Consider the following 71,101-nt stretch of genomic DNA (forward strand, 5'->3'; position numbering starts at 1 on the left):
CACACACTGAACTGTTAGGATGGAAATAATGTCATGCTGACGAACAACATAAAAACCCCCATGACTTTCAAAGTCCACTTCAAAGGAAATATGGTTTACTGCTGAATAGGTAATATGAAAAATTAAAAAGCTTCACCAGCCCCAAACGGAGGGATTTCTCATACAGACTTGATCTGTGTAGAGGCTTATTTTTGCGTCACCTCCATGATTCGAGAAACTATAAAGTGGGTGTTTTATTTCAGAATCGGCTTGTCCACCGGGTCACCCCATTTTAACTGCACACCTACTCTGTGCGAGGCTGGGTGGTAGGCAATGGGGATACAGAGGAGAGAGACACGGCCCTGCCCTGGAGGAGCTCACAGTCTAGTGGGGGAAACAGATACACTGACACTGATTTCAACTTATAAAAACCATTAGACAACTTCAGAAGCTTCTTCTGCAGTCGGATGAACTTTGGGTGTTAGGAGGGGATGGAGAAAAGGGAGGATGCCCAATGCAGGGAAATCCCGGCGGCCTCCGTATCATGTGACTTCTGCGAAGGCGGCGATGTGGTTCTGCAAGAGAAAGGAATTGCAGAGTCAGGGCCTGGGGAAGCTGGCTTCGTCCATCAGTGTTTCCACAGGCCGCCCTTAGCCTAGCAGGCAACCGCAGCCCAGAGCCCCCAGCCCCCAGCCCCCAGCCCCCAGCCCCCAGCCCCCAGCCCCCAGCCCCCAGCCCCCAGCCGGATGGGTTTAGGTTGCAAACACACAGCGTCACTGAGCTAGTTCTGCGTAGGATGACATGCACTTAACTGCTAATTATATATTGTATTCAACATTCTTTTTTTAATATGTTTTTATTGATTTTAGAGAGAGGCAGGGAGAAGGAGAGAGAGAAAAACATCGATGAGAGAGAAGCACCAATCGGCTGCCTCCCGCACGTCCCCTGCTGGGGATCGAGCTTGAAACCAGGGCACGTGCCCTGACCGGGAATCGAACCGGCGACCTCTAGGCGCACAGGACAGTGCTCAGCCAACGGGGCCACACCGGCCAGGGCTGTATTCAACATTCTTAATTAACCACATAGGTGAAAATGTTCCACCTGCTCTCCTCCAAATGAGCACTGAAATTTGGAGGGAGAAAAACAGCAAAGCCAGACACTAACGTCCTGCGGGATGTTCGCAGAATGCTGGAGCTCCGGAGCCGCGGCTCCCGGTGGGGCGGGTGGCTCCCACGAGGGGGCAACATGCTCCGTCATTTTTTGGTTGACAGAGACCTACATAAACACTTCATTTCTGATGCAGGAGCCAGACCACGGACGGCCGTCCCTGTTGTTGGCCTCAGCCCCAGAATTCTCCACGAAGCCTTTTAGTTTGCTCTTATTTCTTATTTTTTCCAAGCAGCAGAACTGGGTACAAAGAAACACTGTGGAACGGCTAATATTTAAATGGATTCAGACACACGGCAGGCCTACCGTGGCTGCTGAGATGCTGCAGTGGGAAACTGATAGGACATAATTAATCACGCCACAGACAGGGACCGTCAAGATCTAACGTAAGTGACAGCCCCAGGCACCGGCTGCGGCCGTACAGGAGGTGTTACCATCACGTCGCCTGTTCTGAATGATCGTCAGAGTGGTTTCTGCACTGACTATACGTCAAGGGCACCCTGTATGGAATTTCGGGCAATGACCGCGTGCCAAGAGGTGTCTCCCAGGTACGGAAGCTCTTTTCAAATTCAAGTGTAAAATGTTTACTAGTTAAAACATTTTTGAAACGTGTGTGAAGAAATTAAAATCCATTTTCGCTGAACATAGGCACATTAAAACACAACTAGGCCCAGCCAGCGTGGCTCAGTGGTTGACCCATGAACCAGGAGGTCACGGTTCGATTCCAGGTCAGGGCACATGCCCCGGGTTTCAGGCTTGATCCCCAGCAGGGGGCGTGCAGGAGGCAACTGATCAATGATGTTTCTCTCTAATCGATGTTTCTACCTCTGTAAAAATCAATAAAACCATATTTTTTTAAGAGGAAAAAAAAAGGCCTGCTTGAAATTTGGGGCAATTCGGCAGCTTCTCTCTCTAAGTTTTCTTGTGTTTCCCTTACAAAAGTGCAGACACGACTTTAGGACCAACGAGACCTGTCAGAGTTAGATTAGGCACAACGCTCGAGTGAAAGCCGTCAGAGAGGCGGACACAGTCCATCACAGTCGTATTTCCACCGGCCTCGTGAGGGCCTGGAGTCTGCAAGCTGAGAAAATAAATCTGAGGCAGTGTTTCAGCACAAAGTTGACAAGGACCCGGCCGACAGGAACTGCTGGAAAGGCGTTAAGATATAAATTGGAGAGTAATCAGTCCGCAGCAACGGGTGGGTGGGTGAAGGGCGAGGAAGTGGCAGCAAAAATAAAGGAAAGGAGATAAAAAAGATTAGAGAAAACGGACAGTATTGGGAAGGCCCAGGTATCCGGGTCCCCTCGACCCAGGTAATGACGTGTCCACGAGGCTCATCAGCTTTGCTGAAGATGGTCCTAAGCGCAGGGGACAGCCATGACCTCGGAAGGTAGAAGAGAAATACTGAAAGACCGTAACAGAGCAGAGAAAGAGCAGAAACAAGTCACCAACCATCAGCGCAGGGCAGGCAGAGGGAAAGGCAAGGGATGGGTAGGTGACAAGGAACGTGCCACGTGGCCACACAAATTATCACCTAACCCTGGACATGCTGAGGGGGAAACCGGGTGCTAACAACACGCAGGGACCACGGGCTTAAATCGAGGCCGTCCCCAACCGGGGCAGAAGGTCACCTTAGAAATAAGGTCTTGAACAGCTTTAAGGTACAGCTTTAAGGGTGCGGCTGAGATCCGTGAAATACTGAGCTCCGTCTGGCATCTAAAGTCACATTTCGGCGAGCGCTCGAGCTTCCTCTCCCTGCCCATAACCCTTCCCTTCTGCTAAGTCATTCCCAAGTCAAACTGCAGGTGACACTTGGTTTCCAGCCTGACTACATTTTTAGGTCCCAGGGCCCTGGGAAAATGTTGGCTTTTTTGCAATCAGCCCTACCTCTGCTTCATATCACCTTTAAGGCTTTTTTAATTGATTTTTTTAGAGAGAGAGGAAGGGAAGGGGAGAGAAAGAAACATCGATGTGAGAGGGAAACGTCCATCGGCTTGCCGCCTGACGCCCCCTACTGGGGGTCGAGCCCACAACCCCGAGTGTGTCCTGACTGGGAATCGAACCGGCGACCTTTCGGCGCACAGGACGATCCCCAGGCAACTGAGCCACACCAACCAGGGCCACGCTTAAATTTTTGTTGTTGTTTTTTGTTTTTTTCACTTTCCAATTCATTTTTAGGGCAGAATATTAAGTTTTAACTTCTGAGATGACACTTCTGATTTGACTGGGATGAGAAGGGCCCTGCTCGAGGCTCATCATTTCAAGGTGGTCGTTAGCAGAGAGATAAACAGATGGAAATGCAATACCGAAGTGACAGTGCCTCGGGGAGAGAGATTAAGGGGGAAATTGAATAACAGGTTCTAAGTACATGGGAGGAATATACAGCCAGCACCGGGGCCACCTGTTCATTAATTTCACTGTCAGGAGCAAATGAAACCACACCACAGAATGAAAGAGATGGATTATTTATCTCGGTGGGCTTTAAAAAATATGTAAGATTAATTCTCTTCTAGCCTGGGGGTGGCTTTCCCTGAAGCAATCTGGAGGAGGGACAAGCTAATTACTTAAAGTCCTCCATCCGTAAGACAATGACTCTGTAGTATAACAGTTACATTAGCAAGGTGTGCAGACGCATCACCTGAAATCGCCAGACAGATGGCATCGTTCCGAGGCAGGAAGTTAGGATATTGCTCATTTCCCATCAGCATTTTTCTCAGTAACAGAAAAAACCTGAATTGCATTTAACAGTATGTCCCAAAAAATGTATACACATTATGAAGGCAGTGTTTTTAAAAATACATCTCATTTTCAAAATGGAACAGAATCTAGGTAGGGTGGGAGACGTGTGGAGTGGGGCAAAGGGGGGATGGGGGACACATGTAATACTCTCAACAATAAAATAAATTTTAAAAAAATTACAACCCTGAGAAAGTGTAATAGAATCTGGAGGTATCAGCTGTTAAAGTGTGTATACATTTTGGGGGGACACCCTGTATTTGCAGATCACCTGTGCTGAGGAATGGACTCCCTGCAAAACAGGTGGCAGGGGTCTCTCCTTTTAATCTGGCTGAATTCCTATTTCGCTACAGTCAATCTAATTGGTAGGAAATAGTGCAAACACACAGTAGGCAAACTGCAAACTCGTGCAGAAAAGCGTAACCCAGAGTCACGGGGAAGAGTGGTCATCCGTATCACTCATCAGTACAGCTGCGGGGCTTCCCCGTCACACGGTCCCAGCTCAGGGTGCAGGAGGCAGGCTGGGGCCAGAGCTGGAGGTGAGAGAGCGCGGCCTCCGTCAGAAAGGTCCATTCACGCTCACAGCAAGTCAGCGAGCAAAATACTGAGGCCGGTCCTTGAGGGCAGGGTTCCAGTGCAGAACAAGCATCTTCTCTGAATAATTTTAGATTTTTAAATTTAGTAAATTCTGCAATGCCACATTTTTGAAGCTCTAAGATCTATGTGAAAATCTGTATTTCACTCTTTTGTGATTTAAGACAACATTGTCATTTATTTATGACATGAATATTCGGCGGCGACTCATCACCAGACAAGACCTGCCTCTGGTGATGTATTTCCCTTTGAGAAAATAGGGGGAAATGCAAAAAAGAGTAGTTCAGGTAGGAAAACAAAAGCCATTCTATTAAGGGCTGTTGGGTTGAGGAATGCGAAATCCCCATTCGTAAGTGAAAACTTGGTGAAAAGAATGAAATCTAGTGGAAAGATAAATAACAATGATAATCTAGTACCTAGATCCCTTTGGGGAGCGAGGGAACCCTGCACAGAAGGACAGTTTTCCGCATTTGCCGGGGGCTCCAGCCCAAGTCCAACGCCAGTGCGCTCCAGCGCACATACGTTTATTGCCTTAATCGCAGGTGTTCGCAGGGGCTTGTCCCCATCAGCCAGGTGAAGAGCCGGGCAAGGCAGTCTTTAAAGGACCTTCCCTGCGGATGCTCCTCTTGACCACCCTCGATAGGCTGGATGCAGGACACCTACAAAACGCATTTTGTATATTATTTCAGTGTTTCTTTCAATGGCGACTTATTCAGTTGGACAAAGGATTTGTCTAAAGTTCTGCGTTGTTATAGGGTTGGACTGAATGCTGAGGTTAAATATGGTTCTAGTTTCTTTCTTTCATGAGGATCATAAGCAGCTTCTGTGTTTTAACAGGAGGTTGCCAGCCATCTGCTTAGGTTTTTAGCCTAAAGGTAAACTGGGATCTGTGCACCAACGTCTTTCATTCGACGATTCAGTCTTCAGCTCCGCTGGTGAGGAAGCTCTGTGGGCCCGGTGGACGTTGAAGTCAAGTGTTTGAATGTGGACCCCTAACAACAGAAATTTTCAGAGGCGACTTAACGTTTTCAAAGACCCAGCTTTCTTATCTGTGAAATGGAAATAATATGATTTCAATGGATTTTTGTATTAAGATCAAATGAGATTATATGCACAGAGGTCCTTGTCTTCTCAAACATATCATTATAGCCGTCTATAAAAGACATGGAAACAAAACAAGTTAAAAAAATAAAAGTAAAAGAAACCACAAATATTTTTTAAGAAATAACTGGTTGGAATTTTACAATTCTACAAGTTTACAATTTTACTATACAAACTTTAAAACCCAAAAATAAAAGTAAAAGAAACCACAAATATTTTTTAAGAAATAACTGGTTGGAATTTTACAATTCTACAAGTTTACAATTTTACTATTCAAACTTTAAAACCCTATTTCTTATAGGATTGCTGGGGGTTGATGGAAGGCGATTTGTACTATCTGCTCGGCTAGAGATTGTCCGTCTTTGATTACCAAATGCTTCTCCACGTCCTGCCTGTGTAACAGAACACACAGCATTTTGTCCTAAAACATAAAGTATTTTGAATCCTGAGAAGCATCTGGCACTAAGGATAAGAAGTCATGGTCCTGTAATTAAACAAATGAATTGCTGCTGGGCTATGATGACATCTTTAATGGAAACAGCAAACAAGCAGAGACATGGTTGTTTCCTAAGATGGTAGATGGGTCGTCGTTTATTTTCCTTGCTTTAGTCAGATGCAATTTACGTTTTTCTACAGTGCTCATAGCGTCATGGGCCCCAGACGGACTGTGACGTGTGTTTCTAGGACTGTCCACCACACGGGAACAGATCCGAGCGAGGAGGGGGCGGCTGGTGAGAGGTCTCCGTGTGTAACTAAGTGTGTTCGAGCTGGAAATTTCTTCTTAATCCATTATGGTTTGACTGTCCCCTTAACTAATGACTGCGGAGTCACAGAATTCAAAGATGCAGTCATCACCTCGGTACTGATTCACTCAAATGAGATGAGAAAGGCTGTTTATGTTCAGAAGTCATTTACTGAAAAGATGCTCTCATGCAAGTCCTGGTGGATAATTGAAATAAAGAACTAGGCTTTTATTTTTTGCATCGCATATTATAATTTATAAAGAGTGTGGAGCAATAAATACTGAACACCCGGGAGCGCGCGTAGGGCAAGCGACACGGCAAGTAGGAACAACATGAGCGCGTCTTTCTCACCTGCAAAGTTGCTGCCTGTTGGCATTGTTAAGCTCCCATGTTCAATTGACTTTTTTTTTAAGCAAAATTGAATTAGACAAAGGAGACCAGAGCACAGCACACAAACAGTGATTTACTTCAAACACTTTTCAAGTGCTCAAAGCTCAGACCGAGGCAGAATGCCGAAAATAGGACCTTATTTAGTTCCACTAAGTCCTCCAATACCTGATCGCTAATAAAGCTGTTTTGACAAGTTCCTCTGGAACATTTCTATTGTAGCTCAGCAGCTCCGTAAAACACAGACCTGCATTAGAGGAAAGCAAACGAACCTTAAATAGGTTGCCGTCCATACTCACGCCAGCGCTCTGCCACCTCAGAGGGACTCACCCCGAGAGCACCGTCCCGGGTCATCCTACCCGTCCTGGCAAGAGGCCGGCGGGTTGTTTTGCTGTTGTGATGACACGTGTGTAACGTTTTCTGCTGTCACATGTTCTGCCATGTGCTCTGTGTGTGGCAGAGCCAATCTGCATAAACCTTTCGGTCCATGAAATGCCTGTCTAGGAGTATCCCAGTCTGAAATACAATGGAAACCCTATGAAGGGAATCATCACTCTTGCAGGAGGAAACTACCTTGAATTACGCACCTACTGTGTGCCAATAAGTGTATCTGTTCATTCAATTATCCTATAAAGGAACCATAATTGTATCCGTTTTTTCAGGTTCGGGGAACAGGGGGATTTGTCTAATCCTACCCAGTCATTATGGAGCCAACCAGGCTGCCAACCAGGCTCCGTTGGTTGGAGCGTCATCCGGTGCATCGAAGGGTCACGGGTTGGGTTCCCAGTCAGGGCACATACTGGCACATACCTAGGTTGCAGGTTCAATCCCCGGTCAGGGCCTGTGTGGGAGGCAACCAATCCATGTTTCTCTCCCTTTCTCATGCTCCACTTCTCCCTAAAATTTAATAATAATAATAGTAAACATATCCTCAGGCGAGAATTTAAAAAAACTGTCCGAAATGCCCAGCCAGTCCTCCTCCCCATCGCGCAGCAGAGCAGCCATACTATAAGGTGCTGGGGCCCACGACGGAGCTCCTAATTGGCTACCCACACAGTTAGGCCTTTCCAGATGGGACGTTACAAACAGCTGTAGTGAGGTCTCCGGCCACTGAACACCTAGTGGACAGCGAGGTACGAGGGGCTGGCTTCCACAGATGGTTCTTCTCACTGAACCAAGCGGCTCAGCGAACATTTCAGAGAAACCATGACTCTTCCACAGAGACCGCGGTAATTACGTCTATGACAAGCTCCCTGTAATTAAGGTGTAAACCGCTGACACAGAAATAGAGGATGCCTCACGCCGTGATTATGCTGCACCTCGCAGTTTATCAAGCACGTACTCGGAACAAGCGAGGTTACGTAAGTACATGACTTCTAAAGGAAACCCTCAGCTTTCTCTGCACAAAACTGAGGGCCAAGAAACGACAGCTGGGCATCGAGATGCTGAGGGGATTGGCGGTGCAGGCCCACAGAGCGCACTGCAAGCCCGGGCTCCCCTCCTCTCCTCGGAGGGCCAGCTGCAGGATCCCCAGCTACCAGATGTGAAGATCAAGCCTCGGGAAGAATCTCGCAGTCACTTGTTCCCACTGTGAACTGTGCTGAAGAGCAGTTTACTCCAGATACTCCTTGTTGCAACGAGAAGAGAACCGCTGTGGGCTTCCCGTAAGCGACGGCCTTCCCGCCTTCCTGGCTGCTGGGCAGGAGCACGTGGCCCCCACAGAGCTGCACGGGGAGGCCCGAGCTGCAGGGAAACAGGAAGGGCAAGGGCGGAGGGCAGAGTCGGGCTCAGCAGGGCGTGCCCGGGCGCCCGGCGGGCAGAGGGAAGGACCGAGTCAGATTCAATTCAGTCGTCGTATTTCCCAACCACCGGAGCGAAAACAAAGAGCATGAAGGTGTCGTAAACAAAGAAGTGAATGAACAGAGGTTCATGAACACCGACCGCTTGCAATCTATAGACTCTAACAGACTATTTGTCCTTTCTCCATCTACTGTTTTAAAATTCACTGTAAATAAAAATGAATTAACATAAAATCAACAACAGGAATTTTTAAATCATGTCATATAGAGAAGGACAGGATGGCGCATCAATGTCTGGCGAAGCTTGGGGGCTGCTCAAGGTCCTGTATGCGAATAAATATGTTAAAAAGCAGGAGACTGTGGTTATAGTTCAGGTTCATTTCAGAGCCAGGTAAATCGCTACCCTGACCATTTTCTTCAAAATCATGTTTAAGGTCTCTTCCTAAGCTCTACTGCGCTCTCGTTATTTTCAAGTTAAGTAAGACCTAATTTATCCATGTCACTCATTTTTAATATTCTATCACATCGGCGTGAATCTTGAAGTATTACGTTGACATTTTTTTGCTGTTTATCAGTGATGCAGACTTTTGCAAATCGCTTAACCACGCGGAAGTCCGGGGGGGACGGGGGGTTTTGTAACAGGGCGTCGGCTGAGCCACCTGGGAAAGAGACGCGAGCAGCCCGTGGCTCAGAGACGGGGAGAACGTATTTCTTTCTCAGGACCGTCTGGTACGTGGACTGCTCATGCAGGGGCCCAGGCGGTCAGGCGGGCTGGTCACCTTTAAAAATCACGGATCACCCCAGGCATCGCCTTTTCCGTTTGGTGAGACGGGGCAGAGAATATTAAGGACGAGAATCGTCAATGAGGTGAGCCCCCGGCTCACGGGCACTGGTCTAGACGGTCCTGCGCCGTCCCACCCAAGTGCAACAGAAGCTGCGAGTGCAGGCCGCAGCCAGGCAGTCATGGGGGAGGCTGACACTGGACTCGGGGGGTTCGGTTGCTAAAGGGAAGAAGTAGAGAAGGGATACTGGTGGACGGTTTTCAGTCTTTGCCCAGCTTTAGAAACTGCACTGCCTGGTCTGGCTCCATTCAGCCCACCTGACCCCCAGGGCCTCCCGGATGAGAGCCGGTGTTTCCTGCTTTTTACACATCAAGACGCCACAAATATTTATCGAACCCTGATTATGTGCCAGGCATTATACTAAGCAGTTCCTCAAACCCAGTTGACTCTTGAACAACGTGGGGATTAGGGGCGCCAACCCCCATGCAGTGGAAAATCTGCGGATAACTTCAGACTCCCCAGAAACTTAACTACAAATAGCCTGCCGTTGACCAGAAGCCTCACCGATCACATAACAGCCGGTGAGCCCGTATTTCGTACGTTACGCATTATAGGCTCTATTGTTACCACACCGTAAGCTGGAGGAGAGAAAGTGCTATTAAGAAAATCCTAGAAAGAGAAAATACATTTACTGTATTTATTGAAAAAATCTGCATGTAAGTGGACCCGTGCAGTTCGAACCCATCTTGTTGAGGGCTCACCTGTCAATGGAGCACAGAAGAAGCGGAACATATTTTATGGAAATACATATATTCTCAAGCAAAACTGTCTGATAACTTCACCTTTGCGTAAGACCACAGCCCAGCGTTCCCCTTCTAGAAACCACAGCAGAGTCTGGAACACACTCCAGGCTCTCAGCTGTTAGCAGGCAGGATTCAGAGAAATATTTTAAGCGCGAGCTACCTTTTGCTAACACGGTGTCGTCAGTGACCAAATTCTTGCTAAATTCCACTTAGATCTGAGCTTGTTTCAGTCGATTGGAAATGACTGTGCGGTAAGCTCACGAGTAATTGCTCATTTGCTCCAGGTAACGATCATATTTGCGAATTTAAATGACGCATCACCTGTACAGATGTTACCTTTTCCAGAGGGCTTTCCACTCGGGGGATGCTGATCACCGGAGCGTGTGCCAGATGGGCCCTGTGAATGTGTTCATTCTCGGGGTGCCTCCCTCTGAAATTATGCACCACACACACAACCTGGAATTTCAGGAAAAACTGTCGTTTAAAGCAAAGCCGTGCTCTCTATGACAGTGACCTTTTGAGTAGCTCAATAAATCTAATCATAATAATAAAGTATTAAAATTACTTGAATATTAAGTCATAAGTCAAAGATGACTTTACACCCAGACTTATCTCATATAAATCTGAAACAGCTACTCCAGTGGGTGTGTGTTCAAGAAAACTCATCAATTAATACGTAGCTCAGTGAAAAATGACAATTTTATTATTCCAAAATGTTTGTTAAATTAGGTAATAGTCTATGCTCAAATAAATCCAAAAATAACATGATAACCTTATAAATATTCATAGCAAGCGAACCTTTCCCCAATGTGATTAACCTACAAGTTAATTTAAATGCTAATTCTTTCCCCTCGCTTTAAGGTCCCCCTAACATTCATAATACACCCTCTACAGTGGCGCTCTCTAATTCAGTAGCATCCTTTTAATTAACCCGGGTTATTGTCTCTCAGCGTGTCCCATATACACCTGGCATTTCAGCTGCAGCTTACGGGGCTGCGACGGAAACAGAAGACCTTTTACACAAAGGGCACTGACCCTGTTCCCACTGCTTATACCCCAGAGGTGGCGGAACTGGAGCGAAGCCAGCGTCTCCTTTTCTAGAAATCAAGCTCTGGCACTGCTGGGAATGCGCACTCCGCCCTGGCCAGCGTGGCGCAGTGGTTAGGGTGTCGGCCCTCGCACCCAAGGGTCCCCGGTTCGATCTCCGGCCTAGGGCAGGTATCTGGGTTGCAGGTTCGACCCCCAGCCCCGGTTGGGGTGTGTACAGGAGGCAACCAATCGAAGCATCTCTCTCACATCAATGTTTCTCTCTCCCCCCTCTCCCTTCCACTCTCTCTGAAAATCAATGGAAAAAATATCCTTATAAGGATTAACAAAAAAGAAAGCAGATCCTTCAGCCCTCCCTAAAGATGATCATTTCGTGGCTGAAGGATGGGGCCTAGGAGTTGGCACTGATTTTTTTTACTTTTTTTCCTTTGCTTAATCCCCTCACCTTTTCGCCCAGCCCTCCTCCCCTCTGACCGCTGCCCATCTGTTCTCTGTACCCGAGTCTGTCTGTCTGTTTGTTAGTTTACCTTGTGCATTAGGTTCCACCTATGGGTGGAATCACACGGTCCTTGCCTTTCCCTGACTGGTGCATTTCACCTCATTGCCGAGGGCCCCGGGTCACAAGTGAGGCTGCCTGTTGGCGAGCACTGTGGCCGGGGCCTGTGGCCCCCGGGGAGGGTACTGCGGAGGGTGCCGGGGTCTCTGGGGCTGTCTAGCTGCACCGTGATGCAGCGTGCCCAGGAAATTTTAAAAATATCCAAGCACCCCAGTCCTGAAAACTATCAGGGAGAAATGAGAGTTTTTTAGCCCTGGTCTGTTTTATATGAAAACATTTTGTTCACCTTTGCGTGCAGATTTGCTTTTTTTTTTTTTCCATCCCCACACTTGAGGCAGAACAAACGAGGAAAGAGGGAAGAAATAAATGACTTGGGAGACCCCCGTGATCATCTGCTACCCGGCACCTGGACAAGCCCAGGGGTGCGCGTGGGTTTCTTACAGGCGGCCGGACGCGCTCGTCAGAAGCCCAGCGCGCCGCGGCAGATCTGTGCTCACCAGAAACACGGCGATGGAGACCCCCACCAGGAAGCCCGCGATCACGTCGGACCAGTGGTTGCGGTGCTCGGCCACTCTGTTGAGCCCGGTGAGGAAGGCCAAGCACATCAGGCCCAGGCACAGCACGGGCTTGGCGAGGCGCGTTCCTTTGGCCTTGACCGTGTTGGTGATGTACATCTGCGACAGAGGACAGAAGGGAGACACGGCTCTGACGGGCGTTTCCCGGTGCTCACCTTGGAGACGTGCATGTTCGGCGAAGGAAAGAAAGCAGCAGGCTCCCTGCAGCGCGGTTAGTGCAGGCAGCACTCAGTAATAACTTACTATTTTCAGACTCTAAAATTCTGCGTTATTACAGAGGGGTTTCCACCTGTTATTTCAGGTCCTCTGTTCCCCTTCCAAGATTTTCCGTAAATGGCTCAAGCAGACCGAGCTCGTAGGCGAAGGTAACCTCTTTTGTAACAGAGCGGATCAGGTGCCAGGAAATGACCTTGACCTTGAACTACATAGCCTCAGTTTAGGGGGTGCTTGATGACGGGAATTACGTGCTATGATTTTTTCCTACCTGTTAAGGCACTTAAAATGCAAGTATGCTTGACTCGGGCAGGCTCCTGGGAGATGAGGCATCGAACCATCACCCCTGGCTGAGCATGAGCTTGTTAGGTCCTGGTCACACGAGGGGAGGGCGGAGGTCAGGGGCTCCCGTCCCCCTTCAGGAGCCAGGTGGAGCCATTCCGCTCTGAGGGCCGGGGAGCTGAGGGAGCTCTCGCGATGATGGGCATCTCCGCTCGGGCCCGCCTGCGACTCTGGCCTGCATCGCGGTCTGACGGGCTCCCACAGTAAACTACTGGCAAATCCTCAAGACTCAAGGATCAACCATAACTGACAAGGACATTTTGAGCTAGTTCTACAGCAAGAGAACTTTCTAGAGAAAGAGGGCCCCTATCTCAGCCCTACCAGAGAACACCAGAGCGTGAGTAAGCAGCTAAGAGGCCTGGGTACGTCTACTAATGGTGCTAGTGCCAGTTTATGTGGACTGCACCGGGACAAATTTGTTTCCATGAGCCCTATTTAATCTCAAGACAAATATATCCTCAAATGGAAATGCTAATGGCTATATTTTTAATACAATCAATTCCCCACACAGAATCTCATGAGAGTCAACTGATTTAATTTTATTCACAGTACAAACAGCTATTATTAAAAATAAATTAAATGGCCCTGGCCGGTGTTACTGAGTTGTTAGAGTGTCGGCTGGCCCACCCAAGGGTCTCAGGTTCGGTTCCCAGTCAAGGGCACGCACCTGGGTTTCGGGTTTGCTCCTCCATCCCCGGTCAGGGCGCTCGCGGGAGGACAACCAGTCGCTGTGGCTCTCTCAGATCTATGTTTCTCTCTCTCTCTCCCCCTCTCCCTCCCACTCTCCCTGAAATCAGTAAGGACATATTTTTAAAATATATATATATATAATAATAATTGATTAATTAATTAAATGGGCTACAGAAAGCTGCTAATGGGGCTTCCACTGCGGGGAAGACGTCACTCCTGCGCAACAGGAGCACAAGGCTGGCGGGCGGTCCATACTCACTGTCAAGTACACGGCCGCGTAGACGCTGAGGGCCGCCTCCTTGGAGGGAAAGGTCTTCCTCGCCCTCATGATGAGCTCGGGGTTGCCGGTGCAGGCCTCCTCCCCGCTGATGAACTGGGTGAGCTGCTGGCAGCCCAGCGCCGTGTAGTTGGGCTGGCACAGGGCCAGGAAGTGGGGGGCCAGGTTCCCGGTCACCACCTGGCCCGCGTTCACGAAGATGTCCGTGGCGAACAGGCCGAACGTGTAGATTCCTGGAAGCAGACACAGCGAGTGACCCTCCGCCCCGGGTTTTGTGTCTCGGCTCACAGTAAGCCGGCGCGGGAATATGTTAGGAGCCATAACACAGTCATTCATCCGACCCCACACGGGGCTCCTCCACGCCTCCCGGGGTGCTCCCCGCGCTCTGGAGAGGCGGGCGTGCTGCACGCTCGCACCCTGAGCTGTCCGCCACGGGCCCCGTCTGTATGCGTGGCAGGTTTATAAGACTAGAGATGAAAGAAGAGCATATATTCTAAGCCGGTATTTGGTAAATGCAATTTTTTAGTTTCTTAAAGAATATGAAACATCCAAGTGTGGTTGCCTTTTCCTTAAAATAACAGGACAACCGAAGCGGCGTCTTACAATCTGGGAAACTGGTACGCCGTGTTTTTTTTTTTTTTTTTTTTTAACTTTTACTTTTTTATCCTAACTGAAGGATATGTTTTTTATTGATTTTTTAGAGAAAGAGGAGGGGGAGAGGAAGGAACATCGATGCGCGAGGGAAGCATCGATCCGTTGCCTCCGCACGCTGCCCATCGGGGGACCACGCCCGCAGCCTTCTGGTGTCCGGGACGGCGCTCCAACCAACTGAGCGGCCCGGTCAGGGCACCCTGTTTCTTTTTAAAGCTGAACTGAAACATTTCAAAACATAGATAACCTGATGTGTGCATACGGCTGAAATGCTGGTCGTTTTCAAGGTTAGCTTACACGCAAACACGGGGCCGGCGACAGCAAACGTACCCAGAAACCTCACGGTTCTCCGCACCAGGGGGTTTATGTAGCAGCAGTCTCCAGTTAGAATAGTTTTTTCCTGGTTTTCAAAATCCCTGGTGGCTAGTTGCAGGCAAAACACCGCAGTCTCTCCAACTATTATCTTGCAACAAAAGAAAAAAGTTAAAGAAAGTTAGAATTTAACCAGTATAAATGTGGGACATTTAAAAAATTAAAAAAATTTAAAAAAGGTGCTTCGAGTAATAACAATCTCACTAAAAGCACTGAACCACATCTGCTTAACCAAACCCTGTTATTATATATAACCTAATTCCTACGCGTATAACCCATGTTTCTCTCAATGCAACAGAGTATAAAACTGATAAGTTACGAATACAAGTGGACTAGGACACTTGTGTCTTAAAAGACTGTTAAACATGCTGGGAACATACCCTAAGAATCCTGAAACACCCATCAGAAAGAACAGATGCACCCCTATGTTTATAGCCCTGTAATTTACAGCAGCCAAGGCCTAGAAACAGCCCACACGCCCACCAGCAGATGAGTGGATAGAAAATCTGTGGGACATTCACACCGTGGAAGACTACGCAGCTGTGAAAAAGAAGGAACCTCTGCCCTTTGAGGCCGCAGGGAGGGACCCGGGGAGCATTACGCCCAGTGAAATAAGCCAGGCAGAGAAAGACAAGCACCACACGCTCTCACTCACATGTGGAATCTAATGAACAGAATAAACTGACGAATGAAATAGAAACAGAGGCCACCGGTGATGGTGGCGAAGGCCACACGTGCAATAACGTCAGTATTAAACGTTTTTTAATTTAAAAAAAAAAAATGAAATATGCCAAGGACTTTTGCTTTAAGGAAGCATTCGCTCTAGAGAGACTCAGAGACAGGAAGGGTCCTGAGAGCACCCGGCAGCTCACGCTCGGCTCTGGGCTCCGCATCTACTGCACGCGTCACTACGGCTCAAACACAAGAGACCACCAGGGATACAACCTCCCTGCCAATACAGACTCTACACAAAGCAGCCTAGTGAATGAATAAGGGAGTTTAGGGTTAGGGCCCACTGAGCACTGAGTGTGCACATGGGACCCAACCTGGTGTTCTGGTTGATGGATGGATTGATTGACTTGAGAGAGAGAAACAATGATCAGCTGCCTCCAACCAGGGATCGAACCTGCAACCTAGATATGTGCCCTGACTGGGAATCGAACCCACCACCTCCTGGTGTATGAACGACACTCCAAACAACTGAGCCGCCCGGCCGGGGCTGTGTGTTCTCTCTGCCACACTCTTGCAGAAGGGGAACCGTCGTCTTCAGCCCCATCTAAGCAGGGTGATCAGGTCCAACCCTCCAGGGCCCGAGGAGAGAGCACAGGGTGGAGCGGTGCACCCGGCGTGTTTGCTCTGAGCACCGCAAAGGCGCACCTGTCTCTCCTGGACGGCACAGGAGTGTGGACACCTGAACCTGTCTCTCCCGGACGGCGCAGGAGTGTGGATGCCAGAACCTGTCTCTCCCGGACGGCACAGGAGTGTGGACACCTGAACCTGTCTCTCCCGGACGGCGCAGGGAGTGTGGACACCTGAACCTGTCTCTCCCGGACGGCGCAGGAGTGTGGACGCCTGAACCTGTCTCTCCCGGACGGCGCAGGAGTGTGGACACCTGAACCTGTCTCTCCCGGACGGCCCAGGGAGTGTGGACGCCAGGACCTGTCTCTCCCGGACGGCGCAGGGAGTGTGGACACCTGAACCTGTCTCTCCCGGACGGCGCAGGAGTGTGGACACCAGAACCTGTCTCTCCCGGACGGCACAGGAGTGTGGACACCTGAACCTGTCTCTCCCGGACGGCGCAGGGAGTGTGGACACCTGAACCTGTCTCTCCCGGACGGCGCAGGAGTGTGGACACCTGAACCTGTCTCTCCCGGACGGCGCAGGAGTGTGGACACCTGAACCTGTCTCTCCCGGACGGCGCAGGAGTGTGGACACCTGAACCTGTCTCTCCCGGACGGCGCAGGAGTGTGGACACCTGAACCTGTCTCTCCCGGACGGCGCAGGAGTGTGGACACCTGAACCTGTCTCTCCCGGACGGCGCAGGAGTGTGGACACCTGAACCTGTCTCTCCCGGACGGCGCAGGGAGTGTGGACGCCAGGACCTGTCTCTCCCGGACGGCGCAGGGAGTGTGGACGCCAGGACCTGTCTCTCCCGGACGGCGCAGGGAGTGTGGACGCCAGGACCTGTCTCTCCCGGACGGCGCAGGGAGTGTGGACGCCAGGACCTGTCTCTCCCGGACGGCACAGGAGTGTGGACACCTGAACCTGTCTCTCCCGGACGGCACAGGAGTGTGGACGCCTGAACCTGTCTCTCCCGGACGGCACAGGAGTGTGGACGCCAGAACCTGGGAGCATGGGGCTGAGTCCCAGCTTTCCCTCTTACTCGCTGAACGACCTCACTAAGGCACAGAATTTCTCTTTGCCTCAGTGTCCTCAGCAATAAGACAATAGAAATAATGCCATGAGGGGCGGTTGGGAAGATTAAAGGAGTTAACTGTTATCAAGTCCTCAGAAGAGGAACAGTACTGAGAAAACGCGATGCAAACACCGGCCATTAGATGACCGTGAAGATCCGTCCAACTCAGGCCTGTGGCGGGGTAGTGCTCGGGGTGAGGGAACCTGGGGTGCCATGGACGGGATGCGGAGCTTAGGAGCTGAGATGGTGGGAAAGTCCCGACACTGATCTTGGGGGGGGGGGGCCAGCATTTGGACCCGGAAAAGGCAGCATGGTCTGTCTCACAGCACGGCCCAGGCTTACAAGCTGTGGGCATTCCTTATTTTCTTTAATGATGAGAAGCTTGTGGAAACGATTTAAAAGCCTCTCCCCTAATTAAAATAAATGCTGCTCATTAAACTTTCCACGGTGCTCATCCCTTGCCCAGCCATTCATATAAACGCAGTGAGCATAAGCTATAAGAAAAATGAATTCAATAGCCTTGTAACACAAACTCGTCTGGGGTCCTTGCAGTTTTTAATTTTAATACGTAAGGTGACATTCTCCATGCTCATGAATCTACTGTAGGGCAGCACTGTTATCACGGACCTGCCATTCCTCAAAGGAGCTAACTCATAATTAATAAAAGCTTAACACTTAATAAAAGCAGGAGGCTGTTAGCTTGCCTTCCAGCTCTCCTGAAATACTGGTGTAATGCCACGTTTGACGTTGAGTGACAGTCCTTCGTATGTATTTTATAAAGTGCTTTGACTCCATTCCTGCAGCAATCTTTGCTGATGGGTGAATATAACATTAACGCTGGAATCGCACTGCCAGGGTCTGACTGGGCCTGCCGTTTGTCAGCTGTGAGGCCTCAGTTTCCTCATCTGTAAAAAGAGATGAAAATACCGACCTCGTGGGGCGGTTATGAGCTGGACCTAATCAAATTAGTGTATGTGAAGTGTTTAGACCAGTAGCTGGCCCATATTCATTGGTATATCCCCCCTTTTCAAATGACAAAGGGCACATATTTATAAAATTATATCATCGATATGCGTGTATCATAGGGATAAATTCAGGGCCTTTGGGATAACAAATAGCCCGTTTCCTAAAGTACATTTCCCATTACATACTGGGAACCCTTAAACTGGCTTGCTTAATAAATTCACCGAGTCAGAGCCGTTAAGGTTCCACATTTAAATTATAATTGTACCTTTTCTGAATGCACTGCGAGCAGTAAGCCGGAATGTCGCACTCATACCAAATATAAATGAGGCCAGGCTGCAGAATGAGCTCATTTCCAAGACGCAGCTCATTCATTTATTTTTGGGGTTTCAATCACGCTGGTCTCTGTACCCCATCATCAAGCATGTTTAATGGCTCCGTGAAGTATAAGGGTTTCCTGTGCAATCAACATCGCCTCTTCCCGGGAAAGAGTTTTAAAAATAAAGTCCTCCAATGTCGAGGCGTTTTGGGATTTGTTTTCAGGAAAAATGAATGGCCTTAAAAGACACTGGCTCTGGCAGCCTGTTTAAAGTGGAGAGAAATGAAAGCCAAGGAAATCGGAAGGAGATGGCCCCCAGGGAAAGATGTGTGATGGATTTGGATTTGCAGGGAATACAATGTCTGCTTTCCTGGCAGCACCGTCCCATCAAAAGCCTATTTTCACGAAAAGGAGAGCGTCAGCTGAGGTCACAGATTTAGTCTATTGAATGCATCTTTCCTTAAGGCGGGTAGGGCACGTGGAGGTGACCGGGAGTTCAGTCCAACAGAATCTTACATTTTGGTACAGAAAAAAATCTTAATCACACAGCAGCACAGATCTTTGAAACTAGAAAGAAAAAGAGTTAAGTTACTGTCCGCTACGAGACACCCAAGCAGGTCCGTGGGGAGTCGGGCTCTTCTGAGCCAGAGGACAGAATGGTGCCCTTTTGGCCCTGGAGCATCTGCTGGTGCACCAGAGTTGAGGGTTTGATAACTCGTCAAGGGCATGCACCTCGGTTGCAGGTTCCATCGCCGGTGCTGGGCGCTATACAGCACATTTCAAAACCGCAACCTTCTCACCTGTGGTTTATCCTATTCCACAGTTGGCAGATATTTTGAGAATTCTGCCATTTAATAGCAAAAGGTGAATTTGTAACAAACAGATCATTAAAATCCTATGAACATTTGAGTTCAATGAATGTATGACTCAGCGAACCCAGGAGTTGATGAATATAGGACTCGAGAGCCTGGGGAAAAGATTTTCCTTCCAAAGTCAACCAGACACAATTCCATGTAATGAGCAATTCTGAGGACAGTTTGCTGGCCAAGAGTTCCCGGTGTCTATTAAAATCTCAATTATGCTTTCTTTCAAAAATCTTAACGATAATCTCCCCAGATGAACTGAAGCAAAACAGTATTGAAATGAACCTGTTATGTGCAGCACTGATCATTTTAAAGGCTTAGATAATACCAGTATTTATAATTCATGACATAATTAGAATAGTCAAGGGAATTTAAATCCTTCACATCCTGGAGTAAAACTAAACTCCTGTTTATTAAACACTGATTGAACCCAAACTCGTAGGTAGCAAGTTTGCCGAATCCAGGTTAGCTGTGGGTCTTCCCCACAGAGCCTTGGTCTCCTTCAGCTACCAACCTGCTCTGACCGCCGAGCTCCTCGGGTGGCCGGGCCAGCCTTGGCCTCAAGGACCGAAGCTCGGTCAAGTCCTGAGGGCCCCGCCCATGACGGATGTCCGCCTGGGTGTGTGATGTTTCCTCCCGCGGAAGACAGAGGGGCCTCCTAATAGGGGTGGGTGCTTTGAAACAGGCGTTCAGAGGCTCACGGAAGACATCTCCTCCTGCCAGACACGGTCATGGTTGCAGGTGACTCCTAGAGCACGGTGGCCCCTGTGCAGCCACGAGAGGGGCCAGCCCAGAGCAGAGTGGACACAGGTGATGGCCGAGGGGGAAGGGAAGAGAAACCTGCCCCTCCGACCTGTTGTTCGGGTGCTGAATGAGTTCCTTCGAGCCACCCAGGTTTGGCAGTGCCTGTTCCGTGACATAATACGTCTCCCCCTTATTGTGTAAATGGTTAAGTCAGCAATTTTTTATTCTTTACAGATGAAAGCAGTCTGATTAATACAAAAAATAAAGCCTGGAGCTTGCGAAGTACTATGAAGTACGAAAAATTTTTTTAAAGATTTTTTATTGATTTTTAGAGAGAGGAGAAGGGAGAGAAAGAGAGAAAGAGAAACATTGATGTGGGAGGGAAGCATCGACCCGCTGCCTCTTGCACGCCCCCTGCTGGGGACTGAACCCGCAGCCCGGGCATGTGCCCTGACCCTTCGGAGCACCGGGCGACGCCCAGCCAACTGAGCCGCACCGGCCAGGGCTGGAGGGCGAAGTTTTAAACGTGGGAGTAACTACATGTAAATACCAAGAACCGCAACACGGCGCTGGTGGGTGTGGGGGCTGGGAGCAGGAAGGGCTGCCACCCACTGGCGATGGCGGGTGGGGAGGGAGAAGGGGAACCTCCCAAAAGCTGAAGCTCCTCGGAGGGTGCGGGGCCTGGAAGGGCAGGGCTATGCTTCCCGCAAGCAAAACTGAATGGTGCAGACGGGGGAAGGCGGAGAAGGGACCAGGAGAGCTCTGTACGTGGGGCGACGGGAGATTCTCAGGGTGAAGCGGGAGCTTAGCGATCCTGGTATCAAGGCCGCGGGAACAGTCCGGACTGACCAGGCACGCCGGGCCATCAGGTGACCACGAGTATAGGACAAGAGAACATAAATGCAGTCTCCAAGGGGGGAGCTCGGGACGTCCTGGAGGGACAGCCGCCAGCCCCACGTGGCTGGGATGCAGACCAGCCCCGGGGAGGTCATCTGGGGCCGGGATGTGAATGCCTCGGTGCCTCAGCGCGCTCACGGCGGGAAAGCTACGCAATCCCTGGGCAGGGGAGCGGGGCGACCGGACCCGCACAGGAGGAAAACCCATCTGGAAGCAGGGGGACCGGCAAGAGGGGCGAGGCGCCGGGCGAGCAGCTGCCGGTCTGACCCTCTCTGGGGAATGAGCGGGACCCGAAGTGGGGGGCACTGCAGGTAATGAGGCCAGAAGGGCAGGAGGCGAGAAGGCTGAGGGTAAATACTGAGGTGGCCTGCGTGGGGGTGGGGAGCGCGAGGAGGACCAAAGGGCTCACACCGATTGGTTCCCTCCAGCACGTGCTCCCAGCAAGGCCGGGAGTGGAACCCCCAACCCAGGTGCGTGCCCTTGACCAGAATCCAACCTATGACCCGGGGCGCGCAGGCCGGCGCTCTAACCACGGAGCCGCGACGGCAGGGCTGCCCACAGGTCTTCACACCAGCCGCAAAGGACTTCACGAGCAGCGGCTGAGAGCACCAGGGACGGGTTCTAACCTGAGCTCGGCCGTGTCCAGGCCGCAGGACTGTGAGCAAACCTAATTTTCCTGAGCCTGGGTTGTATCTCGTCTAGCGATCGGTGAGCCATCCTGGGAGTGACAGAGCCTTACGCAACCTCCGGGGGCCGGCTGCCTGCTGCCGTCCGGCCTCGCGCCCTGTCACTGGCTGATGAATGCCCAACGGACCAGGGCAGGCCGCTCCCGCGCGGGCAGCTCCCGGGCAGAGTCTGGTCCCACAGCCAGGCCTGCTTAATCCCATTACCTCGCGTCTGTTGTTCGGACTCTGCTGGACCCGTTTCCAGCCCCCACTGATGCCTGCTGGGAAGGGCTCCTGGCCGGGGTGCTGGGGATCCTGACACGGACTGTGCCCCCCCCCCGGGGGGGCTCCTCTCACCACCTGCTGTCCTCTCCACCCGGCAGCCGCCCCTCACTCAGCAGTGCCCGCCCCCATCTCTCCACCTCCGCCCTGCCTCCCAGTGTCCCAGTTCCCGGGCTCAGCGCTGGGTCTGTGGCCAAGTGACTGTCTACTCGAGCCGCGTGCCAGATGCCATCCTCGCCTTGGCCTCCTTAGTCCTAAATGCACCCCCAGCTCCCCAGGCTCCGTGACCAAATCCACGTCAGGTGCCAGGTGACTCTAGACCCCTTTTCTCTCGGGAAAACACAAGCCTGCATTTGCGGCTGGTGGAATCTCCCACCCCATCTCCGCCTCTACCTTCAGCGCCGCGGTTCCCCCTCGCCGCGCATTAGCCCGGCGCTTTCACACGCTTCCTCTGCAGCCTGCGGTGCGTTCTCTCACTCGAATTCCTTTACATTCTCCCTTCTGCGTGAATGAAGCCGAGACACTACCTCCTTCACATCATAAAACGTGTGCACATCCAAGGAACTCAGTCACAGCTTGCCTGTGTCAAAGCCGGTCTTAGGTACCCTTGAAAGTCATTTCCCGGGAAGGGAAGCCTCAATCAGGTGGCTACGTTTAGAAGGACAGAGCATCCTGCAAAAAGCAACCACATTTAATCCTTAATACCCGTAGACTGGAAAGTCAGAGTCTCACCCACGGAGACGAGCACTGTTCTCATTCACACACATTTCAATCCACAGTTTCTGAAAGAATCGGAACAGCGTGTCCCCAGATTTCTGGAGCAACATGCAAGTGCGTTTCCCTTTCATTTCCAATTTGTACTCAGGAGACCGAAGACACTTACTGCACAGGTGAGCACACCTGTGGTGCTATTTAGAAAATGCAAGTCAGGCTGACCTCATTATAGAGGCAAAACAGAGCAACAGTCCCAAAAATATCCTTCGCAATTTAAATTCTAACTGTGCGCGCGTGAGCTTTCACAACTGTACAAATATTGACCTTTTAGCATTGTTCATGCTGGAAAATAAGGCTTAAAAACCATACAGTATGCATGTCACTGGATCAACCTTTTTTTTAAAAAAAAAATCCTTATCCAAGGATATGTTTTACTGATTTTAGGGGCGGGGGGAGAGAGAGGGAGAGAGAAGAAAAACATTGATGTGAGAGAGAAATATCGACCGGTTGCCTCCCGTATGCACCCCCCCCCGGGGGATAGAACCCACAACCTAGGTATACGCCCGGACCCGGAATCGAACCGGAGACCTCTCTGTACAAGGGATGACACCCAGCCAACGGGGCCACACGGGCCAGGGCGCCTGGTTTTTGATGACTACACGGAGGAATTAATTCCTGGAAACCTTGGGCCCTGTGCGTGAACGAGGCCGCTAGCAGGCAGAGCTGCCTGACCCCGTTTGATCGGGGAGGGACTAACGCGCACCTGTTTGCTCTTTCACCCTCCCTGGGAAATCCTGAAGGTCAACGGAGAGGTTCCGTGAACGATAAAATCCCGCTTTCGTTCTCCCAGTTCCCCCGAAGTTCACGGAGGTCCTGACGTTCGCTGCCCGAGAGGCACCGAGCCTCTCTTTACCCGTCGACGTCATCCTGCCGAGTCCCCCTACTTTTAATCACTCTCGGGGGGAGGAAACTCTCCTAAGAGATGGTTCCCTGCCTTGAGTCAACTGCCTCAGCTCCCGATCCGTGATTACTAATGAAAAGGCGCAGAGCGTGACTCAGAGGCCCTGGCAGCACCTGACTCACCGCACTCAGAAACGCCCCAGCCCTCTGGTCCCACTCGGGACGCCCGCCGGGAGACGCGTCCCGACTCGCCGCAGCGACCGCGGGTGTGAAACGGACGGGGGGTTCCACTGACAGCACAGAAAGGAAGGCGCTGCGCTCTTTAAACCGACCAACGTGTTGTTTTTGGTAAAAAGTGAGGAAAACAGGACTGCAATATAGAAAACGTCTGGGGAAATGAGTCAGCGGTTACAGGGGGGAACTATGAAGGTTTTAACGATTTTCAAAACAGAACGACAGATGTCTGAAACAGTCTCCATTTGGAGTAAATAAGATTTATTTCGAACTACGTTTTACCTAAGGTTAATTAAATGTAAATATCAAATGGGTGTACATGGGGGAACTATCTGAAAATGGGTAACTGGGAAGTGAAGCAAAGCGTTCAAGGCTTGGGTTTTGGGGAAATGATTGGACTTTATCACCCGAGTACCTATGAATGGGCAGTGCACCTAAATAGATTTTATCATGAAAAATAACAATGCCTAGGAAATTCACAAGGGTCTTAAAGAATAAAGAGTAACCAAAGTCATGGAACTTCTGCTTCTCTAACTCCGTTCCCACAAAACACACCAACAGCTACATCTGCCACGCGAAAGGCGCTCTATCGGCCCTTCGTGGTGAGCGCGAAACTTTTCCGTCGACCGTATGAAGTCACAGGAAAAGAAACCCTCGGAATCACATGCTCGCCATGGCCTCTCCGGGCTAACACCGCGATGCAGAGAGACACGCCGGGGGCGGTCTTGTCCCCTCCAGAAGACGGCAGGAAACTGGGCCTGGGGGCAAGGACCGGCCCTGTTAAGACGGCACTGGAGCCGCTCGGCCCCGACTGCTGCGTCCTCGCTGCGGGGCTCGGGCTGAGTGCTTTACGCTTCCTGAGCTCAGTGTCCCACCTGTAAGCTGAGATGACAACAGGGCCTCCCTCCAAAGCTGTCGCGAGGATTAAACTAATTAATACGGGCACAGCACTGACAAGATGCCTGGCATATACCAGGTGCCCATGTAGGTGAACTCTCTGTGTAACGGCTCGTTAGCATGGTCTTGGGCAAGTCCCTTAATCTCTCTGGCCAGTCACTTGAAAATGAAGAGGTAAACTAAAGGAGCCCTGGCCGGGTGGCCCAGTTGGTTGGAGCATCACCTCCTACACTAAAAGGTTGTGGGTTCGAACTCTGGTTGGGGCGTGTACAGGAGGCAACGACTGATGTCTCTCTCCCTCTCTCTCTCTGCTCTCTCGGATCAGTAAACACATCCAATGTCCCAGCTGCAAAGAGGCAAGTTCTCTGACCTGAACTCACACATCTCTTCCAGAAAAGCAGCAGAGCGTCTCCTGGCTTCCTGCGTCCAAACCTAACCCGAGAGTGAAAGGGGACCCGAGTCGCCATGAGACAGGAGCCCGGGAGGAGTTACAAGGGGCTCTTTGTCCAAGGCCAAAAGGGTCGTCCTGCAGGTTTGACTAAGTCTCTTCTTTCACGCCGGCGACAGCAAACCCAGCGCCGCAGGAGCACACGTGGAGGAGGGGTCCTTGTCACCAACGTGACGATCTCGCCTTGCTCCCTAACTGGAGATGTCAAGAGTTCACGGTAAACGACGGGCCAGGCCCAGGCGCCCGCCATCTCCACCCGAGACGCCCGCGCTGGCGTGTGAGGACGCGGCACTCTGCTCGGGGGAGGGGTCTGGGATTGTAAACTGCGGCTCAGCGCCAACCGCGCTTCTGCGGCCCCGGGGTGAGAAAAACTGGAAATCGGGATAAAAAGTCTCGAAAGAAAAGTACAGTTTCTGCCGCACTGCCGGAAGCACCCCGATAAAAAGGGCGATCGTCGCACTGGAAACGCCGCGCGCGGCACACTCAGCGCCGCGGTGGGGTCGTATCTACACCATCCCGCGGCCTGCCGGCTGCGCTGAGACCTCCGGAGCCTCGTTTCCTGTCGCTGCTCTGGGAGACCTGGAGCAGGGGAGGCCGGCTTTGCTCCGGGTTTGGGGCTTCGGAGCAAGTCGAGTAGCCCCTTTCATCCTTACTTTCAAGGTAAGAGACCTCGGAAGGCGCCCAGATACTCGCTCAGGGAAAGAGGAATGAGGGGGAAGGAGGGAGGGGGTCCTGGGTAGTCACCAGCATTCGATCAGAAGGGTCCCACTCCGACGAGGCTGCTGCAAGTCTTCGCTGTCTGGCTGTTAATTAACAATTGATTTAATTAGCATCGCAAATATTTAAAAAATGATTTTTTTATTGATGAAAGTAGCGACTTTTAATTAGCCTGACGAACGCTAAAAATGGACTCTCTATTGGTGCAATTACAGATTTTCAAGCTTCGTGGGTGCACTGAGATAGTCTGGAGACAGCTCCCACCCTGGAGGGAACAAGGCGTAAGACTGGGTGGGGCCTGTCACCTTTACCACTGGCTCTCTCTCGAGGGACCTAGGGGACAGCCATTGGCCCAGGAGGGTTTCTGCTCGAAGCCTGTCAGCCTGAGGACACAGAGCCCCAAGGAACTGGCAGCACCTTTCGCTCAGGGTTTCGTGCACTTAATACATTAAATATTCAATACAAAACAGGGCACATGGGCCACTCTGCCTGCTTTAGTGAATGGTTATTAAGTAACTATGCCCAGCAGAATCTGGTCATTATAATCTCATCACAAACTTCAATTGGTGTCTGGAAAACATTATCTACCAAAAATAACCAGAGAATCGAATATGATGAAACTGGCCTGAGTCAGATTGCAACACCCTGACTCTGAGATGCTCAAGTCCAGTGATGGGACCATGAACAGAAATAAGAACCAGATAAGGTTATTTTAAAGCCATAATTTGTGAAAGAGACGAAGGGATCATAGAGGAAAATGAAGTCATTTCATCCAGGGTATCCAACAGATCGGCTCAGAGGAGTTGATGCTGGGTCTGGAAGGATACAGCAGAATGTTCCGAAAACTGTGGGTGTTTTGGGGGGGACATTCTAGATATTAGAAGCAAAGGAGATAAAAATGTATTCATACAAAAAAATTACAAATTTATTATACATATAAACTATACACAAACACTACACACACACACATTCTCTCTTTGAGAAATGTCCACCAAAAGACTGTGTTTAGAGTTTTAAATATACCTGGTCTACAAAAAAAAAAAATCTCTATGATTCTGTTTTAGTGATTTTACTGACAGTGATTCTCAAACTACATCTGTCATAATATGACTGAAAAAGTAACCGGCCTGCTGAGTGAGAACGGCATCCTCAGAAATCGTTTCAATAGGACTGAATATAGAACTTCATCTCACATGTTTTAAAATATCTTCCATCAGAATAATATTCCTTATGATTCCCCAAAGTCTGTTCCAAGGATCCTCCCAGGTCGGGGTTAAGGTCACCGCTCACATCAGCACTCACCCTCCCCACCGGGTTGGACAGGGAAGTTGAGGCAGGAAGGTCAGGTTCTCTGGGCGATTCTCCTGGTGGTAGGAACCAGTGAAGTTTGATCTTTGAACACAGATGTTAAATTCCCCTTTTTCCTGTCCGATTGCATCTGTGTCTGTACGTCAGCAAGCACACGGGTGCTGCAAAGAGCCCATGGATGTATTATCAACTGCTTTAACCCTCCCTGTCTTCTGGGAATGCCACCCTTTGAGCGAGGAATAAAATCAGTGGGAGCACTGGACGCGAAGTAATAGCTTCAGGTCCTAGATGTGTCGTTTAGCAACTGGAGCGAAAGAAAGTCTGAAGATCCCCTGACGGGTTACCGCAGGGGCGATCTGAGAGGGTGGGTGTCACAGCAAATGGTTCTCCTTGCTCACTCAACGGACGCGATAAACACACCCAATGTCCTTCCACTGCACACGATTGATAAACATCATCGGCATCTATGCTGGGAAAACAGCCAGCACTGGCTGAGGCTGAGACACACGCTTACACCGGATTCTCATAAGGCTCCGCGCTGATTAACCTCACAAGGAAACGGGGTTGGAGACACAATTCCACGCGCGCCGTCTGAGCTCCTGGAGCGCAGTGAGCGGCCTACTCACTATATGACCCAAGTCATAGCAAGTACCCGGGACACGGAAGATGTGTCATCACCATCCAAAACTTTTGCAAGGAATGTCTTTTTGGCACAGTGCAAATTTAAGAATTAATCTGATACAATCCATGCTTAACAGATATTAACACTGTTCCCTGGAACCATTATTTCTCTCAAATGAGTGGGATGATTCTGGATAATAATCTTGACGATACTCCGAGCTTATCAAAATATTTTGAGAAACAACATTGGGCACTGGAGGGACACTCTGTCATAATGAGTTAGGGACCATTTCCTGCTGTTGACTTTTTAGTTTGTTTTTGTGATTCTTCCTACAGGATGCTCTGAATAAGGGGATTTTTCTCCACCTCAGAGTGTGTGCGTGGGACTGGCTAAGCCGTGCTACGAGCGGTGGGGACAATCTCCAACGCCCAGGGGGCTTCGTGACCCATGTACTCTGCTCACATTGTGTTTTCCTCGCATGTATGAAGTGGCTGATGGTCTCCAAAGAGCATTCTCATCACTTGCTTCTCCCAACAGCTCGGAAAGGTAGGAAGAAATAAGTCAACATCTTTTCAGATAAGAAGGCAGGCTCGGAGAAGCCACCGGGATGCACAGCGGGGATGGGGTGGGGGAGATGGGAGAGGAGAAGGGAGGGGAAAGAAGCCGAGGGGGAGGGAGGGGCAGGGAGGGGGGTGGGCCTGCTGGGTGTGAGTCCTGGGCCTCTGCTCTCTCCTCCATCCCCATCTCCTTCTCAGTGTGCAAAGGGGGGGAATACATGGAAAGAAACAAAGGGATGCAGGGAGGAAAGGAGACTGTGGATGGCTATATACCAATGAGAAAGTCTAAGTGAACAAGGTCCAAAGAGGCCCGGGAGGGGCCCAGAGAGATTCACAGACCCTCGAGATGAGCTCTTAACTTTCAGGGAACCTTGGTCATCTCTGCCAGTCCGATAAGGCCCTGGAGACTCTGACAACAAAACCGCATATACACATACATGGGGCGTTTTACACACAACCGCGGCGTGTTCGCTGTGCCCCCTCTAGCGCTAGGTCCCGTTACGCGCGCCTCGGGAGGAGAGGCCCCGGGCTCTCCCGGCGCGGTGTTTGCTGGCCTGGAGCCCAGGTGGTCCCCCGCAGGTGCAGGTGCCCGGTGACTGTGCCCCAGAGACAGGAAGCGCCCGCAGATCAGAACCGTCTCAGAACCCCTCCTGCTGGCTCCCACCTCCCGCAGCACCTCAGGCGTCAAGGGGAACAAGCAGCACAGCTCCCTGCACCGCATCCTGAACCATTACCTGCGGGCACCCAGAGCTTCCCCCAACCCGGGACCACCGAAGCAGTGGCTCTGGCCCTCCGTCTCCGCGCCCAGAGGGAGTTTCCCGGGGACGCGGACATCCAGGGTCAGCGCTGTCCCTGAGGCTCAGGCCTGCCCTGCTGCTCCGAGCTGGGCTTCTCTCCTGGCCCTAGCTCTCCGAGGAAGGACGGTCCAGCTCTATCTCCTTCAAACCACCTGGGCTGCGCTGAGGTTTCAGGAGCCACCGGCTCCGAATCTGGGAAGCGGAAACCACTGTCTTCGCCAGTTCTCGCAGCCAGTGGAAACCAAACACCCCTAATCGGCATCTCTAAATTCTGAACGTGGTGCCCCAGCTAATGCTACACAGATCCAACCGAACAGCGTGAGTTTTCAAAGAATTCCCGAACCATGTCATCTTCTTAAATGAGCCCAAATTACAGGTGTTCTCTGAAAACACAACTGAAATAATATTTCACAACATAAAATGGACTTGGGAAGAAAGAGTTTAAAATCACCTCATGGATATTTTAATAAGAGAGGAGCCCGACACTACTGTCCCCAACATCTCCTAAAACACCACCCATCAGACAACGTCCCGACGTGACTCAGTTCCACACGAATTGAGGAAAACCCTCAGCCTGGCCCTCCAGGGCGCATCGCCGAGGCCGAGCCTCCCCCTGCAGCCATGTACCCGCTGTGTTCCCCGAACTCCGCTCTTACAGACGGCACAGACCCTCGCTGTCTCCAGAGCACAGCCTGCACTTTCCGCTGCTAGTGGCATTCATGTCGCTGCGGCCGCAACGTCCTGACTCAGACTCCCTTCGGCCTCTCCTTCGAGTCCCATCTCAAATGCTCCATGTCCTTCGGAAGCCCCTCCTCGCCCCTCCAAATGAAAACGATCTCGTCGAGTTCCCAGGCACCAGAGGCCTTTGTGTGACATGCCTACGCACGCTCATGAAGTACCTATGAACCTTCTATGAAGATGACTTCCATCACGGCCTTTGCCTGTTTTCCTGGTTGGGCTGCAGACTCCTTAGGGCCAGGCAGCCTGATCGCTCCCTCGTAACCTCCTCTGCCTGACACGCTGCTTGCAACACAGAATCCGTAAACATTTACTGAACTGTTATTTTATTAACGATGCTAATGAGACAGTGATTCTTGCAGATTATCAACTATGGGCCAAGGGTGGTATTGCTATATTCAACCTAATTTAATATTCGAAATCCTGTGACTGAGGAAATTGAGGCTTAAGGAGCTTAAGTAACTTATCCAAGGTCACCCAGCTGTCCAAGGTCACCCAGTTGCTCAAGGTCACCCAGCAAGTAACATACCCAACTGTTCACACAGCACGATGGACTTTGGATCTGCGTCCAAATTTGTTTATAGACTCCAACCTGGTCCCCAAGTTACCACCATGTAAAAGCAATAACATTGAAAAAAATATATTGATTTCAATTCTTAGATACATACGTTTAGCAAGCATGAAGCAACGCCTTAGCTTGTGGTAGCGAGAAGAGCTGCTTTCCAAAATGAACCTAGGCCATCAGCAATGAGTCTCAAAGGTTACACACTACACATGATGAAGAACCTGCATCGCCACAGCCCAGGAAACGTAAGCCATGGAGAGGGAGGCGTTGGAGGCATGTTTGAAAGGGTGACGCCTCCAAATGAGTCTGCCTATAGTAACAGAAGAAGCAAAGGCTTGGCAGAGATTAGAATTCCGGGCGGAGCATGTTTAGCCCTGGCCCTTGGGCAAATTACCTTTCTAAGTCTCATTTTCCCAAGTGATAGGTGACAATAATAACTGCTTTCATTGATAATGCAAATGCTGGATGGGTATAAGGCATGCAACTCAAACGGTGATGACAGCCCTGCCATCGTAATAGTATTTTCGTGGGAGTGACTGTGCCACGCCAGTGTCCTTGAGCAACATGGAGCTGCCATCACTGGTCCCAGCTTTTCTCACTGTCCACAGTACTCTCCACAGAGCAGAGGGGAGCCTCCAGGTCCCAACCTTCCTTCCTCTGCGCACTGACTCCCAGCTCTCTCTCTGGGACCTAAAGAAACAGTCAGACATGAAACCAAGCTGGCTCTTCCCCTGACGCCCGCCCATCGGCCCCCTCTGGTCTCGCTTCAGAAGCGGTGGATGTACAGTGGCCTCTGGCACCAGTCTCAGGGGCGCACAAGCACCACAGCTTTCAGGTGCTCCTGGTCCTTGGGGTCCTCGTGGTCACAGGAGAGAATGTCTCCTGGGAGGGGTGCTCTGCAGGTACCTGGGGCGGTGGCCACTCAGAGCCCTGCACTCAGTAATGACTGACCGGTTCCCCTTCCCCTCCGCAGTTCCCCCAAAGGGGCCGGTAATCACAATCTCTGGGCCACTAGTCAGTGTCTCTAACTGGCACCGGCCACCATGGAGGGGCGGGTAGGATCTGGAAAGTGCTCTTATTTCTATAAAACACAGAACAGCAACGACCGAGGGAAGACTTACAGACATTGTTGATTACAGAGCAGACGAAAGCAGTGTCCTGAAAGTAGCAGGCTTTTTTCTTAAAAAACAACAACAAAAAACCCTGTGCTGTTCAGTCTCCTGGAAAACACGTGCCCGGGAACCCAACAGCTGCAGCAACAGCCTCAAGGAAAAGCGATTTTTTTGTTGCCTTTCCAGCGGAGGCAAGAGAAACACAATCCTGAGGCTGGATTTGGGGTTCTGGCACATGCTAGCAAATCCCAATGGCCACAAAAGGAAACATTCCCCGAGCAAGCGGCCTGCGGGTGCTCACACCTTAAGCAGGCGCTGGGAAGTCAGCCACCGCCCGGCCGCGAGAAACAAAGTTACTCTGAGCTCGGCAACAACTTCCTGGGTTTGCTCCTGGAATTCCCAGAGGTGCCTGAGGCACTTGTCATTATTTTGTCAATTATTAAATGATTTCCCCTAAAATCAAAGAAAACATGACTATCCAAACCTAATAGATATAACAGATGCTCCCAACAGTCACGCCTGTGATTTACAGATTCAGCCACGGACAGTAACACTTCCCTCTTCATTTTTAATTTCCGACTTGTTATCTGCTCTCTGTCCAGGGAGGAAGGAAGGGGGGGCAAGAACCCCCACAGGATGGGAACCTCCGGCACTTCAACAGTATCACAGGAACCATGTTTTCTCAAGAAACACCACCAGTTCTCCTACCTACAACTCCGCGTCCTGGTCACATATGTGGGCTATTCTATGATTGTTACTGTAACAGTGACCTATGTATATGCGCGCACGTGTGTCCGTATAGACACACACAGCCCGTGAACCAACAGGCACGCTCAGCGAGGCTGCTGCGGGGAAGGGCTTGCTGCCCGCGGAGGGGCGCAGCCCTGAATCCACGCGGGGATTGAGGCACCGCGGCTGCTGTGGGCAGGCGCCGAGCTGAGCCTCTCCATTTAGGACCCTGTTCCCTGTTCTCTGTTCTCTCAGAGACGCGGTCCTGTCCGCCCCCTGGTCAGCTGGTCCCGCTGGCACTTTCATTGTCCCGGCAGGAGGTGGTGAAAGGGGAACCGGGAGTTCCTGACCCGGGAACCGGGAGTCCCCTCCACACCCCAGCAATTGATCCCCTGCTGTCCCTGTCGCTGGGACTCACCTTCCCGTGGCAATCTGGGCGCAAGGCCACCGAGCCCATGGAGTCAAGATGCACCCCAGTGGCTCACCCCCACCGCCAGGCCCAGGCCCCGACCCCCACCCAAGCACCTCGGACAGCCCCTCCGACCCCTCCCCCACTCCGTCGCCCGACACTGCAGCGGCCGCAGGGGTGCGGGGTGGCGCGTGGGGGAGGTACAAGGGGGCCTCCTCCGCACCCACCCTGACGCGCCCTAGATGTCCTCTGGGGAGGGGGCCGCCCGCAGCTGGGAGGCACCCGGGAGGCAAAGGCGGCGGCGCCCGGCCCTCGGCGGGGCCTCCACCCCGAAGAAGGGCGCGGGCGCGGGCGCGGGCGGGCGCCGGGCTTACCACGAGCACGGGGACCCCGGCGGCCAGCGAGTAGAGGAGCGCGGGCGGCACGGCGCTGCTGTCCTCCGGGCCGGGGTAGGGCTTGCGGTAGGCGCTGTCGTGGCAGAAGAAGCCCTGCACATTCACGGCGAACGTGTCCGTGTACTCGAAGTAGTACGCCAGCATCACGGTGCCTGCCATGATCACCATCTGGAAATAGAGCATGCTGCTGGGGAGCGCCGCGGCCGGCGGGGGCATGCAGCTCGGGGCGCCAGCAGCCGCGCGCGGGCGGGCGGGCGGGCGGGCGGGCGCGCGGAGGAGGCGCCGCGGGGCCGGGCTGCGAGGCGCGGCGGGCGGCGGAGGCGGCTACCGGACGGGCCCCCGCTCCCCTCCCCGCCCCCTGCCCTCCGCAAGCGCCGCCCGCCCGGGCGCGGGGTCGCGCGGGAGGGCGGGGAGTCCCGGACGCGGGAGCATCCGCGGCGCAGAGGCGCCGGTCAAGCCCCCAGGCCGGCGCGGAGGAGGCGGCGTCGGCGGAGCGGCGGCCGCAGCCCGGACAGCGACACCTGCGCCCCTCGGAGGGCGCACGCGGCGGAGCCCGGTTAGCTCCTCGCGGGGAGAAAACCCAGAACGGGGGGAGGGGGGCGCGGGCGGGGAGGCGGCAGGGAAGGAGCTGCAGGGAACTCCCCTCCGAGGCAGCCGCCGGGCGGTTAGGGAACCCGCACCGCGCCGGGGAGGACGAAGCGTGCACGCGTCTGCGGAGCGCAAACGCCGCCGAAGCGCCCAGTGGCGGCGGCCGTGCGGCGACTGTCAGCCGGCGCCCCCTCGGCTGGCTCGGCCCCGCGCGGGACCCACGCCCGGCGCTGGTTTCCGGGCGCCGGGGGGGAAATCACCCCAGGGGCCTGGGGATGCCGAGCCCCTGCCTCCCCGCCAGCTCCAGGGCTCTGCGCAGGGCTCCCCCTCGCCGTCTCCTGCTCGGCGGCCCCTCGCCCCGCCTGCCCATCCTGCGTCTCCCATTCCGAGCGGCTGGTGAGACAGGCCAGGGCCGCTCCGGGCGCCCGGCGGGGCAGCTGCCAGGGGGGAAGGGCCCTTTGGCTCCTCTCGCTGGTCCCTGAGTCCCCGGGAACGGCCCGACTCCCCCTGGGCAGGGAGCCGAGACAGGCGGGCGCGCACCGCATGCATACGGAACATGCATACAGAACATGCACGGGGGACGCGCCCTGCGTGGGCGGACACGCGTGGGCGGGGAAGGCGCTGTGGAACCGCACAGGTGTGCCGAGCCCGGCTCGTGAGGCCGTGCGGGTCCCTGTCTTGCACGACAAGTTTAAACAGCAGGCCTGGGGGGCAGGGGCCCCAGAGCCTGACACTCACAGCTCACCCCCCACCCCCTCCATGTGCAGGAGGCAGGGGGGTGGAAATATCCCCAGGGTCCTGCCCTTCCTAAGATAACGGGCTGTATGTAGCTCAGTGATTTTTGGAGGCGGGCCTTTGTCATCAGCAAAAAGCAACACTGTTAGACTAAAAAGGTCATTTAAATGTGGCAGGTGAGTGGTAGTTTGAGGACACGCCTCCGATGGCCGGGTGAACTCCTTCAGCGTGGGCACCTAACCCTCGGCGCTGTTTATGACCGTCGTTTAATAGCCGCTGACCACGCGTTTACCGGATGGGTGACGCGGCGCAACACTTGCAATAAGCAGTTTGGGGCCGTGGGAGGAAACTGCTCCTAAGTGGACCCCAGCGGCTGCCGGTGATATGGTAACATTATGCCAGGCAGACGGTAGGGCTGCTACAAAGTGTCATGGTTTATTTCTCCATTCAGAAGATCATTCTAAGGCAGTTTAAACTGCTCCTCTGGTTCTACACAGGACTCCCCCAAACCTTCCGACTTAATGGAATGTTTGGAAGAACGCTGTTCATTTTTAAGGGTAGTTCTCACCCATACCTTTGGATTAAGGAGAGTCTAATGTAGCTAATGTAGTCAAGCTAATGAAAACATGCATAATTTTCTAAATGAAAATGCATCGTAATGCCTTGTGGATGTGGTGAGTGCCCAGCACAGTTCCAGCAGCAAAGCGGGGTCCCTGCCTGCCCTGCTCACTGCTCTGTCCCCGGGGGGAGCACCGCATGGCAGGCACCCTGTAGGTGTTCAAGAAGCATCCGTTGAGTAAATCAATGAACTTGCTCCTCCGAGAACAACAGGGGAGTGTTTTCACGTATAAAATTGGTGTCACGGGTTAGGAATCCCAATCTCCACGTCCCCAGGTAAACGCAGTCTGCACGCTCACACGGCACCCTGACACGCAAGGCACGGGTCAGTGTAGAGAGGCCGCTCCGGAGCTGCCTCGGTTCACAGCCCAGCTCTGCCACTTAGCAGCTCTGCAAACCTGGGCCAGGTGCCTGACCCCTTTCTGCTGAGTTTCATCACCTTTGCGAGGCTGGTACGAGGTTCATCACAGTTAATTATCCAGCACAGAATGAGCTCCTTTATTGTGTTGAAATCCTGTGAAATTTAACTCCTAGCCGTAAATGCACCTCTCCTGCCTTAACCGGGGCGTGCTGGCCTCCACCCCAGTCCCGTCCTTGCTTTACTGCTTGCGAAACGGCCCTGGGGGTGTCCATGCTTCCACCCGCGTATACGGTTTTCTATAGATTTGTGCACATCCCGTCTCCTCTCCCGGATGCTAGCCCATCCGGGAAGAAGACTTCACCTCCCCTCAGAATTCTCAGTGTCCCCATCATTTGTTCATATTCGGTGACCAAACGTTGTTGTTGGATGACTCATGGTTGGCTAACGATCCATCCCTGAGATGGAAGTTAGCTCGCGTTATAAAGGTGCCATCGCTGAACTGAGCCTCCATGAATATTTTAGCAGGTTGGTTACTCACAAATGGGGCGAAGCGGAGGAAAGAGCCTGAGCTGCGTGTGTGCCTGTGGGCTGGTTGCTTTACCTTCTCAAGCCTGCACTTTGGGGACAAAATGAACTAATCTTTCTTATCTCTGGGCTTAGTTTCACAATTAAATGAGAATATGTAGAGTACTTGGCGTAATGAAGGTCCTTATTAGCGTGTTTCTTCATTTTATTTTTATTTTTTTATCTTCACCCAAGGATATGTGTGTTTTTTATTGATTTTAGAGAGGGAGGAAGGGCGGGGGGGGGAGAGAAACATTGATGGGTTGACCCTGTACACGCCCTGACTGGGGATTGAACCCAAAAGCCAGGTGTGTGCGGGGACCGGGGATCGAGCCTGCAGCCTTTTGGTGCATGGGACACTCCAAGCAACTGAGCCACCCAGCCAGGGCCGACCTCTTATCATTGACATCACAGCACACTGCTTCCTCGCGGAATGCCTTCAGAGCCTGATGTAGGAGGTAGCTATTTTCTCAAGGAAACGGGAAGAAAAACAGCTATTAGAGTAATTTGTCTATCTGTCTTTCAGGTGCCGCTGTAAGGGGGTATTTACCCCAAAGGCCAGATGCGTCTGACCGGGACAAGTGGAACTTGTCTTCAGCTAGAATAGTTATCAAAACAGAACCACAGAGCACGTGGTTTATTCGAGAACCTAGTTATATACAGTTCACCGAAGGTATGGGCATGGCATTGCCAGACTAAGGAAAAGAGCCCAGATTTATAAAAATATTAAACCTGGGAAAGAATAGAACAACGTAACTAATATGTTATCAACTGAATACGCCTATATTAAAATTAAAATTTTAAATTATTAGTCAGAACATGCTGATAATTACCGACTGGAGCATGCTCTTGTGGCCACGCCGGTCACTAGCCTCCTTGACTCCCAGGTCGCTCACCTGTGAAACTGGGTTAGTAAATCTTTACAAAGACATTGAAAGGCCCACATTTATAAAACACTTCGTAAACCTTAAAGCATTGGGCAAATCCGTATTGCAGGACATGTTAGAGCCAGGAGGAGGGAATCCCTAGTCTGGGTGGGTCCTGGATTTTCTCCCCAGCGCTGAGTGCCAACCCCAAAAACTCAGACTGATCGCTGCCTGGTCTGTTTCCACGTCAGGGAATATTGATTTGTTCGCCATATGTTTCAATGATATAAAACATAACATCAGGGGATGCTTCACAGTGTGCAGGACCCCTGAGAGCCACTCTGCCCAGTGAGTAAGGGAAACAACCTGGGGCTCCGTCAGCAGGATGACAGTGAAGCCCAAGGGCCAAGCTCAGCAGACCTGAGTTCACAGCCTTGCTCGGCAGCTTCATAATTATGGGATCGTGGCCAACTCGTTGCAATCTCTCAGTCCCAACACTATCCTAACGATGTTGCCTACGTCGCCGTGACGTAGCGCAGGGCCCAGGCCCACCGACTACATGGCAGCTACGGCGATCGCTGCTCTCCAGCACCCGGGTGTATCACTCCCGCCACCGCTGGCTCGGCAGCGGGTCCACGGATCCATTCGGAAAGGTGCCTGCGGCAGTCCCTCTGAGCTGTAACGTCACGGTACCTGGAGACACCTGGAAGCCATCGCTGTGCTGTGATCAACGAGGACCGTCCTAAACAAAACCACCCGTCCCGCTGTGCTGCGGAACTCACGGGGCAAACCGTGCTGGTGACAGCTGCAGGCCCCCTGTCGAAAGTGAACGCCCGTCGGCGTGGGTTTGGTTGTCCTTCAGTGAACTGGGTCATGATGGAAACAGAGAGAGAGCGGAAACTAGACGCTCAGAATGGCTCTTCGTGGTCGTAGGCGGACCATTATCAACGACGAGGTTGGAATCAGGTGATTTTCAAAATGCTAGTGTTTTGTGAGGGCTTGAATTTCCCTGCCCTAAATTTCATCCTACTTAAGTGGATTACTAAATTACTGGACTTTTTCCCCCTGAGAGTTTACAACTATAAGCAAGGAAGATAATTTGGGGTTAAGGAAAGAAAATAATGTCTTAATTGCTGACTTGGAAGATACCGAAGAGTGGAACACGTTACCCTTAAATGGAACTAGTTACATAATATCCGGCTCTGAAAGGAAGTCGGGGAAGCGCAACATAGTATTGCTTATTGCTTTGTTTTCTGATGATCCCTGTGGCTTATTAAACCCGGTGTGATTAGTCATATTTCATTATATCAGTCATATCCTTATAATCAATGCTTCCATGGGTAACGGTGGCCTCGATGTAATGCGATACATAATGAAACGATGACTTGCTTTAATTTTTTTGGCTCTTATAGATCTCCAATAAAAATAGAACATGAATAGAAAAACCTTAATTAACTTCACAGAAGTCTCATAAAGGAGAAGGGTATCCTGGGGAACCACTGCTTTTATTAACAGAAACCTTCTACGTGTTTTTGCCCCGACTATTAAATTAGCCATCCATTTTTTCTGAATAGATTCCATCTTTCCTCGGTGATCTGACACAGCCATTATCTCGAAGCTCGGTTATTACTGTCCATTACTATAGTGATGCGACTTAGGAGACTGGCTTTTGTCCTTACGGATGGTAGGATACGGTCTGGACGTTTTGTAGGGACAAAAGCCTGAGACAGGTTTTTGTTTTCTCGAGAGAAATAGGGCTGTGTTTTCCTCGCGCCTCTCTGACCCTCACGACGACGCCAGTGCACGGGAGAGATGTGACGTCATCGGTCCTGGTGGGACTGTCCCCGAGAGGCGGCCCTGGAATACCTCCACGGGGCCTGGGCCACTCACCTGGGGCCTGCAGGGCGTGTGGAGCCCAGTTTGCAGGACTCGGGTTCTTAATCACCTGTTTTCATTTCTGCAGCAGCGTGAAGGAAGCTGCGCCGAGGGGCAGAGTTTTCGGTGGTTAGTGGGCCTGGCAGTGAGACCACAGGCTTGAGGGGCAGATGCCCCACGTCCCTTTGACATGCGACCGTCCAGCTTAGCTGCTGGACCAGAACTGGGAGGCCCGGGGGGACCGGGGATGGGCACCTGCTTCGGCCTGGGCTGCCGTTTGTGTTTTCACAGCTCTGGAGGCCGCACGTGCTGGCGGGGCCGGGTTCGGTGAGGCCCGCCTTTCCTCGTGTTTGCGTGGGGGAGCGCCGGTCCCTGTTCCGCCTCGAGGAACGCCTCTGCCTGCCCTGCGCCCTGCTCCACCTTAGCTACCCCCAAGGCCCCATCTCCAGACGGTTACACTGGGGGTCAAAGCTTCAACCATAAATTGGGGGCGGGGAGGCATACTTCAGCCGATAGTATCTCACTGCTCTCCCGGTTCAATACGGTAGGCTGTCTTATTCTTGACACCCTAGTAGACTGCCGCTACAGGCGACAAATACTTGATTACGAGCAATTTCAAGTAAATCACCCTGTAAAGGCCACTAGAAATGCGCTTGATTACTGAAAATGCAGGTTATTACCTCATAAATTATAACATTAGGAAACAACAAGTTATATTTGCTTATTTTTAAACGATGCCTGCGTCTCCCCGTGGGTGATAGGTTTCCGCTTGGACTCCTTAGAGTTAAGTTTGGGACCAAGTGAACTTGGGTTCCCTGGTTGTAAAACTCAGGAAGCGTGTGACAGCCGGGCCCCCCTCGGCATGGCTTCAGGCCACAAATCTGGTGTCGGAGGGACACCCTCACCCCGGGTGCGGCCGGAAGCATACAACACACAAAACAGGGAGAGCGTGGGCTCAGCGCGTGCACCATCTTTGGGTCGGCAGCGTAACCGCCGCTTCTCGCTCGCGCTGATAAAGCCGGCGCCCGCTCCAGGCTGGCAGCCAGTCGGCTCCCGGGGGCGACGGTCCGGGGCCGGGTGCGTGAGGCTGCTCGGGAGGCAGCTCCATCGGAGGCTCCCGGGCCGGCGAGTCACCCGGCCGCCTTCGCATGTCAGCGTGGCCCTCTCTCCCCCGCTGGCCACGGCTGCGTGACAAGGGGCGGGAAAACATGCGCCCACCCTGTGCCATTGTCACGTCCTATAGTCCCAGGTCTCCGGGGCTGCTCAAAGCAACCTTACCCAACACCCGGCCTCCGGAAACTCACCCGTCTGCTAACAAAACCAGTCAGATGAAAGTCGGCATTAGGAGTTTCCACACCTGAAATGAAGATAATAAAATTTTCTAGAAATATCCCCTGTGCGCCCCTGACTTTGATGGCAGATGGGAGGAAGGACAGACACGCCCGACTGTCTGCTAGGTGCCAGGCGCTTCCCGTGTTGGGATCTTACTTAGTTATCTCTAGAACTCTACAAAATAAGCCCCATTCCCTCCCACTTTGCCAAATCTGACTCTCAGAGATATTTTCTCCCACTTGCCCATGATCAAGTAGCAGAAGATGTTTGAATCTAGAGCTGGCTGGCGCCCAAGAAATTTTTATGGCATCGTATTGACAATTTTTAATACAGTGTTCCAACTCTACAAATACCACTTATGTTTAATGTAAATATGTTAAACACGCACTTAAACACGCTGCGATAGATGCGCATTAGGGACTAGTACTCAGTAATGAAAAGGAATCAAACTCTATAACTTGGATGAAGCTCAGAGGCCTTATGCTGAGTGAAAGAAGCCAGTCTCAGAGGAGCACCTACTCTGTGACTCTATGTGCATGTCATTCTTGAAAAGACACCTCCCCAGGGGTGGAGAACAGATCAGGGACCAGGACTTGGGGTGCGGTGTGGCCACAAGAAATAGGACAGGGGAGTTCTTCGGGGTGACGTGGCTGTGTGCATCCCAACTGCTGTGCCAGCTATCCCATTCGCACGTTACCGCCCGGACACCGCACCCCCAACGTCAATGAAAAGAGAAAAGGGAAAACCTGAAGGGTGGAAAAATTGTAGGAAAGACACCACTATGCCAGTAAGACTTCAGATGTTTTTACAGGGTTGTTTTTGCTTCTTACACATGAAGGTGCTATACCTTGTGGGAATTTGTGGTCCTGAATGGAAGGTGTAAACCCTGACTCACCTGTATTTGGATGATAAAATAGTGTTCTCAGGAATTATGGAGACGGATAGGCACCTGCCACAGTCTTCTGAAGTTGGGATGCACATTTTCTAGCCTAAGAAATAGGGTGAACGTATCAGTGGGACTAAGAGGGACACCCCATGCAACAGCTGGGGAGAGTGCGGACACGGCCCTCCTAGCCGCGCTCCTTCCCAGGGTAGCCGGTGGTAGAAATGGGCACCATGCACCCCGGTTAGGGGAAAACACCAGTTCCTGAGGGAACTAGAGGAGCAGGAAAGAGAGGTTGGCAAAAGCACATTTGGGCCAATCAAGCCTAGAAAATGGAGTTTGGAAGGGGGCTGGGGCTGGTGGAAAAAGTGGATCAGGATTTAATGTGGTCCTGCAAGGTAGCGGGTCACCCTCGGGCCACGTCCACTGGCCACGTCCACTGGTCACGTCCACTTGCCAGATCGAAGCCGAACAGTGTCCTCAGGATTGGCTTGGGTCCAGCACCACTGAAGGGTAGCGGACAGGCTAGGGAGGAGGAGGTGGCCTTCTACGTGGCTCTTCTGTAGCTCAGGGTGATCGAGCTTTCCCGAGGCCTCCGGCACGATACTCAATGGGTGACTCTGCGTGGAAAAGTACTATCAGCTGTAGGGTGCCCAGAAGCACTGGTTACTATTAACCTTGAAACGAGGGGCTGAGTCAATGGGGCTCATTCACCTGGAGGGTCAACATGCATCTGTAAGGTCAAACCACAGTACCACGTGCTCAGTCTTTCCAGCTTCACAAACGTGCGTTTCAGGGGGACAGAGACCCCGTGTGCCCGCACGCTTGGCAAGTATTTACACCACACACCGCAAAGCACATATAAATGAGCTGAAAATTGTGAATTACTCTGTAAAACCACAGCAGCCCATCTTGATGAGCTTTCCCTTTCAGAGAAGAACCCATTGAATTGCAAATATGCTGAATAAATCAAATCTGGGGGTCAGATTCCCTGCAGAAGTACAATCCGTGGGCAGCACTGCGTCTCTCCCGCATTCCCACCTGAGTTGGGCTAATGAGGCGCAGAAGCACGCGATGGGGGAAGAATTTCCCAGGCTGTGAGCCCCGACTTGGGCAGATGCCCTGTGCGCGGATGGGCAGGGCTAGAGCCATGGACCGCAGCCGGGGGCGCTGGGAGGAAGCCGTGGGTTTCAGGTGGTGGCGTTTAGAAACACGCCAGGCGCCGAGGCTCGGACTTGGGCATTACCTACGTGAGGGTGGTGGCTTACGCAAGAACGAGAAGCGTCCCGCGGGCCTGTGTGTTCACGTAGCTTCCTGTCGCCTCACGGAGGGGCCAGCGCCCGAGTGACAGCCCTCCCGCGTCTGCCTCGTGCCCCCCAAGCGGGGGCAGTGGCTTCCACCGGGCGCCAGGGCGCCCTTCACTGGCTCGCGCTTTCCACCGGAGCCTCGCCTGTTTGCAGGCTGGAGGACCCGGCGGTGCACCCCTCGCTCCCCTGTCCCGGAGACAGCAGTCCCGGGGGACGGGCCTGCCCTACGATGCAATCGGCCTCCTCCGGTAGGTTCTTCCCAAGGCCGGGCCTGGGCTGGGGAGGCGGAGAACAGCGCGCCCTTTGTGGCCTCCGTCTCTAGTAACCTTTAGAGCCATTTGCCGGCCGCCCGCGTCTGGTTTTCAATCGCTGTGATATTACGCTGTGGAACCAGTGATGTTACATATCAGCCCCCAAGAGTCCCAATAGTCTAGAAATGTCGAGAAGGAAAATGTGAGGGGGAGGGGCAATAGAGCAGCCGGTGAAATGAAGATGCGGACGGTTTCCCGAGCCAAGGAGACCAAGGAGGGAGAGGTCACGAAGGGCAGGAGAGCCGGGCTCAGGTCGAGTCTGCCCAGCGGGCGGGGGAATCGGGGCCGAGTTCGAGCCACTGCGCTGGTCACGGTCAGAGAGGAAGCCAGGCTTCAGAGGGCGGCTGTCGTCGCAGCTTGAGGCTCAGTCATGCCCGGGGCGTGGAGCGGTGGCTGGAGGGGATCGCGGGGTAAAGCCTATTTATTTCTGTTTTGTTTCCCGGGAAAGGGACGACCAGCGTACACATTTGATGGCCAAGGCCCACAGAAGTGCCCTGGCCGGTGTGGCTCAGGGGTTGGGCGTCGGCCTGCACAGCCGCTGTGTCTCTCACATAGATGTTTCCCTTCCTCCCCCCTCCCTCCCGCTCTCTCTACAAATCAGTGGGAAGATGTCCTCGGATGAACCTTAACAACAACAACAAAAGGCCAGAAGTATGAGAGAATGAAGGGGGAACCTGTTCCTGGGGTGGGTTTGGAAGGAGATGGCGGGAGGGAGGGCGAGGTGAGGCGGGCCCCGGGGCGCTTCTACGAGTCCGACCCGCGTGATGCTGTGGGGACGGCTGGGGACTCCCCCTTTCCCTACAAACAGGCCCTGTTTCCTCTCTAATTCAGCTTCAGTATCGAGGTCTGTCTTTTAGATCACAGAGCACGTGAGGAGTGCACTAAAATAGAACACCCTAGCCCGGCTGAAAGGCAAGGGTTTAGAAGGATGCATGGGGTAGGGGCCTGGGCACCCCGACTTGGAAACCCAAACCCCCGAGAGAAGCGAGCCTCGTCTTGCAGCTGAAAGACAGACTTCAGGTTCCCGCCCCCCCCACCACCCCCGCCAACCCCCTGGCTCCCATCCCCCCTCCTGCCCCTCTGCCCTTAGCCTCTGGGAAAAAGTCAGAGAAAGTTATTTTCCTCTTCGAGCAGCTAAAAGGTCTTATGACCCTGACTCCTTCCTAATGAGCCCTGTATCGGCGCCACTCAAGCGGTGCCAAGCCGCTGACTGATCCGGTGCCACCGTCGGAGGCTGGGCGAAGTCACGGGCCGCCTCTGACCAGCACGCCCTGAGAAAAAGGCCGCGAGGAAGACGCCTCCCGCGAGACTGTGCACACGGCCCAGCACCGGCCGGCGACAGTCAGTGACGTGTCCTGCCCCTCCCTTTCTACGAGAAAGACAAGCACGTTTGAAAATGTAAAGTTAAAACAGTTTTGTGTGAAAAACAAAAGGCAAAAGCAATGTTATCGGTGGCAACATTGGTGACAGGCAAAATCATGACATTTTAATAACGGTCTTCTTCAGTAACTTGCAGCACAGGAAAATAAAGTTTATTAACGATCGATTTTCACTTGTTCCCATTTTAAAGACAGGAAAGTGGAAGACCAGCAGGACTAAGATGATCCGACGAGCTCCCTTGAATCAGCACATTAGTATCAATAGAAAATTAAATTCTTAACCTAAAATCATGAATAAAATGAGTTACAGAGCAGCACTAGCAACTCTCAGGATGTAATAAAATAAGAGCTCCAACTTTTGTCTTTTACATGTTAGGCACTGTGCTGATCACCCTAATTTTGTGCCTTATTATTATGAAACATTCGGGGGGAAAAATACAGGATGTCCCTCAAAAAATGTACACACACGTAGCAGCTGAGAGCTCAATCAATGTTTCTTCCTTTCAGATTTAACACACTGGAATTAATCATTAGTCAAAGCGTGTGTACATTTTTGGGGACACCCTGAAGATATAATTAAAATGTGTGGGTTTAAAGGTATCTGATGTGTTTAAATCCATTAGATTGTTAGTCTTATTTATAGTCCAGTTATTCCATTTTTGGCCGGTAGGAGCATCTTCACACTGATTCGCTGGGTCCTTGGATGGAACTGTAATTACCATGGTCGGTTTCCTTGCTTCTGGTATAAAAGGTTCCAGGATCATCTCAGATATGTTTTGCTCCAGATCTAGGGCCAGCTATTTTTTCCAAGGTACTTTGGTTCCTTTGGGGGGGAAATGGTATTTAGAGACCAAAATCTGCTTTATTGCCACCAGGTTAGTCATGGTTTCTAGGCCTTCTCGATGGAGAGAGATCATTTTTGTGTCTCGTAGAGAAAACACACCCCAAGTTCATCCTGACATTGCAATTCAAAGTCAGGAATGCGTCCCACTCACACACTCAGAATTCGTTTCCTCCGCTGTGAGCCGAGGCAAGGCCCGCAGAGTGCTGGGCCAAGGTCCCCGCTCAGAAGCGCGCTCCCTGAATCCGAGCTGCAACTACCACCGTCTAGGTCAATCGAAGGTCAAGGGAGGCAGAATGAGGTCGAGGTCAGCCTCCCAGGGAGGCCGTCATCACCGGAGGCAGGGCTGACGCAGGAAAGGAGAACTCGGGCCCCAGGGAACCGAAGCCCAGGCAGTGAGTGGTGCCCCTAATTAGACCAGGAGTGACGGCTGACGCAGACCCAAGGGACAGCTCTCAAACGAGGCTGTCGGGATGGCTGAGCAGCGAGGTAAAGAAAAGTAGGCCATGCAAGGGACACTTCTCAGAAAAGGGCTTTCGACTCAGCTTTCCTGGGTTGGGGGGGGAGGGTGGAGTTACCTGGCTCCTTTAAGAAGCAGGAGATGCCTGGTCTTGTAGGTAGAACTGTGTCCCCCAAAAAGATAGGCTGAAGTTTTAAGCCCCGGTCCCGCTTCCATGGTGAAGCTTCTCAAATCCGCCTCTCCTGTTTCTCCCTGCCCTTCCGCCCCCCTTTCCAACTCCAGACAGAACCCCTTGGCGAGCCCCCAAACCCGGTGCAGCATGTAGCCCTTCGAGCCCTGTTTCGGGAACGCCACCCGCGTGGGTCCGGAGCTGGGCGTGGGGGAGACTGTGCCGGCCGGGTGAGACTTTCCTGCTGGGATCCGGGTTCCCATCGAAAACCAAATCCCAGCTCCCCCCCCAGGGTCAGTATGTGTTCATCCTTTTGAGGGAATGGAAACTCCAGAAGGTCTCTTGAGCTACTGATTAAATAGCTGGACAACTAACCGATTAGTCTACCACGCTTTGGGTGGAAATAGTAGCGAATCATTTTTTTTAAATTCCTTTCTACAGACATAGAACTATGGAGTCCTACAGGGTGGCCTACATCTGTCTAATATATACGTGTCACTGCGTTTTTCCCGTCACTGTTTTGAAAAAAAATTATGTAACACCCCCAAAGAACTTTCATAAAATCAGAGGCTGGCTTTCCAGCTAAGTGAAAGTATTAGTCCCATAAACCATGTGTCCTTTTTACAATATGTAAGCGGTGATTTGCATACCGCTCTTTGAGATTTCACGCAAAAGAAATTTGAGACAAAAAATAAATGCACTAGGTCTGAACGGAAAACTTGGCCGAGCGCTCCCAGCCGGCGCCCAGCGGGCATGCAACCTAATTAGACGGAGCAGCCCCAGGAACTCACAGGGCATTAGCGAGCCAGTTAGCCACGGTTTAGAACTGGGCTGACAGCGTTCAAGTCTCCTGGCGTTCATTACGCCTTCGTGCAAGCCGGCACCTCTAAACTCGCAAATAACTTCAGGAAATGGAGCACTGGCAGCAACATTTATATTATAAAGCTGATCCGGAGACTGCTCGCCAGAGGATACACATTTCTACAGTGCTCGCCGGTCCATATCGGTCTCCCCGTCACCCTCAGTCAGACGTTTCCATAGCCACCTGCAAGCGGTAGATCCGCATTAAGGGCCGTGACTTAAGGTCATCCCTCCTAAGGTAGGGCAATTTTTAAGTGGAAAAGTCCCAAGGAAAATCAAGCACTGGCTGGAAATACGGGGTTTATGTCGTCCTTGACACCCAGCCCGGAGCATTAACAGTAAGACAGGGCGGACCAGCTGTCCGGGTCTGGGGTCAAGCCTACCTAATGGGAACTGATAGGCTACCAGCCTCTGCTCACACACTGACAGCCGTTTATTTAAGGTTAATTCAGAATAGCTTAGTCACCGCTCATGCCTTCCCCGTTCAGCCTCAACTATTTTCTCTCTGCCTCAAGGTTTCCCTGGGTTTACCCCACAGAGGATTTGGTGAGTGTCCCCAGCTCACCCTAAAGCATTCGTTCGGCTGCCGGCATCCTTCTACAGAGCAGCCGTTGCTCCCCAAACACCAGAATTGCTTCCGTTTAAAGAACAAGGTGTGGCGCCGGAGGCTGCGGCCGCCCAGCTGCGCGCCGGTCCTCTGCTCGTCCCACCACGAGAACCCGGGAGAGTGGCGAGCCCCCGCCTGTACCCCGGGCCCGGCCCCGCTCAGCCGCCCGGAGCGCCCTCCTGCCTTACTCGCAGCCTGCCCGAGTTTTCGAATCCTTCCCACAGCCCCTGTGATGTTCCCTCCCCGGCTCCTGAAGGGAAGCCTGGCAGAAGCGGCTGTCTGGCCTCTCGGCGACAGCACGCTCGGCCTCTAGCCCACCGTCGGCCAGTTTACTGCCTTTACGTAAATATTTCTCACGCTAAGGCCCAAGTTCTTCGCTGTAAATACGAAACATAGTTCATTTTACCTTACTTTGTGTTTTTACTGGATTATTTTCTCCCAAACCTAGTTCCAGTTCTAACGCTTTCAAGCGTGTTTTTATCATCGGAAAGTTGAAAGATAGAAAATCCACTTGCCCGGTTATCTCCCCATCTCCCCTCCCCGAACCTTCGATACCCTTTCCTCCCAAGACATACGGCTGCCGGGAATCACTTACAGAAGGATCTTGGAGAACTGCCCTGCGGTCACCAAAAACAAGGTCGACTCCAAGAAAGCAACGGCAATGTCTGAGCACTAAGCTATAATCTTACTGTTGGAAGAAGCTATTACCAGTGCAGCATTTCTGGCTTAATTAAAATATTAATTTTATTCCTTATAACGTGGAAGTGATATTGATATGCTCAAGATGAGGTTGCTGTAAAAATGCACTTTTGATATTTGTAGTATTCTGTATATACTTAATAAACAAGTAAATTTATGGCGACACACAGAGCCAGCCAAACAGGTTTCAACCAGGAATCCCTCTACCACCGCGGCTGCGTTACGGGCGTGTTATGTAAAGGCCGATAGAGCAATGGTCCGTCCAGGTGCACATGAAATCTCCCGTGAGCTCCTACAGGGGCGCACGACTGGCTTGTGTGATATGAGCATCCTAGAGATGTACCCTAACCTCCTGTCATCCCAGCTTCCTCAGAATCCTGGACGGACGGAACGAGGCGGAAAGAAGGGCATGAGAGAGCTTGTAAATCTTGTCCAATGGCTGGGAAAGAAGGTAAAAGAAGCAAAATGAGGGGGAGGGAACCCAAACAGGTGAGTGGTGATGATCTAGGGAGAGAGGAGGGCGATCCTGAAATGCATGAGCTTGACCTCGGGGGGCTTGCCGCCAGCTCAGGGTGCAGGTAGGTGCACCCATCGAGTTGAGTCAACACTATGGCTAAGAGGTCCCGGGGTAAGGAAGGGCTCATGGGGAAAGGGGGTGGATAGGAAAATGGAGGCAGAGAGAACGAAATGCGTCAAGAAGGTAATGAAACCGTAACTCCCCATCTGGAAAGGGATTGCACATGACACAGACAGGGCTCCCGTGTTCGCAGTCACCGTGACCAGGAAGCATTTCGGGTGAAAAGCCCGTGGCATCAAACATTTCTACCCCCGAAGCTTCAGTGTGTACAGAAGAGGGTGCATAAAGAAAATTTTGAAAGGATGGCAGGTTTCTTCCAAATCACACACATATTCTTTCAAAAATTCCTGGAATGTTCTTACCTCTACAAAGACGAAGCAGGGGAAAAGCGTGTAGCTCCTGGTCTCTTGTCTTTGAGGATTCGGAAGCATGGTTTCCTGTTGGGACAGGGGGAAAGTATACGATGATTTTGAAGTCAGCTTGTATGTGGCCACATGCTCTATGGAGGCTCCATAAACTCTCGTTACAAACCTAACTTCGCCTGTGCCGGGAACTGACTTCTTGCCCCCTGAGTTAGTGTTTAAATGGCAGAAACATCCATGTCTTCCACTTGTATGGCACCCAGCACCCATGAGGATCCTTCTTTTGGAAACACCACCCTCTGGTTTGACAGGTCGTCAAGCATTGCCAGGCCCAGCCTGGTGTATATGTGATCAGAGAGCCAACGTCTGAATCTGTCGGAGGGACAGGCATTCTGCCCGTAGGAATAGTGTGTTGAAGTTCACTGAGCCTCATAATCACACCTCCCCCTGCAGCTCTCTGTGTCTCTACCTCCCCCAGTCCTGTCACAATTTTAAAACATTTCTTTACATGACCTCTTGTCAATGAATTCTTGTCAGTCACCTGACAAGGTGACCCTGGCCCCAGAATTTGGTGACATAGAAGAGGTCCCCAACTCTGATCTGCAGCGGAAGCTAAAACTCCAAGGACATTCCACATTCCTCCCACCACCTAGTATGGAAAATTTACAAAATAAAATGTTGTGCAAGAAGGTCGGTGATTTAAGAGAAGGTTACTGTGGATGGGGATCGCCAATGGAATAAAGACACTGTTTCACAATTATCAAAATCTTTCTTACAGGAGCGTTCTGTTCACCATGGATGGCGTCCCAGTACACACTCAGCTTAAAAGGTTTCCATTGCATGGAGCATCCAGTGGAGATTCATGACAAGCAGCGATCTTGCTGAATTTCAGGGATAAAGTTCATTAAAAATTTTTCATTTTATGTTCAATCGATCATGTAGATTTATCTAGATTTTTTAGCATAATGATAGGAAATCCATGTGATGACAATTATACATATGCAAATTATTTGTTTAGATTTGGGGGTGCGCAGGTATGTTAATGTTACCCCGACACCCTCCACAGCCCAGCAAGGAAATGGCAAGGCCCAGGACCAGGGTGCCAGCCAAGTAGCCTGCACGCCCCCTGAGCGACAGGGAAGGGACATGTCACTCCCTCCTCGTGACGCTTACTTACGCAGGGAAGGTGGGGGCCCTGGGCTCTGCGAGCACCAAGCAGCAACACCCTGTGTCAGGCTGGGAAACCCAAGCAGCCAGAGTGCAGGGAGGGACGACTTCAGGGGGTGCGGGGCTGGAGGCATGCGAACGAGGGGCAGGGGTGCTGAGCTTCCTCGCAGAGAACCTTCTAGAAGTCCAGGGAGGAAAATCTAAACTGACTGTGATTAGTTAGTCCTGCTACACAAGGCCAATCCTGATCGGCAAAGATGGAAAACAAGCTGAATGAGAAACCCCCAAATGAAAGGAAGAGAGAGACGCTGATGCCGACGACAGGGGCTGGCTTCGGTGCGGGTCGTGCAGGCCTTGGACGTCTGCACACCCGGTAAACATTGTCGGCCGGGCAGGGTGACCCGGGGCGGCGTCCCCGCTTCCTTCTTCCTCCCCTCCCCAAATAACCACCATGTGACCTTCGAGGGAACTGCCTAAGCGCGGTGAATGGGCGATGACAAAGCAAACAGGTTGGTGAATACACGGGAATGAAAATAAACTACCAAGACCAGCTGGCATCGGAGCGGCAGCTCCGGGGTGAGAACAGATGAACTAGTTGTCTTAACTAGTCGCGTAACGTTAGAAGAATCTCTATTGCTATAAAATGCATTGAAAAGTTGAAACAACTATTCAAATGTGAGTTATTTTGAAAGTCTTTTTTCCCCATTCAGGGGAAAGTAAACATTTTTTTCACATGGAAAGTAATATACACAGAAAACTCTGCTTCATTTGAATATAGCTTAACTGTGGCGAATTCACATTCTGGAGCGATTTTCCTTGGGAGCACAACTGGAATGCTAATTAACGTTAATATTCATTCCAGAAGAACATAATTAGTCGGTTGCATTTTCTACCCCTCAAACCAAATAATACATTTCATCAGAAATGACTTAAAGACAGTCAGAAATTTGGCTTAATTTCACCGCATCTCTTCATCTTAGCACAAAACATTGAAGGCGGGGGCTGGACGTTATTGCTACTCTTGTAATGTTATTGTATAGTATTGAGTGTGTGACTATCAGCAGGTAATTTTATACAATTTTTCAAGGCAAAATTAATATAATTGTGTTGCGCCGATGCTATTCTGTCATTGCCAGAGATCCCCACAACCCCATTCGACATCCTGTGACCATTTATGCGTTGTTCTCAGGCCCTATTCTGTATTAGTTGATTTACATGAATTGTCCCCATGGTGCCTCACCCGGTGTGTAAATCCAAGTCATCCCCTGTGAGAAAATAAACCGCATGGACTACTGATTGTAGCTTCTGTTGAAGAATTTCACAGAAAGAGATTAAAATCTTCCATAACACCCACAACCTCGAGCTCCCCCTGGGGCCGTCATGTGGGTCCGGTCTCACTTTAGAGAACCTTTGGTTGGATTACCTTTCATCACGCACAGGAATCTCACTTTGGAGAAACAGGGAGAGGAAGAAATAACTTTCAGACCTGTGACCCCATCAGGTCTGAAATCAGGACACTCACATCACACTCATATTATTTCTTTGACTAGTGTCCCCTTGTCTTTCCCTGAAAATATTTTAAATTTATGTTTGACCTTATTTTTAAATTATTTTTACTTTTTTTTAACTTTAAATTTTTTTTATGTTTTATTGGATTTAGAGAGTGAGGGAGGGAGAGGGAGAGAGAAATGGAAGCAATGATGAGAGAGTCATGGACCGGCTGCCTCCTGCACGCCCCCGACTGGGGATCGAGCCCGCAACCCGGGCATGTGCCCTGCCCGGGAATCCAACCGCGATGTCCTGGTTCATAGGTTGACGCTCAACTGCTGAGCCGCGCCGGTCGGGCTCTTTTTACTTTTTTATATGTTTTACAATTTTGCCTCTACGTTCTGGGAGATTTCTCTCTCATCTCATTTAGTATTTTTGTGTTGCAGAAACAGCATATTGAGATAAGGAGAAGTATAAATTATGACACCCCTTTCGTCTATACATACACTGAAAATTAGATACTGTTTGTAACCCTCACGGTAACGTCAATTTATTACCACTAAATCCGAAGTAATTGCTTCCCATAACTATATAATCTCACAATTAGAACTGGCCAAAATCCAACGTCGGCGCAGTAAGGTGATCTAGAATCTCATGAGTGATTGCTGAGTAAATGTAAGGAGGCCGAAATGACTCTAAGATGTTGGAAAACATATGATGAAATATGGGCAATTTAAATCCCGCGCTGAGGTCATAAAATACAGAACTGAAGCTGGAAGAGGCAACTCAGTGACCGGGGGGAACCTTGGACGTGCTCTTCTAGAATATAGAAATAAACAAGATTGGGGGGGAAGCCCGGCCGGGCGTGGCTCAGCGGTTGAGCGTCGACCCAGGATCCAGGCGATCGGGGTTCGACTCCCGGTCAGGGCTCATGCCCGGGTTGTGGGCTGCAGCTGATCAGTGACTCTCATCATTGATGTTTCTCTCTCTCTCTCCCTCTCCCTTCCTCTCTCTGAAAACAAATGGAGATCCTAGCCCTGGCCCAGTGGCTCAGTTGGCTGGAGCTTCATCCCATACACCAAAGAGTTGCGGGTTCGATTCCAGTCCGGGCACATACCTGGGTTGCAGGTTCGATCCCCTCCAACTTCCCCAGGTCAGGGCACCTATGAGAGGCAACCAGTGGGTGTTTCTCTCACGGATGTTCCCGCGAGCTACCTAGAGACAGCGACTCCGGGCGGAGCATTTCTCCGGAGATGCGGGAAGTGAAGGAGGGGAGACAGAAGACTCTGCAGGAAGAAAGCTCCTCTGAGTAAGCACAGTGTCTGGCTGTATATACAGTCGGAGGTTTGTTAGATTTTTTTTTTTATCAAATGCTCCCAGATTGCGCAGGAAATTGTTGCGAGGACGAGAGCCCAGCTGCTGCCTCGGGGGAGCAGCACGGACTTGGCCGCAGCCGGGGAGCCTGGCGCAGGCGCGGCTGGGTCAGGCTGGGGGGCGGGCGAACGCTCTGGGCCCCGCGCCCACAGGACCTCAGTTCACTGAGCCTTTGGTTTGTTACTGACCCAAATACAGCAACAGGGGATGCTCCTTATTTTCGACTTTGCTTTTTATTTCCAGTCCGTCTTTTGTTCCCATGAATCAGGCGCTCACGATGGAATTGGGTGATAGGAAGACGCACCCCCCCAAATAGAATTATTCTGTCCAACAAGAATCTCTTCCTACATAAAGGGTCACCTCATGGTCCTATTGGGGTCGCCCGCCTGACTGTCCGGGTGAGAGAAAAGCAGGTTGAACAAAAGGACTCTTTGGTCTCAGTAAGCGGCAAACCAAGAGGAAACTCAGGCAGGACCCGGCGGAGGACAATCCAGCTTCCCGGGAGCTCCGCCGGCCCGCAGGGGGCCATTCCTTCCTCCAGGTGCGACCACTGAGTCCCGACGCGGACCCGCAGCTCTTGTCTAGTGTGAGACAAGGAGCTGCTGCTCCTCAGCGCATGTCCGTCCTTGAGATATGAGCCACCATCGCTGCCAGCCGCTGTCCCCGGCCTGCGCTGCGGGTCTCCTTTGTCACCCGCTGAGCTTGTTTTGTTCCTTGGTTTAGTTGAACTTAATCAGATCCGGTTATGTTTCCGCAGCTCCCCCGTGATCTTTCATTCCTTCTAAGCAAACCCCCAGGGGAAGGAACCGGCTTGACTTCTGCAGGACGTGGGGGACACGTTGAGAAGACTTTAGACAGCTGAGGGGCGAGCCCTAGGGCTCTGCTTAGAGGCCTCCTTCCGAAAAGGCCCCGTGAGTACAGTCGGCAGGCAAGCCTTCTGTGAAGTGGGGGTCGGGGGAAACAAGGGAAGACAGGACTCGCTTCTGTCTGCCCATCTGTGCTCTGTGTCGTCAGCAGTGAACCCCTTCCCGGCGCTCTCCAGGCAAACCCCGCGCATCCTGACTCGATGTCCAACTTAACGGAGAAAGGATATTAATCCCTATGGAGCGCTTACCAGCGTCAGGCACCGTGTTGAGTCGCTTTCATGGGCTATCTTTAAATCTTCCCCAAATTCCCTTTCAGAGGTGACAAAATAGTAACTCAACATGGCTAGGGTCAGACGTCCCCATTTAGTTGGAAAGTAGAAAATCACAAGAGATCGTCACTCCCGACAGCAGCGCAAAGGTGAGCGCCCTGTGAAAGTTACAGTGCGAGAGGCGAGGTGCGCAGAGAAGGTGAAGGAAGGGAATGTGGGAGCTGCGCCAGCCCCACGCGGGGGGAGAGGCCTTCGGGGCCGGGGGAAGCAGCCAAGCTCTCCAAGGCCACCCGCGGCCGGCGCAGAGCCCGGTGCACGCTGAGCCTGCGCCACCTGCCAGCGTTTTCCCGGGGGAGCCTCCCCAGGACCCAGAGCAAAGGCCGAGCGAAGAGCTAAAAGGGATGGCTCCAAGCTCACGGCGACGGCCCCGAGTGCGTGACAGGGCTCGGCAGGGCTACGAGCAGGGAAAGGGAACAGGGAGAGAGGGGTCTCTGGGGCGATGACAGCCGGGCTCCAGTGCAGAGCGAGCTTTCTGGTGACCTGAGAAGCAGAACTCCAGAGCCCTCGGGAATTTTATTGCACTTAAACCCCAAGTCCTGCTCGAGGGAGAGGCCTAACTGGACTCTCGAATTAGCTACAGTTGTGTCCCGAAATTTACCCAAACTGTAGCCCCTCCCGGACTCGGGATTATAGGAAGGGCCACGCCGACTAGAATTAACAAATGAGAACTGTAAGATCACTATTAGAATCATGTTAATGGTTCAGGGGGAGTGGTAACCAATAAGCATGAACAGAGAGGAAATTTTAGCCAAAAAAATTAACAATGCAGAAAAGTGATTAAAGGAGAATCCTACAGCTAAAAAACACAACATTGAAAATGAAGATCAGTTTCGTGTTTGTAAAAGCAGAAAGAATAATTAAAAAGAAACGACTGGTGAACTACAAAAATTATGGTTTTTACACCCGCGAGGAAGTTAAGACACAAAAACGTTAAATGAGCTAAATTTCAGAGCTCGGTAAGTTCTTTGTAAGAGAAGAGAAACGGACAACTGAACCCGTCCCTAGGTAGGTAAAAAGTAGAGCAGAACGGGTGGGGCGTTTTCTGGAGGTGAGAGTCATTAAATAGAGAGTCATTTTAGTCAGGTCGTCCTGACACCAAAGTCTGAGCTTTTTCTATTACAAAAGCTCTGTGGCTCAAATTACACTCCCATTTCTCACGGCACTTTTGTTCAGTTGCTTCCCACCAGACGCCTCCTAATTTAGGTCACAAAATGCCCGTGTCCTTGAAATCAGTCCCATCTTCTGTCATCTCAGGTTGAGGGATCGGCACACGGAAACGGCTACGTGCGTGATGTCAAAGCCAACGGGGCGTCCACTAAACGCCAGTGCAGTCGGGCAGGTTGACAGACGCAAACGCAGACGCGGACACAGACGTTCTTTTGAACCTTAGAGCTAACACATGAGCTGAATTTCCAACGAGTCTTACTGACCCCGGGTCCTCTCATTTTCCCTCCCACAGTTCAACACCTGCTACTCGATTGTACCTTTGAGGCCGTAGAGCAAACATCTCAAAATCAAATGTCCCCCGTGGCCGGAGCAATGAGTCGTCCCAGCAAATTCAGCTGGGTAGTCAGGTAACGGAGAGTAGTGAGAAACGCAAACGACGCCAGGAGCTTGACGCGACGCCATGCCAGGAAGCACTCGAGTTCCAATACGCTCTTCAGAGTGTCCTGACCAAGGCTTCAGCCAGATGTGTTTCTCACCCTCGCAGTTTGTTTGGTGGCGATCCCTGGGACAACACGCATCGCAAGCTCTCGCTCTGTCGCTTGCTGACCTTGGTGACGCAGACAGGCCCTGTCATTGAACCGCCGTTGGCCTCAGACCCCTTTTTAGTTAAACGGTAATAAAAATACTACCTACTTCACAGGTCATAACAAAGGTCCAATAAGGAGGAAATGCGTGTAAATTCCTCTGAACAGCGCATAGTGAATTCTCAGTAACTATTAGCTGTTACTCATATTAAGGAATCTTCACTAGGTTTTTTAAAAGGGTTTATAATTTAGTTTTCAAATTTACTCTCAATAGGAGCGGGAATGGTATCTTTTAAATTAAATGTTTACTGGAAGGCTATTATGAGGCTCTATGCTCGCAGTTATTTGCGCAAGTATCACGTACATGACCATAGCATAATACATTACAGACACGTGTATATAATATATTAGCAGCAGTGACCTACTGACCTACTGATGACTCGTGGCTGGTCCATTACTCAATAGTGGCATCTATATCTCTTCCACCGGAGTCATGGAGAGCCTGTAATTTCTATATTTTCAGAATTATTTTCCTTTCAAAAATGTGCTGCTCTGAATATATTCCCTTGGGACGTCACTTTAAAAATTCTTGATCATTTGCAGACCTTTATTTTTAAAAAATCTGTAAATATTTAATAAGGAAACAATTAAATGCAATGATGGCAAGGTGTCTTCTGGAAGTGACCGTTGAAATTATGGCTCATTTTACTTGTTACTTTATCTACTGGTCATCTTACTAAATTGCTATTGACGGGGTAAACCAGTTGGCTGCTGTTTCTACTGCTAACAACCTATTTATATGCACCGTATAAATGTTTCATGGGTAGATTTCCCATCATATTTCGACTTAGAGCAAAATAAAGATATTACTTGAAGGATATCTCCTCCTGTGGTCACAGTCTCCTGATGACTTTTAAAATAAGGAATTTATTCAAATCCTCAAAACATCATGAAATGTTATTTCTTTTCCTGAAATATCTACTGATAACTTATATACCAATTTCTCTATGCAAAGCTTTAATATATGTGCTATGGACTCATATAATATTAATAATGTTATTAATTTATAATAAATAATACTAACTTATTCAATAAATATTTATTGATGCGCTTTCTGTGCCAGACCCTAATACTACAATGGTAAACAAGACTGACATGGCCCTGATTGTGACATTACTATCTAATGGGGAAGACATTCATTAAAAAAAAAAAATACAGTAATGAATTACACTAAAAGATTTATTTACTTTTCATTGTAATAACTATTACAAAGCAAAAGCGATTGCACATTTGCATTTATTCTTTATTGAGCACATATTAAAAACAATGTTATATATCAGGAAATATGCAGGGTAATAAAACCCATGAATATCACAGTATCACAGTCCCTTTATCAAAGAAGCCTAACTCCGTACGTCTAGGAAGAGAGCGAAACACATGCACAGAACAAGCTGGCGAGGGAGGCGATGGAGACAGACAGGCAGGAATTCAAAACGCGGAGGAGAGACCGAGGCTCCACCCGGGCAGGTGCCAGGGAAGCCTCCCCGGAGGAGGTGACATGGTGGGCGGACACGGGAGAACCGAGGACTCCGGGGAGCGCAGAGGTGGGCAAAGAGAATATAAGTAGAGGATACATTTTTGGTTAAAAAAAGTCAGTGGAACACACTTCTCATTTAAAATAAAATAAAAACAAAACACCACAAAATGATTTCCCAGATTTTTAATCGGGGAAAGTTAACATATTCATTAAAACAATGTGGGGAAAAGGGCAAGTTAGGGAAATAACCTAGTGAAATAAAGCAAGGATCTATACTGAGTATTTTGCTATCCACACATATATCTGAAGCTAAATTTGTATATGTTTAAAATAAAGGAAAACTAAGTAGCAATGAGAATTTAAATATATTTTGACCCTGATTCTATTCTTTTTATTTTTCTGCCCAGGAATCTTTAAGACAAGTAAATAGCTCCAATAGTAAGCCCAGGCTGCCCATATGGAGATAATTTACTATAATATTGGTCTCTGTCACTCCCGAAGCCGCACAAAGAACTGAAAACATATTCTGCGTTTCCAGCTGGGTTTTTCATTGGGTTTTGGGTTCTGCGTTTATTGGAAAGTGGGTTCGTTTTCCACGGCAATTTTCCCCTGTGGGGAAATGCAGAAATGGATGTTTGTGGCCCCGCACGGGTTCTTCTACTGACCTCTGCCTCTCCCCGATTCCCCTGCTCCGCCCCTCCGCCCCCACCCACAGGCCACCCACATAATCTGCGCCTTTGTTACGGAAAAGACTGCGGGTACCTGGAGCCCTAACCGCCTATTCAAAACATCCCGGGCAGGAGAGGGGGCTAGAAGCCAATGCCTGCCCCCGCCCATGCCTTTAAGAGACGGGCTGTGGGGAAAGGAGAGCCGCTGGCATCGGTGTCTGAAAACCCAGGCAGCCGCTGAGTCATCTGAGCGAAATTTGGGAAATGGCAATTTTTTGGAAGTGCGGCTTCCTGCAACATAGACGTCCTGGTGGCAAATACTGCGAGAGGAGGCGGCGGGATGCCTGCCAACGCGACGGACGCCTTCACAGCCACCTCTGGAGGGAAGGGCGAGCCAGGCGCCTCTTTTCGCCTCGAAGCTACAGGACTATGGGCCGTTCCCAAAACCGGGTCCAAGGCCCTACTCCCCGCCGCTGCTTCCCGCGGACCTGGGCCTCTGGAAGGTCGCAGGGTTGGGCGCAGGTGGCACTTAAGCCGGTCCTGGCTGCAAGTTTTTGTACTAAACCAGGTCTCTGAGGACAGAAAAGGCAACAGCTGACGAAAGCTCGCGCGGTTCCCCGCCAGAAGGCCGAGCGGCGTCTCCAAAGGCAGGGATTCGAGAAGGAAGGAGCGACAACTCGGAGACGGCCACACTCAGAAATCTGGACACCTGCCTGAGCAGCCTCCGGCGACGGGTGCGGTGCCCGGGTGCCCAGGGCTGTGTCAGCAACTCAGGGCGGGGCCCCCCGCTGTGACTCAAAAGCACGACTTAGGGAGCCCGTCTGTCCCCCTGCTTGGGGGGCAGATACCAGCCTCGTTTTTGTAAATAACGGGAACGGCGGCACCCCCGTGGTAAGGCTCCCACGAAACCAGCCGGGGGCACTGGAGGCCAACAAGCGGGTCCTTGTTGCCAGGGGAGTGTTTGCTCCCGCAGAGCCTCGCATGAGCCCCGCAGATTGGGGCTGGCTCCTCCGGACACCAGTGTTTCGCCCCTTCATACCTTTAGGGGCTCTGAGAACCTGTTCAACGCTGCAGCACATTTAAGCATATTCAGGGTTATCCATTGTTCCAGGCTAGTTGCTAAATCAAACTTATTTTAAAACGAATCAATGACACACAAAAAGCACATTATCACCTCCTACTAAATGCCACTGCCGCCTTTCTTTCCTCCAGCGGAGGTGTTTTACCGGCCATGTCACACCTTGGGATCTCCTGACAATGGAAGAGACGCGTAGAAACTACTTGTGAAGTCCTGGAAGACGTGTGTTCTATTGTGACTTACGAACTAAATGGATTTCGGCTCTTCTGCGGAGCCGCTTTTTCATTTTTTAGAGCACTCCAGTGTTTTACCTAATTAATTTCGTAATGGGAGTCATCAATAATGAAATCTATCTGCTGCATTGGGTGAAATGGGACGTGATGCCAAACGTGGAAATATTAATGGGTTTTCTTTACATTTAGGATTTCTTCCCACGCGGGTGACAATCCCTGGATACCTACTAAAACCGCTGCCCTGAATTAATACCCTTTTCCACAAGAGGGCTCCCGAGAGGCAAAGGCACTGTGGGAGCAGTGAGCTGCCCACATCTATCGGGAAACACCAGAAAGGCAGAATTTTTAAATATTTCCCTGAGAATTTACTAATTTTTTTAAAAATTACTTTGAACTTAAACCAGTATTTCCACTAACTAGAGTTAGCTGGTGGCAAGAGAAGCGAAAGTGTGCCTCACGCTCCCTGTCTCGAACTGACGCTGTGGCTCCCCTTGTGCACTGACGTTTGTGGAACGTGTCAGAGCCTGTCGCCCGGGGTGAAGCCTGGGCGTAAGGCTGAGCGGGGTAAGGCAGGCCGAGAAAGGCAAGCACTGCGCCATCTCACTCATCACATGTGCAATTTTTAAAAGCCAGATCCATAAAAACAGAGAAGAACCGTGGTTGCCAGGGGCTGGGGCTGGGGCTGCGGGAGATGGTTTTAAGGGTACAGACTTCAGCCAGTGGGTAGGAGAGCCTTGGAGGCCTGCTGCCCAGCACAGCGATCGCAGACACCGATGCCGCACCGCAAGCTTCAAAGATGCCAAGAGACTAGATCTTAACTGTTCCCGCCACAGAAAAGCAATGACTGTGTGACAAGGTAGCGGTAACTCTACAGTGGCAATCTTGTTGCAACATATAAATATCAAATCAACGCATCGTGCACCCTAAGCATACACAGTTACATGTCAACAAAAATAAATATAAATATGCCACTGTGAGCAAATATTGGACTTAATTATAACTAAAAATTAAGCCAGGGGTGGTGGTTTTTTTCAGCACTAGAGGCACCACAGTGAACAAAAGCGGGTGTGGCCAGGGCCTCGGAAGGCCTTCCAGGCCACGGTGGGCGGAGGCAGAGTTGAGTGACAGCTGCCCGGAGACCACGCCGTCTCCGCAGAGAAAAGCGCGGGGAACAGGAGTGTTACCCCATCAGAGGGCAGCAGGAAGGGTCCACCGCGACTTCTGAACCCAGAGCCCAGCCGCGTGTCGGTGGCCTCCGGGTGAAACGGGAGGGGGGGATCGCTCCCCCAGGCTGGGGGAACCACGTGCGCCAGGGCCGTGCGCGGACAGCCCCTCCATGCGCCCAGCAGCAGCAGCTAGAAGGCCAGCGGAATAGAGAGAGAAAGGAGGCGCCCGGGTCGGGGGGACGCTGCACGGTAGCGGGGGGGGGGGTCAGCTGGCTTATTTGGTGAGCGTTTACCGGGAACCGGCCACGTCCCTGCTAAGGCCACAGGTGCAGAGAAGCCGCAAAGCTGCGAGCACTTTTCTCCCGAGGAACTACTTAGTCTGGCGGAAGGTGACACATTGCAGACGCCGAGAATGGATACAATGTAATCTCTAGCGGGAGCGCCGGGGGGGGGGGCCGACGAGTCCTATCAAAGGCAGGCGTCGGGGGCTCGGGAGGCGCTGACCTTGGAGCCGAGCCGCGAGCGCGCTCCCGGCAGCGGCCTGGGGGAGGCGCGGGCGTCGCACAGCGGCCCCCAACCTGCTCCGTCAGAGCTCCCCGAAAAGGCCGCGCATGGGCGTCGTTACCCCCCCTTCGCCGCTGGGCGGCAGGCGTCCCCAGCTCCAGCGCGAGCCTCTGCGGAGCCTGAGCCCGTGGGCGCCTTTCCGGGGGGCACCTAACCCCCCCCCCCCCCCGGCCGCGGGTCCTGAACAGAATTTTCTAAAACGTCCCCGTGTCGTCGCGTCGCGCACCCTCGCCGTGCGTGTGAAATGAAACAGGGCCGGGAACAAAGCGGCCTTAGAAACGGGACCGGGCGTCGTCAGCGGGCGCGAAAGCCCAGCTCCTTCCCACGGAGGCGCCTCCGCTCGCCGGGCGGGGGGCGGGGGGTGGAGCAGCCCCGCGCCCGCCCCGCGCCCGCCCCGCGCCCCGCGCCGCCGTCGCCATGACTACCTCCTGGTCCCGCGGTTACAGCTGCAGCCTCGTTTTGACAGGAAGGGGAAAAAAAATAAAAATAAAAAATCGGAGCCCTGGCTGGCATTCATTCCGTAGAGGGGTTAGAGAAATAAAGCGGATTCTCATCAGGGAGCCTGATTGGGGGGGGGACGAGAAACGCTCACGTGAGCAGCCCTAGCTCTCTGCTCCACTAGCAAACAAAAATTTGGGTGTTTTGGGGGGGGGGGGGGTTGGCATTTGAGGCCGTGTGGTCCTCGTTGCTTTGACAACAGCTCTCCCGTGCCAGGTGCAAGCCCTGCCTCGCCCCCTCAGGCTGCGTGGAGGGGGGTCCCCGCGCCTTCCCTGAGCAATTGAGTCTCGGCCAGGGGGACGGGGAGCGCTGGGCCCCCGGGGGGCTTCCTCGGGCCCGGAATGACCCCCTCTCCTCCCCGGGGGACATTCCCCGTTTCCGGTTGTCAGCGAGGACACCTGTCGGGCTCAGGCTCCCTCTGCCCCAAGGGGATTGTTCAGAATCTCTGAAGGGCTCCAAGGAAATGTTTGAAGGGTTAAACAATGACACTTGCAGAGAAAGTTTAGCAGAACAGGAGTGTGGTACCTGCAGAGCAAATGACGGATGAAGGGTTTTAGGGTTTAAGGACTTTACCAGGAGACTGACCGCCTACCACAGACTGACCAGCGCTGTCATCAAACCCGCCTGCCTGGCCGCCGGGGTCTTGCTGGCCTTGCCCCCCGGGTGAAGGAGCACCGCTCTCCATTCCCCAGGCCCCCGGGCAGCGTGGGGGGTCTTCCTGCTGCATGTGGAAATGCCTTTGTGTTAAAATCCATGCTTTTTTTCCCTCAATCCTCACCCGAGGATATTTTTCCCATCGCTTTTCAGAGCGAGTGGAAGGGAGAGAGAGAGAGGGAAAAACATCGACACATCGATGCCTCCCGCAAGCGCCCCCCGGGGCCAGGGCTCGAGCCTGCAACGGAGGTACGTGCCCTTGACCAGAAATCAAACCTGGGACCCTTCACTCTGAGGGCCGACGCTCTAGCTGCTGAGCCAAACGGGCCAGGGCACCACCGATGCCCTTCGAGTGCATTCCACCAGTGGCCTTTCACAAGGTGCTGTGTCCGGCCCTTGCTTCGGGGAAGACACATGTATCCCGGGAAGAATGTTTATCAAACTAGCCAACTGAAACTACAAACTATCTCTACACTCGGCCTGGGGAGTCTAAAATAGGCGTCTGTGCCCTTCGCTGATTGGCACAGGAGCGTCAGTGCCCTCGCCCTCCCCGGGCCTTCCCAGGTCGCTGTGACACTAGCAGGGCGTGGTTCCCTAGCAGTGGGAGCGCTGCGATCGGGGGCATTCAGAGGACCCTTCGTGCGTATTTTTTGTCCTAACGCAGAGCAGTTGCTGCTCCACCTGGGCTGTGCAAGCCCACCTCGACCTCCTAGCTATTCGGAGCCGCGTCTCTTTACAGGAAGGGCTGGGCCGGTGACCTGCTTCTTGTAGTTGATCAGCATTTACTGGGCGAAGCAGCGTTTCGGGAACTTTACTGGTCATTCGTGAGGGACAGGAGTGTGGAAAACACAGGTGCTTTCCTAGGAAACTTAAAATCCATCTGGAGAAACAAAACCTAGACAGGACCTCGGGTGTCAGGCATACGCCACATTTTACCTCTTGTCTGGGAGTGACCGGAGTATCGCTCCATTGCTTTCAATGAATTGCTAACTACTCTTTAATAGGTAGGTCATCAAATACAGAAGAAGACGGGGGGCGTGTACAAAGGCCCTGAGTCACAAAAACTCTTCCTTAACAACACAAGTCTAGGGGCCTCAATTAAAGGGCACCGTTGGTATTGAGGGGAGAGAATTAATACCTGAAAGGGAACAAATACAAAAAAATTTTTTGATGGACCCTATAAATGACTAAGAATTAAAGTGATTCACGGCCAGGAAATTAATGTAAAGAATATACCTACGTTTTTCTGACGCCCAACCTAAAATAATCTGGAAACATAATATTGTCTTTTAAGGCTATTGGTAACCAAATACCTGCTCCCTGCTTGAAGCTTTTGCTACGAGAACCGGATACATGATAGCATGGCGCAATGAGGCCCCGGCCCTTTTACACGAACGTGTGTTTATTTCTTACTAAGAAATTCCAGCCAGTGCCGAGTGTGGCCTTTCAGAGTGGCTGCCCCCTAAGAGCAGCTTCTCCTGCCCAGGTGGGCTCTGCACCCCGCCGCTTACAGTAATTCCACCAGCTGCCACTCACCGTCACCTGACCCGTGGAAAATCAAGATTCAGGGGTGGCGACAGCCAAACCAGTCGGGCGGATCTGAGCCGAGGGGGGAAACCTGACCTTGTCCCATGATACACACACCACCTATTATCACTCGCTCCGGGTTAAACGCGTTTAACTGCGCAGCCAGCCGCCGGGTGGTGAGGGGTGGTGCGGGGTCACGGAGACGGTTAGGCCGGGGGTGAGGCGGCCCCTGCTCCCATGTCGAATGACAGCCGGGCCTGTTCTCACAAATGGGCCGAAAAATAATAGAACCCAGTCTAGTAAGTGGTGATTTAAAAACCTGTTGACTCAGATGTTTGATTAAATGGAGTTTAAAATGAACCAGTTAGGCCCGGCCGGGCGTGGCCCAGCGGTTGAGCATCGACCTGGGATCCAGGTGATCGGGGTTCGAGTCCCGGTCAGGGCACATGCCCGGGTTGCAGGCTCGATCCCCAATGACACTCTCATCATTGACGTTTCTGTCTGTCTGTCTCTCTCCTTTCCTCTCTCTGAAATCAATAAAGATATATTTTTAAAAAAACAGTTAGAAGAAGTATAATTTTGGGGGGGGGGAGACAGCAAAACTTTTTATAGAAACACCTTGAGAAAGTAACCACATCTCGTCCCTTTGAAATAAAATCATAATAACAGTGGACAAGGGCTCTCTCATCTTCCGAAGACAAATAGGCCTCCGGCCAGCTGGGTGACGCAGGATCATATTTCTCGAGGGCCTGGGAGCCACCTTTGCGACGTTAACATCAAGGGGGCCAGCACCCAGCTTCCAGGTTCCTGCGGGAGGGCAGGGGCCTAACTTCAGGGGGCACCTTGCTCCAAGTTGCAAAACTATCCACACGCATGAAAACACAAGGCGTTTGTTTTTCCTCTGGGGAAAGCCAATTCGCTAGCACAGAGGGTCGCCCCATCACCAGGAGAATGCAGGATGAACCGTGACAAGTGGAGCCGCCCAGTCCTCTAACTGGAGGACTAGTTAGCGTTTACCTTGGAGACCTGTTGACTGTTTCCTTTGCTGTGTGGAAGCTTTTTAGTCTGATGTAGTCCCGCTTGTCGATTTTCACCCTTGAGGCTTGTGTTTTGGTGTCATAGCTAAGGAATTACTGCCAGCGACTACATCAATGAGCAGGACAACAGGCCGGGCCTTCCTCGCCCTCTCGCTCTCTTTCCCTCCCTTTCTCTCTAAAATCAATCCATCCATAGAAAACATTTTTAAAAAATTGCCTGCTTCCCCGTAGTCTACACACAAAGAATCTTTATTCCATCGCAGATGTCCATGCCCTGCGCCATTAGGTGAGACCGTGCTGATTTCCCAGCGTCGCTCGGAAGGGAAACGGAGGCCCTGCTCCTCAGGTCCTGGGAAGGGAAGAACCTGGGGCGGCGCTCGGTGCTCTCGTCTGTGACGCCGGCCCGTGCCCACAGCTTCCGCCACCTTGAGGGAATCATCGTCAACCACGGACCTGCGTGTGTCAGGGAGAGACGGCCAGAGCCAACCCCTCTATGGCCAAGTCCGATGAGGAAGGGACACCGAGTGACAAGTAGTGACATGGGGGGACCACGGCTGCAGTCGGGCGTTGCCTCTCCTCCTGTCCCCTGCGCAGGTGAACAAAGCAGTCCTGACTCTTCAGCTGCTCTGTCCAAAGAGCTCAGGGCGCAGGAGCCCGTGGCGTGCTCAGCACCAGCGAGGACGAGGGAGGCGTCACTTACAGAAATACCGTCACCCGTCTGCTTCTCAAACCTGGAGGGTTTGTCGGACTCAGGAAGCTATGACGGTAAATACTCTAAAATCAAGCCAGCGCTTGTTCATGTTCGCAGCAAACTGAAACCTATTCGTGAAGGGACTTTCTAGCTGCTAAAAAAAAAAATCACTGGATACGTGATTGAGTTTCTTATGACGCCGAGATAAGCTCTGACTTCCCAGTTTCTCACAAGAAAGGTCTCAGAGGAAACACCGACGGCCACACCCAAAACCCCCCCACTTGCTCCGCTCATCATTTCAGCTGCCTCGCTATTTCCAAAGTTCCCATTACGATGATCTATGTCCCCAGGAGGCGGCTTTTGCGGTTTGCAGCTCTTTAAGAAGCCTAAGTGATGCTGAGGAAACACGGAGCTTATCTGGCCCGTGGGGTGGTCTCTCCGACGCGGGTTTGGTCGGCCGCCCCCCCCCCCCCCGCCGGGGGACTTGACCGGGACGCAGCAGCTCGTAGCTCTCGGTCAGCGAGGGGGAGCCAAGCGGCGGTGACGATTCGTACGAGCCGGGGCCGCGGATCCCCGTGGCAGGAACCAGCCCGTGGGGGGCTCGAGAGAAAGGCGCTGGCGTCTCTGAGGGGACATCTGAACAGCAGTTTCCGTGCGCAGCTCAGAAGCGCCCGCTCTCGCATTTTCCCAGCCGTCTCACGCAGCTCGCAGCCAGCTCCGTAAGCCGGACGAGCCACGGCGGCCTGCTTACAGGGCACAGCAGTGGAGCAAGTGCGTCTGTCCAGGGCTGTCGCTCAACAAGCGGTGGCACCGTGTCCCCGGCCATTACGTCTGCGGGGGGTGTACACTTCCCACGGCCTCCGGTTTGCTGGTGAAGACACTAGGGCCCCGAGAGGCTGCCCGCGCAGCAGGGGCCCAGGTGTGTCCTTGTCACGGCTCCCAAAGGTGGGCCGTCGCCTCCTCGGGGTTCTTTGCAGGGCGACGGGGATGTTGCCCAGTAGTTTAGGTAACTTCAGCTCTCTTTGGAATTCTCCAGCGGAGGAAACATTATCAGAAATTCCAACACGCGGTCCGCCGGTCCGCGGCAGGATGAACGAACCACTCCAAGTGCGGACCCCGCGTTTCTTAGGCGTCAATGCTTAGACCTCCTCTTGGTGGCCAGCGAGGCTCCGCTAATCTCAGGACTTGGTGTGATATTTATATACCTTCTGACTCTCTATGAAATTTCCTGAATTTCCTTTGTTTCTTTATCTTTACTACTGATAAGTAGCCACCTCTCCACAAAACACACGCACACACCCAGACCGAGAGAAGGCTCAGGTTTCCGAATCCCGAGTTCATGTCGAGTTCATGTCTGTGCCCCCGTTGCCCCTTTGCCATCTCGATCAGAACGTGACCCGTTCCAAGTGCCGGCCAACTTTCCACCTCCATTGAGACACATTTTGAGCCTCATTACGGGCCCTTAAATGATTCACTTCACTTCCCACTCTGAAATATAAGCTTTTAAAAACTCAAGGCCCACTATAAATAGAACGGCTCTGAACCTCCACGTGGCGCATAATTAAAGGGTGCCCACCGGAGAGCTCAGCGGCTGCCTAACTCTCCAGGGCCCGACGGAGCCACCGGGAAATTCAGAAAACACGCTGCGCTCGTTGTGGGCCCCATCCCTGGGGGCGGGGAGCCACAGGCCTCGTGGACCAGGATGTGGTGGATAAGCCACCTTTGGAGGTGGGGCCCACACCAAACGGGTTCCTTCGCCGACCCAGGAGCGTGGAGACATCGATCCCTGCATCCTGGCTGCACAGCGGCCCCTCCCCACGAGCAGGGCGACCTGTGCTCCTGTTGCCATAAGAGCCCACGCTCCCGGCGATAAGCATCAGCCAAGTCTACGGCACAGGCTCGCGGGAGCGGAGCTTCCTCACGGGCAGCGGTCCGTGGGCGCGCGCTTGGGTTTTTCTGCCCTTGGCAAGCGTGACCCACGGGCACCGGAGCAGGGCAGGTAACAGAGAGAAGGGAAAGACGTCTTAAGTCTCTTACCTGTGGCTGAGCCTGCAGCTCCCCTTGCCTCTGCCAGGGCCAGCCTGGTTACCCCAGGAGGCTGCCAGCGCGGTGCCATCAATATTTGAAGGGGTGAGGGACGGGGGAGGAGGCAGGAGGGGTCCGAGGCGTCGTCTCCGTTTCCCGGGGAGGCCGAGGGTATCTCCTTTCCCTCCCTGATGACTCATCGCTTCCGAGCCCTGAGGCCTGAACACCGGGCCTCCGAGGGGCCTTCTCCGCTAAGGTTAAGAATTTAAAGAGAAAAAGGAAAGAACGGGAAACACGGGTAGGGATGGTCACTTAGCTCTGTGGACGCGGCCGAACGGCCGGTGCGGGGTCCTGGAGGCCCCCGGCCAGCTTTGGGGAAGGAACCGGTGACAGGAGCGCGTCACTGTAGCGCCGAGAGGGAATTTCGGGGCCTCCTAACTGCCTCCTGCTTCCCGTGGGAGGTCTCCTAGCTTTTCAGACAAGTGACACTCCATCCGCTCCTTGTAGGGCTCTGGCCGCGAGGGGCTCACTCACCGGAAAAGCTGCCCGTGTCCATCGGGCGATGCCCAGATTTAGCAAGTCCTTTCGTCTTCGCAGGCACCGTCTTTTCAGCCCGTGCCCGAGGATGCGTTTACGGCCTGAAGGAGAGGGAGAGACCCGTGAGAGGGAAGCATCGGTTGGCTGCCTCCCCTGTGCGCCAACCGGGGGTCAAACCTGCAACCTAGGGACGTGCCCGACCCCGAATCAGAGCCGCAGCCTTCGGGGCGCGGGGGGGGGGGGGGCGCTCAGCCAGCTGGGCCACCGCCGCCCGGGCTAGAGAGATCTTTCTTCTTTCGAACAGAGAACTGCTACGGAAAAGTCTCCTTCCAAGGGTCTCACTTCTACAGACACAAAGGAAAACCAGAGAAAAAAGCAACACGGAACAAGGGCGGGAGAGAGGGAGGGCGCAGTGGGACATCGCAGGGTCACGAAACGAGTGTAGAAAGGGGGAAATGAATGGCTATTAAACAGGGGTGAGCACTGGAAATAAAGGGAAGATCTGATAAGGAGCCCAGCACAGAGGGAAGAGACACGGGAGCGGGTTTTGTCGCCTGATGAATTCCGCCTCCTCGGTATTCCTCCCGCAGCGGGCCTTCGCCGGTCGGGGGGACGGCGGCGGCCTCCTCGCCGAGTGTGCTCCTATTCTGAAAAGTGTTGTTTTTCCTCTAATGTTCCAAACACGGCCATAATCTCTGCGATCGGCTTCTGATTTCAGAATGATCAGGCGAAATCTGCGACTCCTGGGCCTAACACGGTCGTTACTCGGCTGGAGATACAGTAATTGCTGTTTTTTCGCTGTTGTTTTTCAAGTGTTCGTGATTTCTGTGCTATAAATAAACTGAATGTTCTCTGCTCATAAACAACTTCCATCTGGGTCCAAAATTAAAACGGTTTTGGCTTGATATGTGTTTATGCGTTGCCAGTATCTGAAATCCATTAAAAGGAGAGGTTTCATCAACTATTAACTTGTCCCTGAATTTTCAAATAATTTCAGGATGCCCCATTTCCTTAGTGCAAAGGTATCTTTATAGGAACGATTTGTTTTTCATTTATTTCCCACACAACGGAAAGGATGCCGTTCGTCGTTGTTATCACCGTGGAGAAAACCGTCTCCCATAAAACGCACTAGATGAAAACGGTGAAGACAAAAGCTGCATTAAGGAGATTACCGCCCACTTGTGGGGCCTGGTTTCTCTATTTGTCAGGAACCTCTGAGTTAGAGAAACATTCGAGAGCTAGTACTGCCAACGGAAATACGAATGTTCCCAAAATTATGTTATTGAAAATAAATGCTTTGTAATAAAAGCCGGGCAAATTTTACATAAAACCCTCCCTAATCAGCTCGTACAGACTCTTCAACATGAAAATTACAGGGAAAGCTCCACGTGGTTGCATCGTTTGGATGTTAATTGAATGAGAAAATGTCCCCTGTGGTCTTTTACACTTACACATATTTCATTGTTACTTTTAAATTTTACAGTTCTTCATGAAAAATAGCAGCATGTTGAGAAATTAAAAAAAAAAATTATTATTATTATTTCATTTTTGAATGTTGGAGGACAGGTTTGAAACCCAAGAAGGCAAAAACAATTTCCCTCCCCCCCACCAAATCAAAATAAAAAGCAATGAGGTTTCCTTGTTTCGAGAGATGTAACCAACCCACACGAATGCTGACAGGAAATGAGTATTGTCATCAGACAGAGCTGTTCACAGGCTGTGATAATTTTTTAAGACAGTTCCTAAGATCTTATCCATGTGAGTGACTGAAATTTTTCAAGTTAAAGACTATCCACTATGGAAAACTACCATTTTCAATAACAAGATCTGAAAAAAAGTAAAAGTCAACACTCCTGCACCCCAGAACTCAGCCTGTTTGCCTCTCGCTGCGTTCAGAAGTCTGCCACCTAATCGGGGGTCTTGTTTACCGCGTGGACCAGGGTCGGTAGAGACACTAGATTAACCCACGTCGACAGGGATGCCTGGTAATCTTTTCTTCTTTCCATACATGATTTTCTCTGAGAGTAGAGCTGAGTTATGCTGAAGAACAGGCCTCTCCACCTTTAGCTCTCTCAGTTTCCTACCTGTGACACTCTTTCCAAATTGTACAAAATACTTTCTGCAGACTTGGCTTTGTAGCCACCATCCACTTACTCCGTGACCCCGCCCAGCCACTCACGCTCTCCAGATTCCTTCTCTGGTCCTAAGGGAGGCCTTGCTAGGATCCCATGTTAGGCTAGAATCCTCAAGAGTCTCTCTAGGCCTCTTACCATGTGGCATCTTGAAGTCTGTCTATGTCTACAATTACTAATGCATGGACTCGGCTTGAAACCAGAAATGTTTCTCTGATTCTCTGACCCAGAGGATGGCACCCGATGCAGGCGGTGCCCACCCGCGGCCCATCACTTAGCCCGTGGGCCCAGTGGGCAAGCAGGCTACCCACCCGGTCCCACGCGTCAGGAGTCCCTCAAGGAGGTCTTGTCTAGTGGCATCTCTTTATCCCAATTCCCATGACAGAGCAATAGGTTTGAATCCAACAGAAAAGCAAGTGATTTCTCACTAACTTTGAGATGAACATCAAGTTCACGACATCCGGATACAAAGCTAATTTCTAAACACAGTTGATATAAAAGCTGTAGCTGAGAATCTACAGTCGTGGGGCAGTGTCCGCGCTCTATCGCTGAATGAACAGAGCCGCGTACAAAGCCCCATATAGATAATATTTAGGAGGAAGCTGTGCACATACAGGTTCACAGTCGCAAGTGCTTGAAACAGTTCCTTCTCGTATCATTATTTACTGATTATTGCGTTACTTTCTACAGGAACAACTGCAAACCTACCCTTGCCCACCCTGTAATTTAAATACGTGAGACCACGTGGTACCGGAAGGACTTGTCAAATGGCTGATCTCTTAGCAACAAGGGTAAAGGTACTTTTCCTTTGTGATTGCCTGTGTTTTCAGGCAGTCTTCGCTATTACGTTGAGGATTTTGTATCAGAATGTTTTATCCATAAATAATGCAATAGAATTAAATAACCCAAGGGTGGAATCATGTTCAAGAGAAGCCTTTCTATCTGCATGTGGGCGATGGTTACAAAAAAAAAAAAAAATAGTCCCCTGACACTTTCAGACTCACAATTTCACTTGGTATTGGAATTTTTATCATTAAAAAATAAAAGCATCTGGAAGAGACACATTTGCCTTCGTTGGGTGAGAAAGACAGTGTCTCTAAAACCTATTTTAGGCAAAATAAAGGCATGTCCTGTTCTGTTGGCGACCCTTGCTGGCGGGCCCTGTGATGAAACAGAGCCGTGAACGCGCACCGCCTCCCGCGGCCCCCCGGCTCGCCGTGGCTCGGCACAGCCGGTGGACCGGCTGCAGACACGCACGCCTCCCGCTCAAGGCTGGCGC

The 71,101-nt window shown here is 51.7% G+C and overlaps 1 protein-coding gene across 3 annotated transcripts; it reads right to left on the bottom strand.

Annotated features, from left to right (window-relative positions):
- Positions 1 to 442: 442 nt before the first annotated feature.
- PLPPR5 (phospholipid phosphatase related 5) lies at positions 443 to 33,321 on the bottom strand. 3 transcript variants are annotated; one of them, XM_087828100.1, is made up of 6 exons: positions 33,085 to 33,321; positions 14,773 to 14,905; positions 13,774 to 14,024; positions 12,192 to 12,368; positions 10,428 to 10,547; positions 443 to 554 (listed from the first exon to the last, which is right to left on the bottom strand). In XM_087828100.1, exons 1-6 carry the CDS (start codon positions 33,319 to 33,321, stop codon positions 522 to 524), a joined length of 951 nt encoding a protein of 316 aa, XP_087684226.1. In that variant the 3' UTR covers positions 443 to 521. The 3 variants fall into 3 exon arrangements, with proteins under 3 accessions (XP_087684226.1, XP_087684225.1, XP_087684224.1); XM_087828099.1 differs by having other exon boundaries at positions 10,413 to 10,547; XM_087828098.1 differs by lacking the exon at positions 443 to 554 and adding an exon at positions 5,001 to 5,135 and having other exon boundaries at positions 10,413 to 10,547.
- Between the last annotated feature and the right edge of the window lie 37,780 nt (positions 33,322 to 71,101).

This window comes from Miniopterus natalensis, chromosome 19, assembly GCF_054644295.1.
Source record: "Miniopterus natalensis isolate mMinNat1 chromosome 19, mMinNat1.hap1, whole genome shotgun sequence".
NCBI classification, from domain to species: domain Eukaryota; kingdom Metazoa; phylum Chordata; class Mammalia; order Chiroptera; family Miniopteridae; genus Miniopterus; species Miniopterus natalensis.

What these genes read in the sequence shown, in the direction of transcription:
- PLPPR5 (XM_087828098.1), bottom strand. Translation starts at nt 33,321, where the DNA reads ATGCCCCCGCCGGCCGCGGCGCTCCCCAGCAGCATGCTCTATTTCCAG. An exon ending in GAGAACCGTGAGGTTTCTGG is followed by an intron (nt 14,025 to 14,772) that starts GTACGTTTGCTG and finishes GTCTGCTTCCAG; the next exon opens with GAATCTACACGTTCGGCCTG. An exon ending in ACGCGGCCGTGTACTTGACA is followed by an intron (nt 12,369 to 13,773) that starts GTGAGTATGGAC and finishes CCTCTGTCGCAG; the next exon opens with ATGTACATCACCAACACGGT.